At 39.0% G+C, this 72,089-nt stretch overlaps 1 non-coding gene across 1 annotated transcript; it reads left to right on the top strand.

The window, feature by feature from the left end:
• Positions 1-48,146: 48,146 nt before the first annotated feature.
• Positions 48,147-48,254, top strand: LOC130952460 (small nucleolar RNA R71). Its single transcript, XR_009074640.1, has one exon. It is a non-coding gene; the product is annotated as a small nucleolar RNA R71 (small nucleolar RNA).
• The last annotated feature ends 23,835 nt before the right edge of the window (positions 48,255-72,089 follow it).

Here is a 72,089-nt window from a genome sequence, read left to right as displayed (position 1 = left end):
GCTGGTGAGAAAAGACTGCTCCAGCTAAATGAGCTAGAGGAGTTCAGACTCAATGCCTTTGAAAATGCAAAAATTTATAAGGAAAAGGCAAAGAAGTGGCATGACAAGAGATTGTCAACCAGAGTCTTTGAGCCAGGACAAAAAGTTCTGCTCTTCAACTCCAGGCTCAAATTTTTTCCAGGAAAACTCAAATCCCGGTGGAGGGGTCCGTATGTGATTACAGGAGTCTCACCATATGGATATGTTGAGCTTCAGGATACTGATTCTGACAGAAAATTCATTGTAAATGGACAGAGAATCAAGCACTATCTTGAAGGAAATTTTGAGCAGGAATGCTCAAAACTGAGGCTTGAGTGATTCTCAGTAAAAGTCCAGCTAAAGACAGTAAAGAAGCGCTTGCTGGGAGGCAACCCAGTCATTAGAAAGTTGTATGAATTGTTCTTACAGAGGCAAGTATCAAAAATGAAGGAATTCACAGAGTTGCAGAAGGATTCAGCTTAAAAAAAAGAAGAAAATGAGCTTACTGGCGAAAAAACGCCAGTAAGGGGCATTTTGGGCGTTAAACGCCAGAATGGGCACCATTCTGGGCGTTTAACGCCAGTAATGGTACCCATTCTGGGCGTTTAACGCCAGTAATGGTACCATTTTGGGCGTTAAACGCCGTGGGGGGACCACATTTTTGTTTTCAACTCAAATTTTTTCAAACTTTCCTCTTTTTAACCATACTCTTCTACATAAATGCACTTCAACCTTTCATCATTCACTTTCAAATCTTCACAAATCAAAACCATTCTTCAAATCTATTTCAAATTAATCACAAATCTTCTTCAAAAACTCACCCTTTTCTCAATTTATTTTCATATCTTCTCAAATCTCCTTTCAAATTTTTATTTTTTCGAAATCTCTTCTCCCCTCCCTTATAAATTCACGTTTGGAACCCCCTTTACCCACACCATTCGAATTTCCTCTTTTTCTCTCTCTCTTCTTTCTTTTCTTTTGCTTGAGGACAAGCAAACCTCTAAGTTTGGTGTGCTTTTCCGTGATCACTAAGCCAAGATTCATCAATATCATGGTTCCTAAGGGAAAACAAACCAATTTAAGAGGCAAGAAAGAGAATAATCCAAAGAATCTTTGGAATCAAGAGAAGTTCTTAACCAAAGAACATGAAGACCATTATCACAAAATAATGGGTCTGAGGTCAGTGATCCCGGAAGTTAAATTTGATCTGAAAGAAGATGAATATCCAGGGATCCAAGAGCAAATTCGAAACAGAGGATGGGAAGTTCTAACCAATCCTGAGACAAAGGTTGGAAGGAACATGGTTCAGGAATTCTACTCAAATCTGTGGCTGACAGATAAGCAGAGAATGACTGGAACCGCTTACCATACCTACAGAACCATGGTCAGAGGGAAAGTTATGTACTTCCATCTGGACAAAATAAGAGAAATCTTCAAGTTGCCCCAACTACAAGATGATCCTGACTCCTTTAATAGGAGGATGGTGAGAGTAGATAAAGGGTTGGATCAAGTTCTAGAGGACATATGCCTCCCTGGAACTAAGTGGATAACCAATTCAAAGGGTGTCCCAAACCAACTCAAGAGGGGAGACCTCAAGCCAATTGCAAGAGGTTGGCTAGACTTCATTGGGCGCTCCATATTGCCCACTAGCAACCGTTCTGAGGTCACCATCAAGAGAGCAGTGATGATTCATTGCATTATGCTTGGAAAAGAGGTGGAGGTCCATCATGTGATTGCTTGTGAGATCTACACAATTGCAAATAAGAATTCCACTGAAGCCAAATTGGCTTATCCAAGCTTGATTTCCTTGCTCTGTAAGGAGGCTGGGGTGAAGATGGGAGTAGATGAGTTCATACCCATTGAACACCCAATCACCAAGAAGTCAATGGAAGGACAAGTGCAAGACAACTCCATCAAGAGGAGGGCGCAGGAATTCCTCCCTGAATTCCTAAGAATTGACTACTGGTCCAGCCTAGAAGCATCTATCACCAAGTTGCAAGAGACTATGGAGCAACTAAAGGAAGAACAGCAGAATCAGAACTGCATGCTCTGCAAATTACTGAAGGAACAAGAGAAGCAGGGGCGTGAACTCCAAGAGTTGAAACGCCAAAAGTTCTCCTCTCAAGCTGAGGGAGCATCCACTTCTCAAAATCAAGGTTGTTGAGTCCTAACTCTGTGAAAACCTCTATCATTAGGAGCCTATGTTTGCATTTTCTTTCTTCCTTTGTTTTATTTTCTATTTTTATTATCTTATATCTATATTTGAGTCTTGTTCTTAGTTCATAATTAATAAAATTTATGCCTTAAAGTTATGAATGTCCTATGAATCCATCACCCCTCTTAAAAGAAAAATGCTTTAATCACAAAAGAACAAGAAGTACAGGATTTCGAAATTCATCTCTGAAACTAGTTGAATTAGTTTGATGTGGTGATAATACTTTTTGCTTTCTGAATGAATGCTTGAACAGTGCATATGTCTTTTGAATTTGTTGCTTTGAGAATGTTAAAATTGTTGGCTCTTGAAAGAATGAGGAGAAAGAGAACTGTTATTGAGGATCTGAAAAATCATCAATTTGATTCTTGAAGCAAGAAAAAGCAGTGAAAAAAAAAATTTCGAAAAAAAAAGAGCAGAAAAAGAAAGAAATAAAGTTGTGAACCAAAGCAAAAAAAAGGAGTGTGCTTAAGAACCCTGGACACCTCTAATTGGGGACTTCAGCAAAGCTGAGTCACAATCTAAAAAGGTTCACCCAATTATGTGTCTGTGGCATGTATGTACCCGGTGGTAATACTGGAAGACAGAGTGCTTTGGGCCACAGCCAAGACTCATACACTGGCTATGTTCAAGAATCAATACACTTAACTAGGATAATCAATAACACTATCTGAGTTCTGAGTTCTCATAGATGCCAATCATTCTGAACTTCAAGGGATAGAGTGAGATGCCAAAACTGTTCGGAGGCAAAAAGCTACTAGTCCCGCTCATCTAATTGGAGCTATGTTTCTTTGATATTTTGGAATCTATAGTATATTCTCTTCTTTTTATTCTATTTTGATTTTCAGTTGCTTGGGGACAAGCAACAATTTAAGTTTGGTGTTGTGATGAGCGGATAATTTGTATGCTTTTTGGCATTGTTTTTAGTATGTTTTTAGTATCTTTTAGTTAGTTTCTAGTATATTTTTATTAGTTTTTAATTAAAATTCACTTTTCTGGACTTTACTATGAGTTTGTGTGTTTTTCTGTGATTTCAGGTATTTTCTGGCTGAAATTGAGGGTCCTGAGCAAAAATCTGATCCAGAGACTGAAAAGGACTGCAGATGCTGTTGGATTCTGACCTCCCTGTACTAGAAGTGGATTTTCTGGAGCTACAGAAGCCAAATTGGCGCGCTCTCAACGGCATTGGAAAGTAGACATCCTGGGCTTTCCAGCAATATATAATAGTCCATACTTTGCCCAAGATTTGATGGCCCAAACCGGCGCTCAAAGTCACCTACAGAAATTCCAGCGTTAAACGCCGGAACTGGCATAAAATTTGGAGTTAAACGCCCAAACTGGCATGAAAGCTGGCGTTTAACTCCAGAAAAGGTCTCTACACGAAATTCCTTCATTGCTCAGCCCAAGCACACACCAAGTGGGCCCGGAAGTGGATTTTTATGTCATTTACTCATTTCTGTAAACCTTAGGACACTAGTTTACTATTAATAGGATCTTTTGACATTGTATCCGCACCGGATGACCTCATAACATTTTTACACGTTTCTTTCCACAGCATGAGTCTCTAAACCCCATGGTTGGGGGTGAGGAGCTCTGCTGTATCTTGATGGATTAATGCAATTACTACTGTTTCTTATTCAATCATGCTTGCTTCCATTCTAAGATATCACTTGTTCTTAACCTGGATGAATGTGATGATTCGTGACACTCATCATCATTCTCAACTATGAACATGTGCCTGACAACCACCTCTGTTCTACCTTAGATTGAGTAGATATCTCTTGGGTTCCTTAACCAGAATCTTCGTGGTATAAGCTAGAACTGATGGCGGCATTCAAGAGAATCCGGAAGGTCTAAACCTTGTCTGTGGTATTCTGAGTAGGATTCAATGATTGAATGACTGTGACGTGCTTCAAACTCCTGAGGGCGGGGCGTTAGTGACAGACGCAAAAGAATCACTGGATTCTATTCCGGCCTGATTGAGAACCGACAGATGAATTCCGCTATGACTGTGACAGGGCATATGCAATCGCTTTCACTGAGAGGATGGGAGGTAGCCACTGACAACGGTGAAACCCTACATACAGCTTGCCATGGAAGGACTCTTGCGTGTTTGTTGAAGGATACAGTAGGAAAGCAGAGATTCAGAAGATGGAGCATCTCCAAAGCCTCAACCTATTTTCCATTACTGCAAAACAAGTAACTATTTCATGTTCTTTTGCTTTTCACAATCAATCCTGATAATTTCTGATATCCTGACTAAGATTTACAAGATAACCATAGCTTGCTTCAAGCCGACAATCTCCGTGGGATCGACCCTTGCTCACGCAAGATATTACTTGGACGACCCAGTGCACTTGCTGGTTAGTTGTGTGAGATTGCAAAAGTGTTATTACAATTTCGTGCACCAGTACGCGTCCTTGCTGAAGTTTCCAAAACTCAATTCTCATGCTCCCTTCCTTTGCACCCGCTCTCCTTTCTCTCTTCCGGTCCATCCTTGCCCTATATTCTGAAACCACTTAGCACACAGGTCACGGCATCAAATGGCACCTAGGAGGAGATTAGAAATGTATCTACTTTAGTGCAAAATAAGCATGTTTTCATCCATGAGGCCAAGATTAGGAAGGGAACACAAAGTCTTATATTTTCATATAAAAACTGTGTAGAATCATTGATAAAACCCCTAAAATTGATACAAGATAAACCCTCAAAATGGGGTTTATCAGTTAGCTGGAATAACATTCCCTCGGTTGCTGATTGCAAGCTAGTATAGTATGACCAGAGGACGGATTCGAGCTTGTCTGTCCAGTCACCCTTCTTTTGCTCAAGACTCTTCTTGATCCTCTTTAAAATAATTTTGTTAGCAGCCTCTACTTGTTCGTCTGCTTTGGGGTGTTCCACCAAAGAAAGCCGCAGAACTACTTTTCGGCAAACTATATGTTGTTGTCTGAGATGATGATCTCTGGTATCTCGAATCTGTTGATTACTTGCCTCCAAAAATACTTTTTTGCATTGTGTTATCGTGATGCTGGTTAAGGCCTCAGCTTTTATCCAGTTGGTGAAGCAATCGATTACTACTATCATGTACTTAAGTTATCCTGGGACTGTTGGAAAAAGGTTCCATGAGGTCAATTTTTCACATCGCAAAGGGTGGGAAAGTCGTGATGGGAGAAAGTTCTTTCGCTGGGGAGTTGTGGAAATTCCCGTTTTCCTGGCATTTAACACACGACTTAATGAGCTACATAGAGTCATGGATTATGGTTGGCTAGTAGTATCCGACCCTTATCATTTTTTGGGCTAATGCTTTCCCTCCCGTGTGGTGTCCATAGCATCCCTCATGTACTTTCCTCATCATATATTCTGCCTGGTCAGGGCAGATACATTTTAGGAGTGGCTTTGAGATACCTTTCTGGTATAATATTCCTTGGATTATTGTGTAATTAGCCACTTCCCATTTCAGCCTCTTTTGCTCTGCTAGATCACTCGGGAGTTTGCCTTTTTCGATAAACCTTTTGATCGGGGTTGTTTAGTTCGGTCTTTTAAACTAACTTAGGACTAAGGTGATAGAGGGTTATTTGATTACCTCATGGATGAGAGAGTGGTTCCCTACTGTAGACTTGGAGCTAGCCAACTTTAACAGTAGATATGCTCTTGTGTACCTCTTTTAGGATATGTGCTAGACCATTAAGTCATTGAAAATTGTGTACAACTCCTTAGCCTTCTTCAATTATTTCTGGAGAAGGGGGTCTCGAGCATGGTAAGTTCCGTTGATTTGGGATGTGAAGACTTGAGAATCACTACTTACTTTAGGCTTTTAACTTTGAATTCTTTTGCCAAGGAAAGTTCTTCTATGATGGCCTCATACTTGGCTTGGTTGTTTGAGACTGGAGAACTCGTATTTGATGAACTATTCATATAGAAGTTCATCCAAGTTTTCTAGGATCACCGCTTTGCTGCCTAAAACCTGGTTGGACACTCCCTTGACGTGGAATTTTCATCATTGGGTCGGGGGAGCAGGGTCTTTGATGGTTACCTCAGCCAGGAAATCGGCCATTTCTAGGGATTTGATAGCATTACTCGTCTGATATTCTATGTCGAACTGCAAGAGTTCTATAGACGATATCATCATTCTCCATGTTAGGTTGGGTTTTTGAAGTACTTGTCTGATTGCTTGATTTGTACAAAATATGATCTAGTGGTTTTGAAAGTATTGTTATAGTCACCTAGAGGATATAAGTAAGGCAAAAGCCAACTTCTTGAGCCTCAAGTATCATAATTCCACATTCTATAATACTTTGTTGATGAAGTAGATCGAGAGTTATTGTTTGTCCTCTTCTCGAATGAGTGCTACCCTCATGGCTTCATCGGTAATTGCTTGGTATAAGAACAAAGGTTCTCCTTCTACCAGCTTGCTAAGCACGGGAGGTTCCAATAAGAATTTTTTGAAGTGGAGGAATGCCTCCTCGTATTTCTCTATCCATTGAAGCATAATTCCCTTTTTTATCAAGTTAAAAAAGGGTAGCACTTTGTAGGCCGAGACTCCCAAGAATCGAGAGAGGGTGGTAGGTCATCCCATCAACCTCTGAAAGTCCTTTATGGATCCTGGGTGGGCATCTAGATAATCATTTTGTATTTATCCGTATTTGCTTTGACTCCCTGCTATGCTATCATAAATCCTAAGAACTTAACAGCTTCCATTGTGAAGGCGCATTTTATTGGGTTTAACCACATCCGGTGTTTGTAGAGCAAGGTTGCGAGAACCGAACCGGTCAATAAGCCGGTAAGGTTACTGATTTACTGGTTTGCTGGTTCGACCAGAGTTCAACCGGTTTAATTAAATATTAAATAAATTTATTAAAAATTTAATATATAATTTCTAACTTAATAAAATTCAAAGTATACATCTTCTGTGGTGGTTTGCATTACAATTGATGAAATTACAATGGCAGGGAAAGGCAGTTTATGCCGTCATAGCTATAGATTTGTAGCAGTTGCAAAGACTACAAAAACCACTATAGGCCTCAACTGCAAATATGTAGTACAATTTAAAACACTGAACTAAAAAAGTATTATCAATTGAATCTTTCATACACAAGAAGGTTTGCTGCCAAGCTTTGTTATACAATAAAAACTATATGCTTCTCATTGGCATTTATACTCATGGTTGATTTAAGAGAGTTAGTGCCTTGCTATGTTAGAGCATTTTCTCATCCTCCTACCTTTTATGCACTTTCACTCTTAAACCTTATCTCTAATTAAATAGCCTTTTCACCCATTAATTGATAGCAGCTCATTTTTACTAAATCATTTTAGTATGTCCTAGAACGACTATAAATCAGGTATTTGGAACTGATTTACTAGAATTTTTATTATCAGAAAAAGCAAACAATAACCATGATCACATTGCCATTACAAGCCTCAATCAGAACCATTCATATGAGGAAACTTTGCAACAATTTTATCCACAATTCCAGTACTAGCTAGAAACTTCCGAGATGATCAGAATATTGAACCAACAATATCTCATCTTCTCCCCCTCACCCCTCTTCACAACAACTAAGATAAACACCGCACATGATCAAATTCATAAGCATAAAAAGATTCAAAGTTTACAGCAATTCCAGCAACATTCAGAATTCAGAATCCAAAATTCTATTTAGCATTACAATTAACAAAATAAAAAACTGAAGAACTAAAGAACTCTGCGAAAATTCATATAATTAACAAATAAAAAATTAACTGAAAACAAAAACTGAAGAACTCACTACAGCTTCATATAGTTAACAAAATAAAAAAATTAATTGAAAAATTGAAGATCTCACTGAGAAAGAAGGTCCAGAGTCCACGGCTGATGCTTGGTAGGACAGAGGTGGCCGACGATAGAAGCTTCGAAGTTCGAACCAACCAGCCGACGACTACGATGATTGAAGCTTCGAACAGTGACGATGGCAACCGTTGGTGGTCATTGCCGGTGTCGATTGGGCTAGGGATGGTGGAGTTCCTTCTGGCTTCTGCAGTTCTGCTCGTTGAAGGAAAGGGAAGTTAGGGTTGAGACAGGGCTGGGTGGCGTGGTGACTTCAGTGGGTTAGGTAGGAGAATGACTCTCTCTTTTTTATCAGCGCCAGAAATGACACCGTTTTGGGGAATGTTAAGTAACCGGGGCTAAAAAAACTCGTCCAGTTCGTCCGGATTGCCGGTTAACTGCCGGTTTAGGCAGTTTTTTACCGATTTTTTTGTCAGTTTTGATGTTCAATCGGACCGGCTAGGTGATCTGTTTCCAGGTAACCCGGTTGAACTGACCGGTCCGGTTCAATTTTCAAAAAATTGTTGTAGAGGGCTTCGAATACTAGCCTCAAGTTTTCTATCATGGATTATGTGCTTGTGGTTTTGACCAACATGACATCGATATAAACTTCCACCAATTTCCCGAGTTGATCTCGAAAAATCTTTGTCATGAGCTGCTGATATGTGGCTCCAATGTTCTTCAAGCCGAAGGCCATGACTATTGATGAGCGGATAATTTATACGCTTTTTGGCATTGTTTTTAAGTAGTTTTTAGTAGGATCTAGCTACTTTTAGGGATATTTTCATTAGTTTTTATGATAAATTCACATTTCTGGACTTTACTATGAGTTTGTGTGTTTTTCTGTGATTTCAGGTAATTTCTGGCTGAAATTGAGGGACTTGAGCAAAACTCTGATAAAAGACTGATAAAGGACTGCTGATGCTGTTGGATTCTGACCTCCCTGCACTCGAAATAGATTTTCTGGAGCCATAGAAATTCAAATCGCGCGCTCTCAACGGCGTTGGAAAGTAGACATCCAGAGCTTTCCAGCAATATATAATAGTTCATACTTTATTCGAGATTAGACAACGCAAACTGGCGCTCAACGCCAGTTCCATGCTGCATTCTGGAGTCAAACGCCAGAAACACGTCACGAACCAGAGTTGAACGCCAAAAATACGTTATAACTTGCCGTTCAACTCCAAAAGAAGCCTCTGCATGTGTAAAGCTCAAGCTCAGCCCAAGCACACACTAAGTGGGCCCCAGAAGTGGATTTCTGCATCAATTACTTACTTCTGTAAACCCTAGTAGCTAGTCTAGTATAAATAGGACATTTTACTATTGTATTAGACATCTTTGGATTATTTTTGGATTACCTTATGATCCTTTGATCATGTTCATGGGGGCTGGCCATTCGGCCATGCCTGGACCACCATCACTTATGTATTTTCAACGGTGGAGTTTCTGCACACCATAGATTAAGGGTGTGGAGCTCTGCTGTACCTCGAGTTTTAATGCAATTACTACTATTTTCTATTCAATTCAGTTTATTCCTGTTCTAAGATATTTGTTGCACTTCACCATGATGAATGTGATGATCCGTGACACTCATCATCATTCTCACCTATGAATGTGTGACTGACTACCATTTCCGTTCTACCTTAGACCAAGCGCATATCTCTTAGATTCCTTAATCAGAATCTTCGTGGTATAAGCTAGAATTGATGGTGGCATTCATGAGAGTCCGGAAAGTCTAAACCTTGTCTGTGGTATTCTGAGTAGGATTTAGGGATTGAGTGACTGTGATGAGCTTCAAACCCGCGATTGTTGGGCGTGATGACAAACGCAAAAGAATTAATGGATTCTATTTCGGCATGATCGAGAACCGACAAATGATTAGCCATGCTGTGACAGAGCATTTGGACATTTTTCACTGAGAGGATGGGATGTAGCCATTGACAACAGTGATGCCTTACACACAGCTTGCCATGGAATGGAGTAGGAAGGATTGGATGAAGGCAGTAGGAAAGCAGAGATTCAAAAGGAGCACAGTATCTTCATACGCTTATCTGAAATTCTCACTAATGATTTACATAAGTATTTCTATGTTTATTTTCTGTTTATTTATTATTATTATTCGAAAACTCCATAACCATATATTATCTGCCTAACTGAGAATTTCAAGATGACCATAGCTTGCTTCATACCAACAATCTCCGTGGGATCGACCCTTACTCACGTAAGGTTTATTACTTGGACGACCCAGTGCACTTGCTGGTTAGTTGTGCGAGGTTGTGAAGAAAGTGCTGAGTTATAAACGCGCATACCAAGTTGAATGCCATTATTAGAGATCACAATTTCGTGCACCAACTATGTATCAGTATATCCCATATGGCATAATGAATGTCATTTTTGTTTCGTTAGGCTGGGAAATCGATATCTAGTTGTACTCGGAGTAGACATCCATGAGATTTAGGATCTTGAACCCTGATGTTGAGTCCACTAAATTGTCGATGCTTGGCAGTGAGAAAGATTATTTGGGATTTGCTTTGTTGAGGTCTAAATAGTCCACGCATATTTCCTATTTTCCATTAGACTTCTTGATCTCGGCTTCCCTGTTGGCATATATTTTTTGCCTTTTTTGTGCTACCGATTTAGCTTTCAGTTTTATTGAAAATATGTGAGTCATAAACGCAGGGTCTATTCCCAGCATGTCGGTTGGAGTCCATGCGAATATATCTCTATTTTCTTTTAGAGCAGCTATGAGGGCTCCCTTAACCTCGTAAGGTACCTTTCAGTTAAGTAAGGTGTACCTCTCCTCTACGTCCCCAATCTGTACTTTCTTGAGGTCCCCTTGAAATTTTGGATGGAGGAATTCTTCGAGCCTCGCATCTAGGTCGGCTACAAAAATTCCCACCACATTGTGAGATTTCTTCCGCAAGGACAAGTTGGTGTTATTCTCGTCATCATCCCGATTCGTCATCATCACGAACTTGGTAAAAACCTCCACATATAAGTTTTTTTATGATTTTTTGTCCCAAGATGACGTTGTATGTGGCAGAGTCCTTGAGGGGATGAAATCGGCCATAACCGATCTTTTTTTCCTAGCTTCGATACAAATCGGTAGCTTGATAGCCACGTTTGTTTTGATGAAAAAGTCTCCCAATCCCGTTGGTAAGTTTGGAGGTCTACGTCTTTTAATCCAAAGGCATCGAAGGAGTTCCAAAATAGTATGTTGGAGTTGGCGCTTGTGTCCACTAAAGTTCTTTTCATAAGACCCGTTCCGACCTTGGCCATGATGATCATCAGTGGGTCATCCGCTAAGTCACCGAACTTGCAGTCCTATGGGCCGAAGTTGATGCTAGAAGATGGGGTGGCTGCTGATGTTCCAAAATGATTGCCGCGTGGATCTTGAGCTCTTTCTTTTACAAGAATTTGGACTTCTTGCAGGATCTCCCGATTAAAACATTGACGACAATGGTGGGGTCGAGGTCATTCTCTTCCCTTGGCGCTTCTCTGACGATTTTAGGGTTTTGACCTTCTCCTAGTTTGAGTGATCAGTCACGGGTAGACCTCCTCAGTTCACTTATGATTTTTGTATACTCAGGGAGATTTCCATCTCGGATAACCTATTCGAGGGTGTCCTTGAGATCCATACAATCTTGAGTTTTGTCTCCATAGCATCAATGATAGTCACAATACAGGGACTTATTTCCACCAGTCCTTTCCTTTAGTTGTCGGGCCCTTGGTATCACGCTTTGGTCTGCTATTTGCTGATATCCCTCCGCTATCGAGGGTTGGGGGGCTTGCTTAATTACTTGGTCTTTGGTCCCTTCCCTTGCTGTTTGGGGAAGCCGCTTGGTCGTTAAGCCATGTTAAGTGCATTCCATTTATTGGCCGCTACCACTTGGCTTACTTTTTTGTTGTTAATTTACTTCCTAGCCATGTTTTGGATCTCATGCATGATCCAAATGGGCTTCGTGGTGAGGTGCTGATAAATCGCTATTTTACGATTTATTTTGTATTGATTTGAGTAGATTTTATCTATTATTCTCACACTTATGCATATAATTCGCATGTTTTACATTTTCCTTCCTAAGTTTGTGCTGTGATTGAAAACATGCTTCTTTGACCTTGAATTCGCTAATTTTAATCCTCTCTTATTACCATTTGATGCCGTGATATATGTGTTAAGTGATTTCAGGTTTTCCAGGGTAGGAATAGCTTAGAGGATGAAAAAGAAGCATGCAAAAGTGGAAGGAACACAAGAAAGTAGAGTTTTGAGAAGCTGACAGCGACGCGTACACTTGGGCGATGTGTATGCATGACCAGTGCAGCGGACAAGTGACGCGTACGCGTGACCAGGAATTTGCGTAGCAATGCGTACGCGTGGACGACGCATGATGAGCGGATATTTTATACAGTTTTTGGGGGTAATTTCATGTAGATTTTAGTATGTTTTAGTTAGTTTTTAGGCAAAATTCATATTTCTGGACTTTACTATGAGTTTGTGTGTTTTTCTGTGATTTCAGGTATTTTCTGGCTGAAATTGAGGGAGCTGAGCAAATGCCAGTGGGGGATCAGATACATACAAGTGCTGATAGCAACCCCTCTAAAAAGGCTTCTCAACCCATGTCTGTAGGCAATAAACCTGCAGCAAATAAGGTTGAGGAATAAAAAGCCAAAATGCCTTATCCTCAGAAACTCTGCCAAACGGAATAGGATAAGCAATTTGCCCGCTTTGCAGACTATCTCAGGAATCTTGAAATAAAGATTCCGTTTGCAGAAGCACTTGAGCAAATACCCTCTTATGCTAAGTTCATGAAAGAGATCTTAAGTCATAAGAAGGATTAGAGAGAAACTGAAAAAGTTTACCTCACTGAAGAATGCAGCGCAGTTATTCTGAAAAGCTTACCAGAAAAGCTTAAAGATCCCGGAAGCTTTATGATACCATGCACATTAGAGGGTACTTGTACCAAGCAAGCTCTATGTGATCTTGGGGCAAGTACTAACCTAATACCTGCATCTACTATCAGAAAGCTTGGTTTAACTGAAGAAGTCAAACCAACCCGGATATGCTCCAACTTGTTGATGGCTCCATTAAATACCCATTAGGCGTGATTGAAGACATGATTGTCAAGGTTGGGCCATTTGCCTTTCCCACTGACTTTGTGGTGCTGGAAATGGAGGAGCACAAGAGTGCAACTCTCATTCTAGCAAGACCTTTCCTAGCAATTGAACGAACCCTCATTGATGTCCAAAAAGGGTAATTAACCTTAAGAGTCAATGAGGACGAGTTTAAGTTGAATGTTGTCAAAGCTATGCAGCATCCAAACACCCCAAACGATTTCATGAGCATTGATATTATTGACTCTCTGGTGAAAGAGGTCAATATGATTGAGAGTCTCGAATCAGAGCTAGAGGATATCTTTAAAGATGCTCAACCTAATCTGGAGGAACTAGAGAGAATAATAGAACCTCTGAAAATCCCTTAGGAAGAGGAGAAACCTCCTAAACCTGAGCTCAAACCATTACCACCATCCCTGAAATATGCATTTCTGGGAGAAGGTGACACTTTTCCTATAATCATAAGCTCTACCTTAGAGCCACAGGAAGAGAAAGCACTAATTCAAGTGCTAAGGACACACAAGATAGCTCTTGGGTGGTCCATCAGTGATCTTAAGGGCATTAGCCCAGCCAGATGCATGCACAAGATCCTATTGGAGGATGACGCCAAGCCAGTGGTTCAACCACAGAGGCGGCTGAATCCAGCCATGAAGGAGGTGGTGCAGAAGAAGGTCACTAAATTACTAGATGCTGGGATTATTTATCCTATTTCTGATAGTCCCTAGGTAAGCCCTGTCCAAGTCGTCCCTAAGAAAAGTGTGATAAACCACTATTTTATGGTTTATATTGTGTTTTATTGAGTGGTTTTATCAAGCTTTTCACCCACTTATTCATATGATTTGCATGTATTTACAATTCCTTCCTAAAAATATCCTATGATTAATAACTTGCTTCCTAAGGACCTTTTTGTTGTATATTTTTATCTTCCTTCGTACCATTCGATGCCGTGATCTGTATGTTAAGTGTTTCAGGCTTCATAGGGCAGGAATGACGTAAGGAATAAAGAGGAAGCATGCAAAAATGGAAGGAACACAAGGAATTGAGGAGATGACCAGCGAGAAGTCACGCGGTCGCATAGCTCACACGACCGCGCGAAATAGAAGGAATTACCGTGACGCGCTCGCGTTCCTGACGCGACTGCGTGGATTGGAAGCTACACGAACGACGCGAAAGCGTGGATGACGCGCACGCATGGTACGAGAAAAGCTGAGTGACGCGAACGCGTGAATGACGCGGACGCGTGACGACCGCGATCTGCAGAATTACAGAAGTTACTGGCACAGATTCTGGGTCGCATTTCAACCCAGTTTTTGGCTCAGAAACACAGATTAAAGTCCGGGAACATGCAGAGACTCAGAGGATCAATTCATATCAGATCATAATTCAATTTTAGGTTTTAGATGTAGTTTTTAGAGAGAGAGGTTCTCTCCTCTCTCTTAGGATTTAGGATTAGGATTTCTATTAGGATTAGTATTGTTTCTTCATACCAGGTTCAATAATTTATGTTTCTCTTCTACTTTCATTTACTCTGATGCTTTCATTTGTATCTGATTTGTGTTACCTAATTGACTTATGAACTTTTCATGTTAGGATTGATATTTAATACACATTATTGAGATGTTTTCAGATATATGATTTTAATTTAGCTTTCTACATTCTTGGCTTTGGTTAACTAATTGGTAATTCTTGAGTTGTCAAACTCATTGTTGACTGAAAATTGGAATTCTTCAAGAATTAATTCGAGTTCCAATAACTCTAGCCTTTCCCAAGGAAAGACTAGGACCTGAGGAATCAAAATTAATTCATCACTTAACTTACCTTCATAGTTAGAGGTTAACAAAGTGGGAGAAAAATCCAATTCTCATCACAATTGATAAGGATAACTGGGATAGGACCTCCAATTTTCATACCTTGCCAAGAGTTTTATTAGTTATTAATTTATTAATTTCTTGCAATCTATTTCTCTCGCTTAAAACCTTTTTTCAAACCCAAACACTATTTTTTCACAACCAATAATAAATCATACTTCCCTGCAATTCCTTGAGAAGACGACCCGAGGTTTAAATACTCGGTTATCAATTTATTTAGGAGTTTGTTACTTGTGACAACCAAAATGTTTGTAAGAAAGGACTCTTGTTGGTTTAGAAGCTATACTTGCAACGGGAATTTATTCTAAATTCTAGACCTAGCAAAAATCTTCTCTTCAGGGTGGCATGATAGTGGTTTATAATGAAAAAAATGAACTGGTTCTACAAGAACAGTTATAGGGTGGCATACGTGTATTGACTACAAAAGGCTCAATACAGTTACCTGAAAGGATCATTCTCCTTTACCATTCACAGACCAGATGCTAGAAAGACTAGCAGGTCATGAATTCTACTGCTTCCTGGATGGATATTTAGGTTATAATCAAATTACAGTAGATCCCCAGGATCAAGAGAAAATAGCATTCACATGTCCATCCGGAGTATTTGCATACAGAAGGATGCCATTTGGTCTGTACAATGCACCTGCAACCTTTCAAAGGTGCATGCTCTCTATTTTCTCTCATATGGTGGAAAAATTTCTATAAGTCTTCATGGATGACTTTTCAGTATTTAGAGACTCATTCAGCTCCTGTCTTGACCATCTAGCACTTGTTCTAAAGAGATGCCAAGAGACTAACCCAGTTTTAAACTGGGAGAAATGTCACTTTATGGTGACTGAAGGAATTGTCCTTGGGCTCAAAATTTTGAACAAGGGAATAGAGGTGGATCAAGCTAAGGTAGAGCTAATTAAAAAATTACCACCACCTGCCAATATTAAGGCAATCATAAGCTTTCTGGGACATGCAGGATTCTATAGGAGGTTTATAAAAGATTTTTCAAAAATCGCCAAACCTCTGAGTAATCTGCTAGCTGCTGACACGCCATTTATCTTTGATAAGGAGTGTTTGCAGGCGTTTGAGACTCTGAAAGCTAAGCTGGTCACAGCACCAATCATCTCTGCACCAGACTGGACACTACCATTTGAACTAATGTATGATGCCAGTGACCATGCGATTGGTGCAGTGTTGGGACAAAGGCATGACAAGCTTCTACACGTCATTTATTATGCCAATCGTGTTTTAAATGATGCACAGAAGAACTACACAACCCAGAAAAAGAGTTACTTGCAGTGGTTTACGCCATTGACAAGTTCATATCTTATTTAGTAGGATCAAAAGTGATTGTGTACACTGACCATGCTGCTCTTAAATATCTACTCACAAAACAGGATTCAAAACCCAGACTCATAAGATGGGTGTTGCTTTTGCAAGAGTTTGATATAGAAATAAGAGACAAAAAAGGGGCAGAGAACTAAGTAGCAGATCACCTGTCCCGAATAGAACCAGTAGAAGGGGCGTCCCTCCCTCTTATTGAGATCTCTGAAAACTTTCCAGATGAGCAACTCTTTGCCATCCAGGAAGTACCATGGTTTGCAGACATTGCAAACTACAAGGCTCTGAAATTCATACCCAAAAATATAGTAGGCAGTAATCAAAGAAATTGATCACAGATGCAAAGTACTATCTTTGGGATGAACCATATCTCTTCAAGAGATGTGCAGACGGAGTAATCTGTAGATGTGTGCCTAAAGAAGAAGCACAGAAGATCCTCTGGCATTACCATAGATCACAATATGGAGGACATTTTGGAAGTGAGCGAACAGCCACAAGAGTCCTCCAATGTGGCTTCTATTGGCCTACTCTCCATAAAGACTCCCGAGAGTTTGTACTTAATTGTGACAGTTGCCAAAGATCTGGCAATCTGCCTCACAATTATTCCATGCCTCAACAAGGGATCTTGGAGATTGAATTGTTTGATGTATGGGGTATTGACTTCATGGGGCCTTTTCCACCATCATACTCAAACACTTATATTCTGGTGGCAGTGGATTATGTATCCAAATGGGTGGAAGCTATTGCAACACCCACTAATGATACTAAGACATTGCTGAAATTCCTCTAGAAATTTATCTTCAGCAGATTTGGTGTCCCTAGAGTACTAATCAGTGATGGGGGCGCACATTTCTGCAATAAACAACTTTATTCTGCTATGGTTTGATTTGGAGTCAGCCATAGGGTGGCAACTCCATATCATCCACAGACAAATGGGCAAGCTGAAGTCTCTAATAGAGAACTTAAAAGAATCTTGGAACGGACTGTGATTAACCATAGAAGGGATTGGGCAAGAAGCTTGGATGATGCTCTGTGGGCATACAGAACAGCATTCAAGACTCCTATAGGGACCTTTCCATACCAGCTTGTGTATGGAAAAGCCTGTCACTTGCCAGTGGAACTGGAACATAAGGCCTACTGGGCAACCAGAATCCTAAACCTTGATGCCAAATTAGCTGGAGAAAAACGATTGCTCCAGTTAAATGAGCTAGAGGAATCCAGACTCAATGCTTTCAAAAATGCAAAAATTTACAAAAAGAAAGTAAAAAAGATGGCATGATAAGAAGTTGTCATCCAGAGTCTTTGAGCCAGGACAGAAAGTTCTGCTGTTTAATTCTAGGCTCAGATTATTCCCTGAAAATTTGAAATCCCGATGGAGAGGACCATATGTGATTACAGGTGTGTCACCATATGGATACGTAGAGCTTCAGGATAATGATTCTAACAAAAAGTTCATTGTTAATGGACAGAGATTCAAACATTATCTTGAAAGCAATTTTGAGCAAGAATGCTCAAAACTGATACTTGATTAAAGCTTAGTAATAGTCCAGCTAAAGACAATAAAGAAGCGCTTGCTGGGAGGCAACCCAGCCATTAACAAAGCTTATTTGTTAATTAATTGAATTTTACAGGTTCATATTAATTATCTTCAAGGTAAAATGGCAATTGCATGAGTTCACAGAGTTACAGAAGGATTCAGAGGATAAAACAGCAAAAAGAAGCTCACTGATGCGAAAAAGCCAGTAAGAGCTGTTTTGGGCGTTAAACGCCCAAAAGAAGCATCTACTGGGAATTTAACGCCAGTAGAGATAGCTATCTGGGCGTTAAACGCCAGAAAGAAGCAACTTCTAGGCATTTAATGCCAGATTTACAACATCCTGGGTGTTCAGAAAAACGCCCGGTGATAAAGGAGTTTTTGGCATTTAACGCCAGCTAGAAGCAACAGTTGGGCGTTAAACGCCCAGACCAAGCACCAACTGGGCGTTAAACGCCCAAAACATGCAGCATTTGGGCGTTTAACGCCAGGATTGTAGGGAGGAGGTGAATTCGTTTTCACTTCAAATTTTTTCCATTTTTCATGATTCAATTCATGATTTCTTGCATAAACATGTTACAAACTCTCATCTTTCAACTTCAATTCCAAAAAATTTTAATCCTCAACATGTTTCTTAATTTTTCTTCAAAATCTTTTCAAACCTCTTTCAAAACTCAATTATCTTTTTGAATTCTTTCCAAATCTTTTTTAATTCTTCTCAAATCTTTTTAAACTCATCATATCTTCTTTTCAAAATTCAAAATTATCTTTTCCAAATATCTTTCATAACTTTTAAATTTTAAATTACATCTTTTTCCTATCATACTTATCTTTTACAAATCATATCTTCTATCTTATTGGTGCACGAAATTGTAATCACTTATCTCAAATTTCAATTCCGGTACAACAAACCAGCAAGTGCACTGGGTCGTCCAGGTAATACCTTACGTGAGTAAGGGTCTATCCCACGGAGATTGTTGGCTTGAAGCAATTGATGAGCGGATAATTTGTATACTTTTTGGCATTGTTTTTAGTATGTTTTTGATATCTTTTAGTTAGATTTTAGTATATTTTTATTAGTTTTTATTTAAATTCACTTTTCTGGACTTACTATGAGTTTGTGTGTTTTCTGATTTCAGTATTTTCTGGCTGAAATTGAGGGACTTGAGCAAAATCGATTCAGAGACCAAAAAGGACTGCAGATGCTGTTGGATTCTGACCTCCCTGCACTCGAAGTGGGATTTTGGAGCTACAGAAGCCCAATTGGCGCGCTCTCAACGGCGTTGGAAAGTAGACATCCAGGGCTTTCCAGCATATAATAGTCCATACTTTATCCAAGATTTGATGGCCCAAACCCGCGAAGCAATCCGGCCTCAAATTCCAGCGTTAAACGCCGGAAGATTAAAAGTTGTTAAACGCCCAAACTGGCATGGGAGCTGGCGTTTAACTCCAGAAAACGTCTCTACACGAATTTCCTTGATTGCTCAGCCCAAGCACACACCAAGTGGGCCGGAAGTGGATTTTATGTCATTTACTCATCTATGTAATTTTCTATAAGTAGGACCTTTTACTATTGTATGAGGGTCAGAGAGTCTGGAGAGACATCTGAGTAGCTATCTTTGTTTTATGCTTAGACCTTTGGGAGGCTGGCCATTCGGCCATGCCTAACCTTTGTTCTTATGTATTTCAACGGTGGAGTTTCTACACACCATAGATTAAGGGTGTGGAGCTCTGCTGTACCTCGAGTATTAATGCAATTACTATGTTCTTCCATTCAACTCCGCTTGGTTCTTTATCTAAGATATCACTTGTTCTTCAACCTATGAACAAGATGACTGACAACCATTCTTGTCTACAAGCATTCAAGGCTTTAGTGAAATCTCTTGGATTTCTGATTGCATGATGCATGGTTGATCGCCTGACAACCGAGTGCTCGTCTGACAAACGAGCCAGCCATTCCATGAGATCAGTCTTCGTGGTAAGGCAAGAACTGATGGCGGCATTCAAGAGAGTCCGGAAGGTCTAACCTTGTCTGTGGTGTTCTGAGTAGGATTCAATGACTGAATGACTGTGACGTGCTTCAAACCTGTAACCTACTGGGCGTTAGTGACAGACGCAAAAGAGTGATTCTATTCCGGTAGGGGAGGGAACCAAACCGGTGATTGGCGGCACTGTGACAGAGTGCTCTGCATTAGCTTTCACTGCGCGGATGGGAGGTAGCTGCTGACAACAGTGAGACCCTACACAAGTTTGCCATGGAAAGGAGTAAGAAGGATTGGATGAAGACTGTAGGAAAGCAGAGAGACGGAAGGGAAGGCATCTTCATGCACTTGTCTGAAGCTCTTACACCAATGATATACATAAGTATCTCTATCTTTATCTTTATGTTTTATGCGTTCATCACCATTATACATTTGAGTCTGCCTGACTGAGATTTACAAGATGACCATAGCTTGCTTCAATACTAACAATCTCCGTGGGATCGACCCTTACTCACGTAAGGTTTTATTACTTGGCATGGTATTAGGCGCACCAAGTTCTTGGAGCCATTACCGGGATTATTTGAGTTGTGAAAAAGTATTGTTCACAATTCGCGCACCAAGTTTTTGGCGCCGTTGCCGGGGAATTAAATGTCCTAACTACAGTTTCGCATTTGTTCCCTGCAATAACAGTGCCATATTTGATCCGGCAACAACACCAAGTTTTTGGCGCCGTTGCCGGGGATTGTTCATGTTTTGAGCAAGCTTGTGGTAACATCAGATGCCAAGATCCGGCAACAACATCAAGTTCTTGGTGTTATTGCCCGGGATTGTTTAGGCTGGACAACTGACGGGTCATCTTGTTGCTTAGATTAGGTATTTTTTTTTTTTCGAAATTCCTGAAGGTGAATTCTAGAGTTTCATGATGATTTGTTGAAATCTGGCTGGCTGAGAAGCCATGTCTAATCTGATTGGACCGAGGTTTCAACTTATCACCACAAGAGCTTGTTGATTTCGTATCAATCTTGCTCTGGAGCAGTGATTTGCTAAGATTTGGCTGACCTTTGGTCATGTCTAGTGTTTTGGACCGAAGCTTTCCTTGGAAGCTTGGCTGGCTGTGAAGCCATGTCTAATTCCTGGACCGGAGTCTTAGACTAGCATTGCACTGATTCCTGGAATTCATAAGAATTTTGATGCCTTTTTCCACTTAATTTTCGAAAAACACAAAAAAAAAAAATTTATAAAACCATAAAAAGACCAAAAATTTTGTTTCTTGTTTGAGTCTAGAGTCTCATCTTAAGTTTAGTGTCAAAGCAGTTTTGTTATAATTTTCGAATTCATGCATATTTCTTGTTTTGATCTTTGAATTCTATTGACTTGAAGTATTTTGTGTGTCTCATATGCATTCTCATATTGTTAGTGTCAGTAGTGCACAAACTGCTAAGTTTGTCTTGCATGCATTGTTATTTGATTCTGTGCATTTGATTAATAGAAAAATCCAAAAAATATTTTTAATTTGAGTCTTTTCAAGTCAATGATACAAGGAATTGAAGATTCAGAACCAACTGCAGAGGAATTATACAGAAAAAGCTGAGCATTCAAAATGCCCAGTGAAGAAGGCAGACTGGCGTTTAAACGCCAGCCAGGGCACTGGTTGGCGTTAACGCCCAAATTTTTAATTTGAGTCTTTTCAAGTCAATGATACAAGGAATTGAAGATTCAGAACCAACTGCAGAGGAATTATACAGAAAAAAGCTGAGCATTCAAAAATGCCCAGTGAAGAAGGCAGACTGGCGTTTAAACGCCAGCCAGGGCACCTGGTTGGGCGTTTAACGCCCAAAAGGGGTGCATTTGGGCGTTAAACGCCAGAATGTATACCATTCTGGGCGTTTAACGCCAGGATGGTGCCAGGGGGAAGATTTTGTTTTCAAAATCAATTTTTCTTAGTTTTTCAAATCAAATCTTTTTCAAATCAAATCTTTTCAATCAAATGTTTTCAAATTCAATTTCTTCCTTTTAAAAAGATACTTACCAACAATTAATGATTTGATTGAACATCACAAGATTGTTGCCTTTTCTGTTGAGAGAGGTTTAAATGTTTCAATGTCTTTTTTGTTAGGCAAGTCATCAATTTTCAAAATATCTTTTCAAATTGTTTTTCAAATCATATCTTTTAAAAATGTTTTCAAATCATATTCTCAATCACATCTTTTTAAACCCATAACTTTTCAATTAAATCTTTTTAACCACATCTTTTTCAAAATAGTTCTCAATCAAATCTTTTTAATTTCTAATTTCAAAATCTTTTTCAAAAATCACTTTATCTCTTTTCCACTTTGATTTTCGAAAATCAATTAACATTTTTCAAAATGTTTTCAAATTTTTTTAATTGAATTTTCGAAAATTCTCTTCCCTCCTTCCCACATCCTTCTATTTATGGAGTACTACTCCTTCTAAATGCACAATTCGAATTTTATCTATTAAAATTCGAATTCTCCTTCTCCTTCTTCTTACTATTCTCTTTTCCTCTGACATTTCAAGGAATCTCTATACTGTGACATAGAGGATTCCACATTCTCTTCTTCTTTTTCTATTTCTTATGAGCAGAAGCAGAGACAAAGGCATTCTTGTTGAAGCTGATCCTGAACCTGAAAGGACCTTGAAGAGAAAGCTAAGAAGCCAAAGCACAACTCTCTTTAGAGGGCTTGACCGAATTCTTCAAGGGAGAAGACATGGCAGCCGAAAACAACAACAATGCCAACAATGCAAGGAAGGTGCTTGGTGACTTTACTGCACCTACTCCTGATTTCTATGGGAGAAGCATCTCTATCCCTGCCATTGGAGCAAACACTTTGAGCTAAAGCCTCAATTAGTTTCTCTAATGCAAGAATTGCAAGTTCCATGGACTTCCAATGGAAGATCCTCATCAGTTTTTAGCTGAGTTCTTGCAAATCTGTGACACAGTCAAGACTAATGGGGTTAACCCTGAGGTCTATAGGCTGATGCTATTCCCTTTTGCTGTAAGAGACAGGGCTAGAATATGGTTGGATTCTCAACCTAAAGAAAGCCTGGACTCTTGGGAAAAGCTAGTCAATGCCTTCTTGGCAAAATTCTTTCCACCACAAAGATGGAGTAAGCTTAGAGTGGAAGTCCAAACCTTTAGACAAAAGGATGGAGAATCCCTCTATGAAGCTTGGGAAAGATAAACAATTAATCAGGAGATGTCCTTCAGACATGCTTTCTGAATGGAGCATCATAGGTATTTTCTATGATGGTCTCTCTGAACTATCCAAGATGTCTTTGGATAGCTCTGCAGGAGGATCTCTTCATTTGAAGAAGACGCCTGCAGAAGCTCAAGAACTGATTGAAATGGTGCAAATAACCAATTCATGTACACTTCTGAGAGGAATCCTGTGAACAATGGGACTGGTCAGAAGAAAGGAGTTCTTGAGATTGATGCTCTGAATGCCATATTGGCTCAGAACAAAATATTGACTCAACAAGTCAATTTGATTTCTCAAAGTCTGTCTGGAATGCAAATGCACCAAACAGTACTAAGGATGCTTCATCTGAGGAAGAAGCCTATGATCCTGAGAACCCTTCCATGGAAGAGGTGAATTACCTAGGAGAACCCTATGGTATACCTATAATTCTTCATGGAGAAATCACCCAAATCTCTCATGGAAGAATCAAGAGAGACCTCAACAAGGTTTCAATATAATGGTGGAAGAAACAGGCTTAGCAATAGCAAGCCTTTTCCATCATCTTCTCAGCAACAGACAGAGAGTTCTAAGCAGAATAATTCTGACTTAGCAACCATGGTCTCTGATCTAATAAAGACCACTCAAAGTTTCATGAATGAAACAAGATCCTCCATTAGAAACTTGGAAGGACAAGTGGGTCAGCTGAGCAAGAAAATTACTGAACTTCCTCCAAGCACTCTCCCAAGTAACACTGAAGAAAATCCAAAAGGAGAGTGCAAAGCCATCAATATGGCCGAATTCTGGGAGGAAGAAGAGGCAGTGAACGCCACTAAGGAAGACCTCAATGGGCGTGCACTGGCCTCCAGTGAGTTCCCCAATGAGGAACCTTGGGAATCTGAGGCTCAAACTGAGACCATAGAGATTCCCTTGGACTTACTACTGCCTTTCATGAGCTCTGATGAGTATTCTTCCTCTGAAGAGGATGAGTATGTCACTGAAGAGCAAGTTGCTAAATACTTGGAGCAATCATGGAGCTAAATGACAAGTTATTAGGAAATGAGACTTGGGAAGATGAACCTCCCTTGCTCACCAAAGAACTGGATAACTTATCTAGGCAGAAACTGCCTCAAAAGAGGCAGGATCCTGGGAAGTTTTCTATACCTTGTACCATAGGCACCATGACCTTCAAGAAGGCCTCTCATGCCCCTCTCTGTAATGGAGAAATTAGGGATCTTTGAGGTGCAAGCTGCAAAAATCTCACTAGAGATGGCAGACAACTCAAGAAAACAAGCCTATGGACTTGTAGAGGATGTTCTGGTTAAGGTTGAAGACCATTACATCCCTACTGATTTCATAATCCTAGAGACTGGGAAGTGCATGGATGAATCCATCATCCTTGGCAGACCATTCCTAGCCACAGCAAAGGCTGTGATTGATGTTGATGGAGGAGAGTTGATCATTCAAGTGAATGAAGAATCCATGGTGTTTAAGGCCCAAGGATATCCCTCTATCATCATGGAGAAGAAGCATGAAGCTTCTCTCAAAACAGAGCCAAACAGAGCCCCCACAGTCAAACTCTAAGTTTGGTGTTGGGAGGCCACAATCAAACTCTAAATTTGGTGTTGAAACCCCACATTCAAACTCTAAGTTTGGTGTTGGGAGGTGACAGAAAAAGCGCTTGTTGGGAGGCAACCCAATGATTTATAATTAATATTTTCTTTTGTTATTTTATCTTTTTTGTAGGTTGATGATCATAAGAAGTCATAAAAATAATGAAAAAGCAAAAACAGAATGAAAAACAGGAAGAAAAACAGCACACCCTGGAGGAAGAAGCTGCTGGCGTTCAAACGCCAGTCAGCCTAGCAGATGGGCGTTTAACGCCCAGTCTGGCCCTTTCTGGGCGTTAACGCCAGAAAGGGGCACCAAACTGGCGTTAAACGCCAGTAAAGGTATAAAACCTGGCGTTAAACGCCAGGAATGGGCACCAGCCCGGCGTTTAACGCCAGAATTGGCCCAAAACGTGGATTTTGGTGCCAATTGGTGCAGGTATGCCTTTTCCTTGACACTACAGGATCTGTGGACCCCACAGAACCCTACTACAGGATCTGTGGACCCCACAGGACCCTACCATCACTCTCTCTCTTCTTCCCCCATTCACCAATCACCTCAACACCTATCAAATCCCATCTTTCTCTTCACCACTCACATCCATCCTTCAAAAAACCCCACCAACCTCACACTTCAAATTCAAGCCACTTTCCCTCCCAAACCCACCCTCAAATGACCGAACTTTCATCCCCCTCTCTCCTATATAAACCCCTCTTTACACCCTTCATTTCCACACAACCTAAACACCACTTCTTCCCCCTTTGGCCGAATACACCTCCATCTCCCTCTTCCTCATTTCTTCTTCTTCTACTCCCTTCTTTCTTCTTTTGCTCGAGGACGAGCAAACATTTTAAGTTTGGTGTGGTAAAAGCGTTGCTTTTTCGTTTTTTCCATAACCATTATGGCATCCAAGGCCGGAGAAACCTCTAAAAAGAGGAAGGGAAGGCAAAGGCTTCCACCTCCGAGTCATGGGAGATGGATAGATTCCTCTCAAAGGTGCATCAAGACCACTTCTATGAAGTTGTGGCCTTGAAGAAGGTGATCCCCGAAGTCCCTTTTTCACTCAAAAAGGGTGAATATCCGAGATCCGCCATGAGATCCGAAGAAGAGGTTGGGAAGTACTTACCAACCCCATTCAACAAGTCGGAATCTTGATGGTTCAAGAGTTCTATGCCAATGCATGGATCACCAAGAACCATGACCAAAGTGTGAACCCGAATCCAAAGAATTATCTTACTATGGTTCGGGGGAAATACTTGGATTTCAGTCCGGAGAATGTGAGGATGGCGTTCAACTTGCCCATGATGCAAGGAGATGAGCATCCTTACACTAGAAGGGTCACTTTGATCAAAGGTTGGACCAAGTCCTCACAGTCATATGTGAAGAGGGCGCACAATGGAGGCAAGACTCAAGAGGAAAGGTTCAATTAAGAAGGCATGACCTCAAGCCCGTAGCTAGAGGATGGTTAGAGTTCATACAACGCTCAATCATTCCCACTAGCAACCGGTCCGAAGTGACCATAGACCGGGCCATCATGATCCATAGTATCATGATTGGAAGAAATAGAGGTTCATGAGGTTATAGCTCAAGAACTCTATAAAGTGGCGGACAAGACCTCCACTGTGGCAAGGTTAGCCTTTCCTCATCTCATTTGTCACCTCTGTTATTCAGTTGGAGTTGACATAGAGGGAGACCCCATTGATGAGGACAAGCCATCACTAAACAAAGGATGGAGTACACAAGGGAGCCCTCTCATCATGAGATCCCTGAGACACCTCAAGGGATGCACTTTCCTCCACACCACTATTGGGAGCAACTGAACACCTCCCTAGGAGAATTGAGTTCCAACATGGGACAACTAAGGGTGGAGCATCAAGAGCACTCCATTATCCTTCATGAGATTAGAGAAGATCAAAGAATCATGAGGGAGGAACAACAAAGACAAGGAAGAGACATTGAGGAGCTCAAGCACTCCATAGGACCTTCAAAAGCAAGGAAGAGCCGCCATCACTAAGGTGGACCCATTCCTTGATTTCCTTGTTCTTTATCTCTCTGTTTTTCGAATTCTATGCTTTATGCTATCCATGCTTGTGTCTTATGATCATTAGTGTCTTAGTGTCTATGCCTTAAGTTATGAATGTCCTATGAATCCATCACCTTTCTTGAATAAAAATGTGCTTAATGAAAAAGGAAGAATTGCATGAATTTTGAATTTTATAATAGTTTAATTATGATGATGTGGTGGCAATATTTTTTGTTCTTTGAATGTATGCTTAAACAGTGCATATGTATCTGAATTTGTGGTTCATGAATGTTGGCTCTTGAAAGAATGATGAAAAAGGAGACATGTTATTGAGGATCTGAAAAATCAATAAAATGATTCTTGAAGCAAGAAGAAGCTATTCAAAAAAAAAAAAAAAAAAAAAATCGAAAAAAAAAAAATTCGAAAAAAAATCGAAAAAAAAAAAAGAGAAAGAAAAAGAAAGAATAAGAGTTGTGATCCAAGGTAAATAAGAGTGTGCTTAAGAACCCTGGACACCTCTAATTGGGGACTTTAGCAAAGCTGAGTCACAATCTGAAAAGGTTCACCCAATTATGTGTGTGGCATGTATGTATCCGGTGGTAATACTGGAAGACAGAGTGCTTTGGGCCACAGCCAAGACTCAATAAATAGCTATGTTCAAGAATCATCATACTTCACTAGGGAATCATTAACACTATCTGGACTCTGAGTTCCTAAAGAAGCCAACCATCTGGATTTTAAAGGAGAGATTGAGATGCCAAAACTGTTCAGAAGCAAAAAGTTAAAAGCCCCGCTCATCTAATTAATACTGATCTTCACAGATGTTTTTGGAATTCATTGCATATTCTCTTTTTTATCTTATTTGATTTTCAGTTGCTTGAGGACAAGCAACAATTTAAGTTTGGTGTTGATGAGCGGATAATTTGTATACTTTTTGGCATTGTTTTTAGTATGTTTTTGATATCTTTTAGTTAGATTTTAGTATATTTTATTAGTTTTTATTTAAAATTCACTTTTCTGGACTTTACTATGAGTTTGTGTGTTTTCTGTAATTTCAGGTATTTTCTGGCTGAAATTGAGGGACTTGAGCAAAATCTGATTCAGAGACCAAAAGGACTGCAGATGCTGTTGGATTCTGACCTCCCTGCACTCGAAGTGGATTTTCTGGAGTTACAGAAGCCCAATTGGCGCGCTCTCAACGGCGTTGGAAAGTAGACATCCAGGGCTTTCCAGCAATATATAATAGTCCATACTTTATCCAAGATTTGATGGCCCAAACCCGCGAAGCAATCCGGCCTCAGAAATTCCAGCGTTAAACGCCGGAACAGGATTAAAAGTTGGAGTTAAACGCCCAAACTGGCATGGGAGCTGGCGTTTAACTCCAGAAAACGTCTCTACACGAATTTCCTTGATTGCTCAGCAAGCACACACCAAGTGGGCCGGAAGTGGATTTTTATGTCATTTACTCATCTATGTAATAGTTTTCTATAAGTAGGACCTTTTACTATAGAGTCAGAGAGTCTGGAGACGACATCTGAGTAGCTATCTTTGTTTTATGCTATCTTAGACCTTTGGGAGGCTGGCCATTCGGCCATGCCTAACCTTTGTTCTTATGTATTTCAACGGTGGAGTTTCTACACACCATAGATTAAGGGTGTGGAGCTCTGCTGTACCTCGAGTATTAATGCAATTACTATTGTTCTTCCATTCAACTCCGCTTGTTCTTTATCTAAGATATCACTTGTTCTTCAACCTATGAACAAGATGACTGACAACCATTCTTGTTCTACAAGCATTCAAGGCTTTAGTGAATATCTCTTGGATTTCTGATTGCATGATGCATGGTTGATCGCCTGACAACCGAGTGCTCGTCTGACAAACGAGCCAGCCATTCCATGAGATCAGAGTCTTCGTGGTATAGGCAAGAACTGATGGCGGCATTCAAGAGAATCCGGAAGGTCTAACCTTGTCTGTGGTGTTCTGAGTAGGATTCAATGACTGAATGACTGTGACGTGCTTCAAACCTGTAACCTACTGGGCGTTAGTGACAGACGCAAAAGAGTGATTCTATTCCGGTAGGGGAGGGAACCAAACCGGTGATTGGCGGCACTGTGACAGAGTGCTCTGCATTAGCTTTCACTGCGCGGATGGGAGGTAGCTGCTGACAACAGTGAGACCCTACACAAGTTTGCCATGGAAAGGAGTAAGAAGGATTGGATGAAGACTGTAGGAAAGCAGAGAGACGGAAGGGAAGGCATCTTCATACACTTGTCTGAAGCTCATACACCAATGATATACATAAGTATCTCTATCTTTACCTCTTCTGTTATTTTCGTTCATCATCATCATATACATTTGAGTCTGCCTGACTAAGATTTACAAGATGACCATAGCTTGCTTCAATACTAACAATCTCCGTGGGATCGACCCTTACTCACGTAAGGTTTTATTACTTGGACGACCCAGTACACTTGCTGGTTAGTTGTGCGAAGTTGTGTAATGCCATGGTATTAGGCGCACCAAGTTCTTGGAGCCATTACCGGGGATTATTTGAGTTGTGAAAAAGTATTGTTCACAATTTCGCGCACCAGTCTCTGAATCAGATTTTTGCTCAGAACCTTCAATTTCAGCCAGAAAATACCTGAAATCACAGAAAAACACACAAACTCATAGTAAAGTCCAGAAAAGTGAATTTTAATTAAAAACTAATAAAAATATAATAAAAACTAAACTAAAACTACTAAAAACATACTAAAAACAATGCCAAAAAGCGTATAAATTATCCGCTTATCATATACTACGGATACTAACAACATGAGAATGCACATGAGAAACAACAAAACACTCAAGTCAAGAGAATTCAAAGATCAGAGCAAGGAAGTCATCAAGAACAACTTGAAGATCAATGAGGACACATGCATAAATTCGAAAAATGCAAGAAGAACAGAAACATGCAATTGACACCAAACTTAAAATGAGACACTAGACTTAAACAAGAAATATTTTTGGTTTTTATGATTTTGTAAATTTTTTGGATTTTTCGAAAATTAAGTGGAAAAGAAAATAAAGGTATCAAAATTCTTAATGAGAATTCCAGGAATCATGCAATGTTAGTCTAAAGCTTTAGTCTAAAGAAATTAGACATGGCTAGCCAAGCTTCAGCAGGACATTGCATTCAAGAGCTAAATTGATGAGAATCAATCAGCTTTAGTGATGATAAGAACATCACCTTGAAACACTAGAATTCATTCTTAAGAACTCTGAAAAATACCTAATCTAAGCAACAAGATGAACCGTCAGTTGTCCATACACGAAACAATCCCCGGCAACGGCGCCAAAAACTTGGTGCACGAAATTGTGATCACTATAACTTCGCACAACTAACCAGCAAGTGCACTGGGTCGTCCAAGTAATAAACCTTACGCGAGTAAGGGTCGATCCCACGGAGATTGTTGGTATGAAGCAAGCTATGGTCACCTTGTAAATCTTAGTCAGACAGACTCAAATGGGTATAGATGATGAATGAAACATAAAGATAAAGATAGAGATACTTATGTATATCATTGGTGAGAGCTTCAGATAAGCGTATGAAGATGCTTTGTCCCTTCTGTCTCTCTGCTTTCCTACTGTCTTCATCCAATCCTTCTTACTCCTTTCCATGGCAAGCTTATGCAAGGGTTTCACCGTTGTCAGTGGCTACCTCCCATCCTCTCATTGGAAATGTTCAACGCACCCTGTCACGGCACGGCTATCCATCTGTCGGTTCTCAATCAGGCCGGAATAGAATCCAGTGATTCTTTTGCGTCTGTCACTAACGCCCCGCCCTCAGGAGTTTGAAGCACGTCACAGTCATTCAATCATTGAATCCTACTCAGAATACCACAGACAAGGTTAGACCTTCCGGATTCTCTTGAATGCTGCCATCAGTTCTTGCCTATACCACGAAGACTCTGATCTCACGGAATGGCTGGCTCGTTTGTCAGGCGAGCGCTCGGTTGTCAGGCGATCAACCATGCATCGTGTATCAGGAATCCAAGAGATATTCACCCAATCTAAGGTAGAACGGAGGTGGTTGTCAGTCACACGTTCATAGGTGAGAATGATGATGAGTGTCACGGATCATCACATTCATCAAGTTGAAGAACAAGTGATATCTTGGAACAAGAACAAGCGGAATTGAATAGAAGAACAATAGTAATTGCATTAATACTCGAGGTACAGCAGAGCTCCACACCTTAATCTATGGTGTGTAGAAACTCCACCGTTGAAAATACATAAGAACAAGGTCTAGGCATGGCCGTGAGGCCAGCCTCCCAAAGTGATCTAAGAACTAGATGTCCAAAGATGATCTAGAGATCTAAAGTGATCAAAAGATACACAATGATCAAAAGATGAAAATACAATAGTAAAAGGTCCTATATATAGAGAACTAGTAGCCTAGGGTGTACAGAGATGAGTAAATGACATAAAAATCTACTTCCGGGCCCACTTGGTGTGTGCTTGGGCTGAGCATTGAAGCATTTTCGTGTAGAGACTCTTCTTGGAGTTAAACGCCAGCTTTTATGCCAGTTTGGGCGTTTAACTCCCATTTTGGTGCCAGTTCCGGCGTTTAACGCTGGGAATTTTGAAGGTGACTTTGAACGCCGGTTTGGGCCATCAAATCTTGGGCAAAGTATGAACTATCATATATTGCTGGAAAGCCCAGGATGTCTACTTTCCAACGCCGTTGAGAGCGCTCCAATTGGGCTTCTGTAGCTCCAGAAAATCCACTTCGAGTGCAGGGAGGTCAGAATCCAACAGCATCTGCAGTCCTTTTCAGCCTCTGAATCAGATTTTTGCTCAGGTCCCTCAATTTCAGCCAGAAAATACCTGAAATCACAGAAAAACACACAAACTCATAGTAAAGTCCAGAAAAGTGAATTTTAACTAAAAACTAATAAAAATATACTAAAAACTCAACTAAATATACTAAAAACATACTAAAAATAATGCCAAAAGCGTACAAATTATCCGCTCATCAAGCCTTGAGGAGGAAATTGCATCCCTTGAGGTATCTCAGGGATCTCATGTTGAGGCAGTTGCACAGGCTCTTATGCATGCTCTCTATTTTGCTCCATCCTCTTCTTGGTGATGGACTTGTCCTCCTCAATGGAAATATCTCCCTCTATGATAATTTCAACTGAATTGCATAGGTGACAGATGACGTGAGAAAAATCTAGCCTTGCTTTGGTAGAAGGCTTCTCAGCTATCTTGTACAATTCTTGAGGAATCACCTCATGTACTTCCACCTCACTCCCAATCATGATGCAATGGATCATGATGGCTCTGTCAATGGTCACTTCTGACCGATTGCTAGTAGGAATGATGGAATGTTGGATGAACTCCAACCATCCTCTAGCCACGGGCTTGAGGTCAAGCCTTTTTACTTGAGTGGGCTTAGCTTGGGAATCCCTCTTCCACTGTGGTCCTTCCACACAGATGTCTAAGAGAACTTGATCCAATCTCTGATCAAAGTTGATTCTTCTAGTATAAGGATGTGGGTCTCTTTGCATCAAAGGCAAGTTGAATGCCAACCTCACACTTTTCGGGCTGAAATCTAAGATTCTCCCTCGGACCATGGTGCTCCAATTTTTAGGATTATGGTTCACACTAATGTCATAGTTTTTCGTGACCCATGCATTAGTATAGAACTCTTGCACCATTAAGATCCCAACCTCATGGATGGAATTGGTTAGGACTTCCCAACCTCTTCTCCAAATCTCCCTTCGGATTTTTGGGTACTCATTCTTCTTGAGCCTAAAAGGGATCTCAGGGATCACCTTCTTCTCTGCCACTACTTCATAGAAGTAGTATTGGTGGGCTTTGGTGATGAATCTCTCCATCTCCCAGGATTTGGAGGTGGCGGCTACTACCTTCACTTTCTTTTTTCTAGAGGATTTTCCAACTTTGGGTACCATAAGTGGTAATGGAAAGAAAAAAGCAACGGTTTTTCCACACCAAACTTAAAAGCTTTACTCGTCCTCGAGAAAAAATAAATAGAAAGGGAAAAATAGAGTAGAAAAAGAAGAAAAGAGAGGAAGATAGAGGAAGAAGGCAATTTGGCAAAGTAGGGGTTTTGAGTGTATGAAAGGTGTGTGTATGAAGGGCTAGGATGAGTGGTATTTATAGGAGTGAGGTAGGTTTAGGGTTCGGTCTTGGGTGGGTAATTGGGAGGAAATTTGATTTTGAAGTAGGTGGGGGTTGGTGGGGTTTATGATGGTTTTGAGAAAGTGATATGGATGTGATTGGGTTAGGGTTTATAGGGAAGAGTGTATGGGAAAGTGTGAAAGTAAGTGAGGTAAGTGAAGATGCTGTGGGACCCACTGGTCCTGAGAGGCTAGGGCAATCAGGTTCCCTGCTCTCTGCATGGGCATTGAACGCCTATTACTCTGCCTTGGCTGGCGTTCAACACTGGCTCTACTGCTAGTTGGGGCATTGAACACCCTGGCTCTACCCATAGCTAACGTTCAACGCCAGCAAGACTGCCAGTTTGGGCGTTGAACGCCCAGAGTCTGCCCCCACACTCCGTCCAGAGTGTTCTGTTTTCATTGTTGAACATTGCTGTCTCTCTTCTGACTACTTCACATAATCATGAACCTAAAGAAATAATTAATTGCAAAATGAGAGGCCTTCAGTTGGGACTTTGTTCTCCTTCCAGCCTTTAGGTACTTTCTTCTTAGTTCCTTTGTTCTCAGAGCTTGTTGATGGCTGTCCAACACTAAACTTAGAATTGATGTTTGGGGGCTTAGTAAAACTCTGCACTGAAAGAGATAGTTAGAACACTAAGTGTTGAACCACTGTCTCTTTTTTATCAGGGGGAGATTTGGGATTGGACATCTTGAATAAGATGTAGTCCTCTCCTAGTTGGAAAACTATTTCTCCCCTTGCCATATTAATCATAGCATTTGTTGTGGCCAGGGAAGGTCTTCCGAGGATGATAGATTCATCCTCATCCTCTCCTATATTTAAGACTATGAAGTTTGCAGGGATGTAGTGGTTTTCAATCTTCACCAATACATCCTCTACTAAGCCATATGGCTTCTTCATTGACTTGTCTGCCATCTCTAGTGAGATGTTTACAGCTTGTACCTTAAAGATTCCCAGCTTCTCCATTACAGAGAGTGGCATGAGGTTTATACTTGACCTTAGGTCACACAAAGCCTTCTCAAAGGTCATGGTGCCTATGGTGCAAAGAATCAGAAAACGTCCAGGATCTAGAAGCTTCTGAGGTAGCTTCAGCTGAGCCAAAGTACTGAGCTCTTTAGTAAGCACTGGAGGTTCTTCCTCCAGAGGATTTGTACCAAATATCTTGGTATTCAGCTTCATCAGTGCTCTTACGTACCGAGCAACTTGCTCTTCCCTAGTGTCCTCATCCTCTTCTGAGGATGAGTATTCATTAGAACTTAAGCACTGCAAGAGTGCATTCAAAGAAACCTCTATGGTCTCTATATAAGCCTTGCCTTCCTTAAGTTCTTGGATAGGGATTTCTTGAGTGGTTATTGAGCACTTAGAAGGTGTGCCATGGCTGGCATTCAGCGCCAGCTCTGGTGGCTGATGAGCGGATATTTTATACGCTTTTTGGCATCATTTTCATATAGTTTTTTCACATATTTTGTTTAGTTTTTATTAAGTTTTTATAGGTTTTAGAGTTAAATTCACATTTTTGGATTCAACTTTGAGTTTTTGTGTTTTTTTTACAATTTCAGGTATTTTCTGGCTGAAACTGAGGAGCTGGAGCAAAAGTCTAATTCAGAGACAGAGAAAGCACTGCAGATACTATCCGGATCTGGCCTCCTTGCATTTGGAAGGGATTTTATGGAGCTACAGAAGTTCAAATGGAGCATTCTCAACGGCTATGAAACGCTGACCTCCAGAGCTTTCTAGCAATGTATAATAGTTCATACTTTGTTTCAGATTAAAAGGCCCAAAACTGGCGTCCAACGCCAGCTTCCTGCCCCCTTTCAGGCGTCCAGCGCCCACAAGGAAGAGACCAGCATCCAAATGCCCAGAGAGGACCTCTTAGCCAGTGTTCAATGCCCTAGAAGCTTCTTAGCATGTGTATCTCATCAAAGCTCAGCCAAAACACTCACCAAGTGGGCCCCAAAAGTGGATTTCAGCACTAAAAAGACTGTTTTACCCTTACTAGTCATTAGTTTAGTATTTAAAGTAGAAGATCACTCTTTTGTTAAGGATCTTCACCCATCATTTACCATTATTTCGAGTTTTACATTGTATTTTCCTTTCAGTATGAGTTTCTAAACCTCTTAGGTTGAGGGGAGGAACCCTACTGAGTCCTATGAATTAACAAAAGTATTACTGTTTCTCTTCGATCCGTGTTTGATTTAATTCTAAGATGTATACTCATTCTTCAATAGGGTGAATAGGATGACCAGTGACAATCAGCTCTGTTCATCATACTAGGACCGCGTGCCTGACAACCACCCGTGTCTACTTGGGTTCGTGTGAATACGTGACTGGAAAGTGTGAACCGCCAGCTTAATTATACATCTCTCAGATGGCTAATGCACGACTTCGTTGGGGACTTCTCGAGACACTAGTTTCAGCCAATTTTCGGGGAGATTAGGATCTCTGTGGTAGAGGCTAGAATCCAAAGAAGTAGAATTCTCTGATCTGGAAGATTCGACCTTGTCTGTGGCGTTTTGAGAAGGATTGCCCAGAGAATGAACTGCTAGAGCTTCACCCTCGTTCAGATTGGATGACCACGGCTAATGGCGTTTGATTTGAAGAAAAGAGATTGATGACCACGGCCCATGGCGTTGATCACATACAGCCTGCCATAGAAGAAATCACTCACAAGCAAAGAAGACAATAATACCGGAGTTAATTCAGAAAGACAAAGCAACTCCAATCCTCAACCATATTTCTATTACTGATTCCATTTAATATAAAAGTAATTTATACAATATTCCTTTAATGAATTAAGCCTCTATCCAACAACTTCAGATTCGCCTGACTAAGACTTGCAAGATAACCATAGCTTTCTTCAAGCCACAACCCTCGTAGGATCGACCCTGACTCGCTCAGGTATTACTTGGACGACCCAGTGTACTTGCTGGTATAGCTGTATAGAGTGTGGGGATTTGTGCACCAGTGGCTCTTTGGGCGTTGAACGCTCATCATGTGTGCCCTTACTGGCGTTAAATGCTAATTTCTTTACCATCTTGGGCGTTGAACTCCCAGCAGGGGTATCCTTGCTGGCGTTCAATGCCAGCTTCCCGGTCTGTTTGGGTGTTGAATGCTCAGTGAGGTATTCCTAATTGGCGTTCAGCGCTAGCTCTAATGCCAGGATGGGCGTTGAACGCCCAGTGAGAGCTTCCTCACTGGCGTTCAGTGCCAGGCTTGGTGCCTGTTTGGGCGTTGAACGCCCGGTGATATCTTCCTCACTGGCATTCAATGCCTTCCCACTCTCTCCAGATTCGGCCTCAACCTCAGTGGTGATGGCCTTGCACTCTTCTCTTGGGTTCATTTCAGTGTTACTAGGAAGAGATTCAGAAGGAGTCTCAAGTATCCTCTTGCTCAATTGACCAACTTGTACCTCCAAATTTCTAATGGAGGACCTTGTTTCAGTTATAAAACTATGAATGGTCTTAGAGAGGTTGGAGACTATAGTGACTAAGTCAGAGAGGCTCTACTTAGGGGTATCCATATTCCCTTGAGAAGATGGGAATGGTGGTCTGTTATTGAACTTATTCTGGTTTCTTCCACCTTAGTTGTTGTTGAAACCTTGCTGAGGCTTTTGTTGATCCTTCCATCAAAGGTTAGGATGATTCCTCCATGGGAGATTTTAGGTGTTTCCATAGAATTCTCCCATGTAATTCACCTCTTTCATAGTGGGTTGATCAAGATCATAAGCTTCTTCTTCTGATAAAGCTTCTTGAGTGTTGCTAACTGCAACTGGTGATCCAGTCAAATGCTAATAGATCATTTTGACCTATTGCGTCAAGATCTTGTTCTGAGCCAATATGGCATTCAGAGTGTCAACTTCAAGAACTCCTTTCTTCTGAGGTGCCCCATTGTTTACAGGATTCCTTTCAGAAGTGTATATGAATTGGTTGTTAGCAACCGTCTCAATGAGTTCTCTAGCCTCTTCAGGCATTTTCTTCAGGTGGATTACTCCACCTGCAGAGCTATCCAACGATATTTTGGACATCTCAGATAGATCATCATATAAGATTCCTAGGATAGACCATTCTAAAAGCATGTTAGGAGGATACCTCCTGATCAGTTGCTTGTATCTTTCCCAAGCCTTATAGAGGGATTCACCTTCTTTTTGTCTAAAGGTTTGAACTTCCACTCTGATTTTGCTCATCTTCTGAGGAGGAAAGAATTTGACCAAAAAAGCATTGACCATCTTTTTCCAAGAGTCTAGACTCTCTTTAGGTTGGGAATCAAGCCATATCTTAGCTTTGTCTCTTACAGCAAAGGGAAAGAGCATAAGTCTGTAGACTTCAAGATCCACTCCATTGGTCTTAACAGTGGCACAGATATTAAAGAATTTCGACAGAAACTCATGTGGATATTCCAATGGAAGTCCATGGAATTTGCAATTTTGTTGCAAAAGAGAGATTAACTGAGGCTTAAACTCAAAATTGTTAGCTCCAATGGGAGGTATAAAGATACTTCTGCCATAAAAGTCAGAGGTAGGTATGGTGTAAGCACCAAGAACTTTTCTTGCCTCTCCTTCATGATTAGGTTCGGTGATATTTTTTGCTTCTTGTTCAAAATTTTCTAAGAGGTTTCTTCCAGAATGTTTTGCTTTAGTTTGTTGCAAATGTCTCCTTAGAATTTTCTCAGGTTCAGGATCAGGTTTAAAGAGAGATTCTTTACCTCTGTTCCTGGTCATAAACAAGAAAACACAGATACAACAAGAAAGTAAGCTTCTATGCCAGAGGATAGTGGACTTCTAGTGAGATATGAAAAAGAAAAGAAAAGAAGAATAGAAGAAGAGAAGAGAAGAAGAATTCAAAAATTAAGAGTAGAAAGAGAAACAAGAATTAAAATATTTTTGTTTTTATTTTATTTGTTAATTGAATTAAAAAGATTTGAAATTTAATTAATGAATTTTTGAAAATAGAAGGGAGAGAAATAGAAGAGAATTTTTGAAAGTAAGATAGAGAAGAATTAGTTAGGAAGTTTTGAAAAAGAAGAAAGAGAAAGCAAATAACTAATTAAGAAATATTTGAAAATAAGATAAGATAGAAGATTAGAAAAGATTTGATTTTGAAAAGATTTGAAAAAGTCAATAAGATAAGACAAGAATTGAAAATATTTGAAAAGATTTTAAATTTAAAATTTAGAAGAAGATAAGATAGAAAAAGATTTTAAATTAAAGATAAGTTAGGTAAGAAAGATAAGAAAGTTAAGAAATATTAGTTTTAAATTAAAAAAATTTTAAATCAAAATAAAAATGATAAGTTTTTTATTTTAAAAATAGTTGAAATTTAAATTTTAAAAGAAAGATAAGATGAGAAAGAATCAAACTTTAAAAGAAAAGATTTGAAGAGATTTTAAAAAAGATAAGATTTGAAATTTGATTTATGAAAAAGATTTGATTTTGAAAATTGAAATTTGAAAATTTAAATTTTAGATTTTGAAATTCAATTTTAAAATTTGAAATTGAAATAAGATAAGATTAGATTTTGAAAAAGATATGATTTTAAAATTTAAATTTTGACTTAACTAACAAGAAAATACCAAAATTAAAAATATTTTAATTTAAAAGGTAAGAAATTCGAAATTTAAGATTAAAGATAAGAAAAGATATTTTTTATTTTTTGAATTTAATGAAGATAGAGAAAAATACACAAAAGACACCAAACTTAAAAATTTTTAGATCTAAAGACTATAGTTTTCGAAAATTGCAAAGAAAAACACAAAGTGACCCAAACTTAAAACTTTTAAGATCAAAACAAAAAAACTTTGAAGATTAAGAAGAACACCAAGAACAAAACTCAAAGAATTTAAAGAAAATAAGAACATGCAAAAGACACTAAACTTCAAATTTTTCAAAACCAAAGACACTTTTTTTCGAAAAATTCAAAGACAAACACCAAAAGATACCAAACTTAAAGATTTACACAAGATTCAAACAAAAGAAACTATTTTGAAAATTTTTAGAAAGAAAGACTCAAGAATTCGAAAATTACCAAGAACAAGAACAAAAGACTCAAACTAAAAACAAAGATTAATAAAGAAAAGTAAAGATTTTAGAAAATTTTTTATTTTTTTGAAAAAGAGAAAAAAGACTCTAATAAAATTAAAGACAATACCTAATCTAAGCAACAAGATAATTCGTCAATTTTCCAAACTCGAACAATCCTCGGCAACGGCGCCAAAAACATAGTGCACGAATCCCCGCACTCCGTACAACTGCACCAGCAAGTGCACTGGTTCGTCCAAGTAATACCTGAGTGAGTCAAGGTCGATCCCACGAGGATTGTGGTTTGAAGCAAGCCATGGTTATCTTGTAGATCATAGTCGTGCGTATATAAAGATGGAATTACTATGTTTGATTATAACCAGTGATAAGAAGATGGTTAAGGCTTGGAGAGGCCTTGTTCTTCTGGATAACTCTGGTTTTACTGTCTTCTTCAACTGTGAATGATTTTTTATATGGCAGGTTGTATGTGATTGATGCTGGTTTGAGCAGCCGCCAATACTCCTCCAGATCTGAACCCCAGGGTTAGTGTGGATCCATTCTGCTTGAAGGTGAAGCTCCTGCAGTCTATTCTCCTTAGTGATCATACACAAAATGCCACAGACAAGGTTGAATCTTTTAGATCAGAGAAGGCTGCATTTTTGGTTCTAGCCTCTACCACAAAGACCCTAATCTCCCCATACCTCGGCTAAACTGGTGTCTCGAGAAGTCCCTAACGAAGTCGTGGATTAGCCGTCTAAGAGATGTATAATCAAGCTAGTGGTTCATTGTTGTTCGATGAAAGATGCACTCTGAACCCAAGAAGAACACGGGTGATTGCCAGGCACGTGGTCTTAGAATGAAGAACGAAGATATATCTTAGAATAGAGAATCGAACATGAATTGAAAGGAAATAATAATACTTTTATTGATCCATAAAACTTAGTAGAGCTCCTTCCCTCAACCTAGGATGTTTAGAAACTCATACTGATAAAGAATAGAATATGAAAAATGTGTAGAGTGTCTATGATCCTGAAAATAGTAAAAATTCTCAAATAAATACTAAGCTAATGACTAAGGATTACATAAGAAGGGTAAAACAGTCTTTTAGTATCAAAATCCACTTCTGGGGCCTATTTAGTTGGTGTTTGGGCTGAGCTTTGAGTGTCTCCACGTGCTTAGGCCTTCTCGGGCATTGAACGCCCTCTTTGGCACCTCTTTCAGCATTGGACGCCAGCTTAGGTTCCTTTTCTGGCGATGGACGCCAGGAATGGGTAGATGGCTGACGTTAAACGCCTGTTTTGGTCTTTATTCCTCGAGTAAAGTATGGACTATTATATATTGTTGGAAAGCTCTGAATGTTAGCTTTCCATAGGCATTAAGAACGTCCCATTTAGAATTCTACATCTCCAAAAAAGCTCTTTTGAATAGAAGAAGGTCAGATGTAGACATCATCTGCAACACTTTCTCTGTCTCTGAATCAGACTTTTGTTCCAGCTTCTCAATTTCAGCTAGAAAATACCTGAAATTGTATAAAAACACAAAAACTCAAAGTAGAATCTAAAAATGTGAATTTTGCACTAAAATCTAAGAAAATATAATAAAACTTAAACAAAACATGCTAAAAACAATATGAAAAGGATGCCAAAAAGTGTATAAAATATCCGCTCATCAGTTATCCTGCAGATATTAGTCAGGCGAGTAGAAAGTTGACTAGTTGTTGTTGAATGCGCATAAAATAAATAAGAAAGCAATAAAGAAATAGCGGATAAACAATAGTGAGAGATCAGTTAAGGCTTTGGAGATGCTCTATCTTTTCGGATAAACTTCTTTTGTTGTCTATTCCAACAATGGATGATTCATTCCATGGTAAGCTATAAGTGATTAATGCCATATCAATGGTCATTAATCTCCTCTGATCCACATTAAATGCCACGTCAATGGTCATTCGGTCTGAATAAAGGTGAAGCTCTAGCAATTTAATCTCTGATGATCCTACTCAAAATACCACAGACAAGGTCAAATCTTTCGGATCGGAGAAATAAGCTTTATGATTTTAGCTTATACCACAAAGGCCCTAATCGCCCCAGAACATAGCTGAACAGATGTTCCCATGTCACCAACGAGATTGTGGATTAGCCGTCTAAGAGATGTCACCTCAAGCTTGTAGTTCAATGCTATCCCTTTTGAGACTCGCAAGAACTCATGTAGAATAAGGGGTCATACTTCCGTTCCACCCTAGATTCATAAAGATGAAGAACAAGAATGCATCTTAGAATGGAATCAAACATATATTAAAATAGAAATAGTAATATTATTAATCCATGATAATCAGCAAAGAAAATAGAAGAAATGTCTGTGCTTCTCCCCTCCTAGGAGGCATGATCCTCAGAAAGAAGGAAGTCTCTTATTTATAGTAAATACTAGACTTAAAATATGTAAATTTCAATTCAAAAGATACAAAGATAAGATAAAATAAGCTAAGGGGTGGTAAAATCTACTTTGGGGCCCACTTGGTGAGTGTTTGGGCTGAGCTTGGCATCCAACATGGGTGAGTGGGCATTGAGCACCCTCTAGGGAGTGCCTTGGTACGTCCTTGCTCCCTCTTGGGCATTGAACGTAAGGTTTGGGCATTCAACGCTGGCCTTGCTCGTCTTGGGGCATTGAACGCTAGAAAAGGGGTGATTTGGGCGTTCAACGCCCGTTTTGGGCCTTCATTTTCGACGACTAGTATATACAGTTATATATTTCTGAAAAGCCCTGGAAGTTTTCTTTCCAACACCATTGAAAGCACGTCAATTGGACCTTTTTAGCTCTAGAAATTCTTGTTTGAATGCACGGAGGTCAGGAGTTGACAACATCTACAGTCCTTTCGTTGCCTCTGAATTAGACTTTTCCAAAACTTTTCAGTTTCACACAAAAATATCCAAAAATCATAGGAAAATAACAAAAACTCAAAGCAGTATCCAAAAAGTGATTTTTGCATTAAAACCTTCCAAAACATAATAAAACTTAACAAAACATACTAAAAACACTGAGAAAATAATGTCAAAAGGTGTATAAAGTATCCGCTCATCAGAACACCAAACTTAAACTGTCACTTTTTCTCAAGCAACTAAAAACAAAGTAGGACTAAAGAGAAGAGAAAAACACAATAAGTCTTAGAGTTGTCAATGAAGCTCAGTTCTAATTAGATAAGTGGGATTATTAGCTCTTTACTTCTCAACAGTTTTGGCATCTCACTTTTCTTTGAAACTTAGAAATATTGACATCCCTTAGAATTAGAATCCAGATGATATTATTGATTCCCTTCTTTTAGCTTTTCTTGATTCTTGAACACAGCTTCTTTTTTAGCCTAGCCGTGACTCTAAGCGTTTTGTTTTCTTGCTTTAAGAATCAATATTTTTTATTTTTCAGGGAGTCAATAATACTTCTCTAAATCCATTGTTCTTTGAAGAGTCAATATGCTTAGCTTCAATATCAAATATGCACAGTTAATTCATACATTCAAAAAATAAATGCCAAGGCTACCACATCAAAATAATTGAAATAGCTCATGATATACACGAAACTTATGTATCTCACTATTCCTTTTCAAATAAATTTTTTTAAGCATGGTGAGGGATACAATGGATATCTTATAACCAAAATAAAAAAAAATTCGAAAATTTTGAACTACTAGACTAAAAGGCAAAGGGAATCCTAGTATTGATCATGCAAAAGCTAGAATAGAAAATAGGAAATAAGATAAAATACTGAAAGACAGAAAGAAAGGGGGAATGAAACTCAACGACCTTAATGCTGATGGGTGCTTAGGCTGTGCTCTTCTATGAAGATGATTCACCTTCCTTTGGTACCATTAATGATGATGCACATCTAGAGCTCGCTCTGCAACACCAAACTTAAAAAGTTTGTTTGTCCCTGGTGCACGAAATTGTGATCACTACAACTTCGCACAACTAACCAGCAAGTGCACTGGGTCGTCCAAGTAATACCTTACGCGAGTAAGGGTCGATCCCACGGAGATTGTTGGTATGAAGCAAGCTATGGTCACCTTGTAAATCTCAGTCAGGCAGACTCAATGGGTATAGATGATGAACGAAATAAACATAAAGGTAAAGATAGAGATACTTATGTAATTCATTGGTAGGAACTTCAGATAAGCGTATGAAGATGCCTTCCCTTCCGTCTCTCTGCTTTCCTATTGCCTTCATCCAATCCTTCTTACTCCTTTCCATGGCAAGCTTGTGTAGGGTTTCACCATTGTCAGTGGCTACCTCCCATCCTCTCATTGAAAACGATTGCATATGCTCTGGTCATAGCATAGCGGAATTCATCTGTCGGTTCTCAATCAGGCCGGAATAGAATCCAGTGATTCTTTTGCGTCTGTCACTAACACCCCGCCCTCAGGAGTTTGAAGCACGTCACAGTCATTCAATCATTGAATCCTACTCAGAATACCACAGACAAGGTTAGACCTTCCGGATTCTCTTGAATGCTGCCATCAGTTCTCGCCTATACCACGAAGACTCTGATCTCACGGAATGGTTGGCTCGTTTGTCAGGCGAGCACTCGGTTGTCAGGCGATCAACCATGCATCGTGCAATCAGGAATCCAAGAGATATTCACTAAGCCTCAGATGCTTGTAGAACAAGAGTGGTTGTCAGTCACTTTGTTCATGAGTGAGAATGGTGATGGGCGTCAATCATCACCTTCATCATGTTGAAGAACAAGTGATATCTTGGACAAAGAACAAGCGGAATTGAATAGAAGAACAATAGTAATTGCATTAATACTCGAGGTACAGCAGAGCTCCACACCTTAATCTATGGTGTGTAGAAACTCCACCGTTGAAAATACATAAGCATAAGGTCTAGGCATGGCCGAATGGCCAGCCCCCAAATGATCTAAGAACTAGATGTCCGAAGATGAAAATACAATAGTAAAAGGTCCTATATATAGAGAACTAGTAGCCTAGGGTGTACAAAGATGAGTAAATGACATAAAAATCCACTTCCGGGCCCACTTGGTGTGTGCTTGGGCTGAGCAATGAAGAATTTTCGTGTAGAGACGTTTTCTGGAGTTAAACGCCAGCTTTCATGCCAGTTTGGGCGTTTAACTCCAAGTTTTATGCCAGTTCCGGCGTTTAACGCTGGAATTTCTTGAGGTGACTTTGAACGCCGGTTTGGGCCATCAAATCTTGGGCAAAGTATGGACTATCATATATTGCTGGAAAGCCCAGGATGTCTAATTTCCAACGCCGTTGAGAGCGCGCCAATTGGGCTTCTGTGGCTCCAGAAAATCTACTTCGAGTGCAGGGAGGTCAGAATCCAACAGCATCTGCAGTCCTTTTCAGTCTCTGAATCAGATTTTTGCTCAGATCCCTCAATTTCAGCCAGAAAATACCTGAAATCACAGAAAAACACACAAACTCATAGTAAAGTCCAGAAAAGTGAATTTTAATTAAAAACTAATAAAAATATACTAAGAACTCAACTAAAACTACCAAAAACTTACTAAAAACAATGCCAAAAAGCGTACAAATTATCCGCTCATCACAACACCAAACTTAAATTGTTGCTTGTCCCCAAGCAACTGAAAATCAAATAGGATAAAAAGAAGAGAATATACTATAGACTCCAAATTATCATTGAAACTTTGCTCCAAATTAGATGAGCGGGACTAGTAGCTTTTTGCCTCCAAACAGTTTTGGCATCTCACTTTATCCTTTGAAATTCAGAATGATTGGCTTCCTTAGGAACTCAGAATCCAGATAGTGTTATTGATTCTCTTAGTTAAGTATGATGATTCTTGAACACAGCTACTTATTGAGTCTTGGCTGTGGCCCAAAGCACTCTGTCTTCCAGTATTACCACCGGATACATACATGCCACAGACACATAATTGGGTGAACCTTTTCAGATTGTGACTCAGCTTTGCTAAAGTCCCCAATTAGAGGTGTCCAGGGTTCTTAAGCACACTCTTTTTTCCTTGGATCACAACTTTATTTCTTTCTTTTTTCTTTCTTTTTCTCTTTCTCCCTTCTTTTTTTTGTTTTCTCTTTTTTTTTTTGTATTCACTGCTTTTTCTTGCTTCAAGAATCATTTTTATGATTTTTCAGATCCTCAGTAACATGTCTCCTTTTTCATCATTCTTTCAAGAACCAACAATTTTAACATTCATGAACCACAAATTCAAAAGACATATGCACTGTTTAAGCATACATTCAGAAACAAAAGTATTGTCACCACATCAAACTAATTAAGCTAGTTTTAAAGATGAATTTGAAATCCTGTACTTCTTGTTCTTTTGTAATAAAAACAGTTTTCATTTAAGAAAGGTGATGGATTCATATGCATAGCTTTAAGGCATAGACACTAAGACACTAATGATCACAAGACACAAACATAAATAACATAAGCACAAAAATTCGAAAAACAGGAAAGTAAAGAACAAGGAGATTAAAGAACGGGTCCACCTTAGTGATGGCGGCTTGTTCTTCCTCTTGAAGATCTTATGGAGTGCTTGAGCTCCTCAATGTCTCTTCCTTGTCTTTGTTGCTCCTTTCTCATGATTATTTGATCTTCTCTAATTTCATGGAGGAGGATGGAATGTTCTTGGTGCTCCACCCTTAGTTGTCCCATGTTGGAACTCAATTCTCCTTGGGAGGTGTTTAGTTGCTCCCAATAGTCTTGTGGAGGAAAGTGCATCCCTTGAGGTATCTCAGGGATCTCTTGATGAGAGGGGTCTCTTGTTTGCTCCATCCTTCTCTTGGTGATGGGCTTGAGGTCATGCCTTCTCAGTTGAACCGGCTTTGGTTGCCATAAATGGTTATGGAAAAACAAAAAGCAATGCTTTTACCACACCAAACTTAAAAGGTTTGCTCGTCCCCGAGCAAAAGAAGAAAGAAGAGAGTCGAAGAAGAAGAAATGAGGAAGAAGGGAATGGCTTTGTGTTCGGCCATGTATGGGTGGGTTTGGGAGGGAAAGTGGTTTGAATTTGAAGGGTGAGGTAGGTGGGGTTTTATGAAGGATGAATGTGAGTGGTGAAGAGGTATTGAGGTGATTGGTGAATGGGTGAAGAAGAATAGAGAGTGGTGGGGTTGGTGGGGATCCTGTGGGGTCCACAGATCCTGTGGTGTCAAGGAAAAGTCATCCCTGCACCAAATGGCATTCAAAATCACGTTTTGAGCCATTTCTGGTGTTAAACGCCGGGCTGGTGCCCATTCCTGGCGTTTAACGCCAGGTTCTTGCCCTTTTCTGGCGTTTAACGCCAGTCTGGTGCCCCTTTCTGGCGTTAAACGCCCAGAATGGTGCCAGACTGGGCGTTAAACGCCCAACTGCTAGGTTTACTGGCGTTTGAACGCCAGCAACATCTTCCTCCAGGGTGTGCTGTTTTTCTTCCTGTTTTTCATTTTGTTTTTGCTTTTTCAATGGATTTTGTGACTTCTTATGATCATCAACCTACAAAAAAAACATAAAATAACAAAAGAAAATAGTCAAAATATAACATTGGGTTGCCTCCCAACAAGCGCTTCTTTAATGTCAGTAGCTTGACAGAGGGCTCTCATGGAGCCTCACAGATACTCAGAGCAATGTTGGAACCTCCCAACACCAAACTTAGAGTTTGAATGTGGGGGTTCAACACCAAACTTAGAGTTTGGTTGTGTCCTCCCAACACCAAACTTAGAGTTTGACTGTGGGGGCTCTGTTTGTCTCTGATTTGGGAGAAGCTCTTCATGCTTCCTCTCCATGATGATAGAGGAATATCCTTGAGCTTTAGACACAAAGGATTCTCCATTCACTTGAATGATCAGTTCACCTCTATCAACATCAATCACAGCCTTTGCTGTGGCTAGGAAGGGTCTGCCAAGGATGATGGTTTCATCCATGCATTTCCCAGTCTCTAGGACTATGAAATCAGTAGGGATGTAATGGTCTTCAATCTTAACCAAAACATTCTCAACAAGTCCACAAGCTTGTTTTCTTGAGTTGTCTGCCATCTCTAGTGAGATTTTTGCAGCTTGTACCTCAAAGATCTTTAGCTTCTCCATTACTGAGAGAGGCATGAGGTTTACACTTGACCCTAAGTCACACAGAGCCTTCTTGAAGGTCATGGTGCCTATGGTACAAGGTATGGAAAACTTCCCAGGATCTTGTTTCTTTTGAGGTAATTTCTGCCTAAACAAGTCATCCAGTTCTTTGATGAGCAAAGGAGGTTCATCCTCCCAAGTCTCATTTCCAAATAACTTGTCATTTAACTTCATGATTGCTCCAAGGTATTTAGCAACTTGCTCTTCAGTGACATACTCATCCTCTTCAGAGGAAGAATACTCATCAGAGCTCATGAAAGACAGAAGTAAGTCCAATGGAATCTCTATGGTCTCATTTTGAGCCTCAAATTCCCATGGTTCCTCATTGGGGAACTCATTGGAGGTTGGTGCACGCCCATTGAGGTCTTCCTCAGTGGCGTCCACTTCATCTCCTTCCTCTCCAAATTCGGCCATGGTTATGGCTTTGCACTCTCCTTTTGGATTTTCTTCTGTGTTGCTTGGAAGAGTACTTGGAGGGAGTTCAGTAATTTTCTTGCTCAGCTGTCCCACTTGTGCCTCCAAATTCCTAATGGAGGATCTTGTTTCAGTCATGAAACTTTGAGTGGTTTTGATTAGATCAGAGGCCATGGTTGCTAAGTCAGGGGGGTTCTGCTTAGAATTCTCTGTCTGTTGCTGAGAAGATGATGGAAAAGGTTTGCCATTGCTAAACCTGTTTCTTTCACCATTATTGTTGAAACCTTTTTGAGGTCTCTCTTGATTCTTCCATGAGAAATTTGGGTGATTTCTCCATGAAGAATTATAGGTGTTTCCATAGGGTTCTCCTAGGTAATTCACCTCTTCCATTGAAGGGTTCTCAGGATCATAGGCCTCTTCCTTAGATGAAGCATCCTTAGTACTGCTTGGTGCATTTTGCATTCCAGACAGACTTTGAGAAATCAAATTGACTTGTTGAGTCAATATTTTATTCTGAGCCAATATGGCATTCAGAGTATCAATCTCAAGAACTCCTTTCTTCTGACTAGTCCCATTGTTCACAGGATTTCTTTCAGAAGTATACATGAATTGGTTATTTGCAACCATTTCAATGAGCTATTGAGCTTCTGTAGGCGTCTTTTTCAGATGAAGAGATCCTCCAGCAGAGCTATCCAAGGACATCCTAGATAGTTCAGAGAGACCATCATAGAAAATACCTATGATGCTCCATTCAGAAAGCATGTCTGAGGGACATTTTCTGATTAATTGTTTGTATCTTTCCCAAGCTTCATAGAGGGATTCTCCATCCTTCTGTCTGAAGGTTTGGACTTCCACTCTAAGCTTACTCAATTTTTGAGGTGGAAAGAACTTTGCCAAGAAGGCATTGACTAGCTTTTCCCATGAGTCCAGGCTTTCTTTAGGTTGAGATTCCAACCATGTCCTAGCTCTGTCTCTTACAACAAAAGGGAATAGCATAAGTCTATAGACTTCAGGGTCTACCCCATTAGTCTTGACTGTGTCACAGATTTGCAAGAATTCAGCTAAGAACTGATGAGGATCTTCCAATGGAAGTCCATGGAACTTGCAAGTCTGTTGCATTAGAGAAACTAATTGAGGCTTAAGCTCAAAGTTGTTTGCTCCAATGGCAGGGATAGAGATGCTTCTTCCATAAAAATCGGGAGTAGGTGCAATAAAGTCACCCAGCACCTTCCTTGCATTGTTGGCATTGTTGTTGTTTTCGGCTGCCATGTCTTCTTCTTTGAAGAATTCGGTCAGGTCCTCAACAGAGAGTTGTGCCTTAGCTTCTCTTAGCTTCTGCTTCAAGGTCCTTTCAGGTTCAGGGTCAGCTTCAACAAGAATGCCTTTGTCTTTGTTCCTGCTCATATGAAAGAGAAGAGAACAAGAAAATATGGAATCCTCTATGTCACAGTATAGAGATTCCTTGAGGTGTCAGAGGAAGAAAAATGGAAGACAGAGGTAGAAAATTCGAACTTATCAAAGAAGATGGAGTTCGAATTTTGCATTAAGGAATAGTGTTAGTCCAAAAATAGAAGGATGTGAGAAGAAGAGAAGTAATTTTCGAAAATTAAGTAAAAAATTTTGAAAACATTTTGAAAAACACTAATTGATTCTCAAAAACTAAGAATAGAAAAAGAATCAAGTGATTTTTGAAAAAGATTTGAAATTAGAAATCAAAAAGATATGATTGAAAACTTATTTTGAAAAAGATGTGATTGAAAAATTATGGTTTTAAAAAGATATGATTGAAAAGATATGATTTGAAAACAATTTTAAAAGATATGATTTGAAAACAATTTTTTAAAAAGATTTGATTTGAAAACAATTTTAAAAAGATTTGATTTTAAAAATTAATGACTTGCCTAACAAGAAAAGATATGATTTGAAACATTTAAACCTTTCTCAACAAAAAACGTAACAATCTTGTGATGTTTCAATCAAATCATTAATTGTTAGTAAGTATCTTTGAAAAAGGAAAGAAATTAATTTTGAAAACATTTGATTGAAAAGATATGATTTGAAAAAGATTTGATTTTGAAAAACTTTGAAAACTTGAAAAAAAATTGATTTTGAAAACAAAATCTTCCCCCTAGCACCATCCTGGCGTTAAACGCCCATAATGGTGCACATTCTGGCGTTTAACGCCCAAAACTATACCCTTTTGGGTGTTAAACGCCCAGCCAGGCACCCTGGCTGGCGTTTAAACGCCAGTCTGTCTTCTTCACTGGGCATTTTTGAATGCCCAGCTTTTTCTGTGTGATTCCTCTGCAGTATGTTCTGAATCTTCAATTCTCTGTATTATTGACTTGAAAAGACACAAATTAAAAATATTTTTGGATTTTTAGTAATGAGGAATAATCAAAATGCAACTAAAATCAAATAACAATACATGCAAGACACCAAACTTAGCAGTTTGTATACTACTGACACTAACAAAATGAGAATGCACATGAGAAACAACAAAACACTCAAGTCAATAGAATTCAAAGATCAAAACAAGGAAATCATCAAGAACAACTTGAAGATTAATGAAGACACATGCATAAATTCGAAAAATGCAAGAAGAACAGAAACATGCAATTGACACCAAACTTAAAATGAGACACTAGACTTAAACAAGAAATATATTTTTTTTTATGATTTTGTAATTTTTTTGGATTTTTCGAAAATTAAGTGGAAGAAGAAAATAAAGGTATCAAAATTCTTAATGAGAATTCCAGGAATCATGCAATGTTAGTCTAAAGCTTTAGTCTAAAGGAATTAGACATAGCTAGCTAAGCTTCAGCAGGACATTGCATTCAAGAGCTAAATTGATGATGATCAATCAGCTTTGGTGATGATAAGAACATCACCTTGAAACACTAGAATTCATTCTTAAGAACTCTGAAGAAAAATAATACCTAATCTAAGCAACAAGATGAACCGTCAGTTGTCCATACACAAGAACAATCCCCGGCAACGGCGCCAAAAACTTGGTGCACGAAATTGTGATCACTACAACTTCGCACAACTAACCAGCAAGTGCACTGGGTCGTCCAAGTAATACCTTACGCGAGTAAGGGTCGATCCCACGGAGATTGTTGGTATGAAGCAAGCTATGGTCACCTTGTAAATCTCAGTCAGGCAGACTCAATGGGTATAGATGATGAATGAAATAAACATAAAGGTAAAGATAGAGATACTTATGTAATTCATTGGTAGGAACTTCAGATAAGCGTATGAAGATGCCTTCCCTTCCGTCTCTCTGCTTTCCTATTGCCTTCATCCAATCCTTCTTACTCCTTTCCATGGCAAGCTTGTGTAGGGTTTCACCATTGTCAGTGGCTACCTTCCATCCTCTCATTGAAAACGATTGCATATGCTCTGGTCACAGCATAGCGGAATTCATCTGTCGGTTCTCAATCAGGCCGGAATAGAATCCAGTGATTCTTTTGCGTCTGTCACTAACGCCCCGCCCTCAGGAGTTTGAAGCACGTCACAGTCATTCAATCATTGAATCCTACTCAGAATACCACAGACAAGGTTAGACCTTCCGGATTCTCTTGAATGCTGCCATCAGTTCTCGCCTATACCACGAAGACTCTGATCTCACGGAATGGTTGGCTCGTTTGTCAGGCGAGCACTCGGTTGTCAGGCGATCAACCATGCATCGTGCAATCAGGAATCCAAGAGATATTCACTAAGCCTCAGATGCTTGTAGAACAAGAGTGGTTGTCAGTCACTTTGTTCATGAGTGAGAATGGTGATGGGCGTCAATCATCACCTTCATCATGTTGAAGAACAAGTGATATCTTGGACAAAGAACAAGCGGAATTGAATAGAAGAACAATAGTAATTGCATTAATACTCGAGGTACAACAGAGCTCCACACCTTAATCTATGGTGTGTAGAAACTCCACCGTTGAAAATACATAAGCATAAGGTCTAGGCATGGCCGAATGGCCAGCCCCCAAATGATCTAAGAACTAGATGTCCGAAGATGAAAATACAATAGTAAAAGGTCCTATATATAGAGAACTAGTAGCCTAGGGTGTACAAAGATGAGTAAATGACATAAAAATTCACTTCCGGGCCCACTTGGTGTGTGCTTGGGCTGAGCAATGAAGCATTTTCGTGTAGAGACATTTTCTGGAGTTAAACGCCAGCTTTCATGCCAGTTTGGGCGTTTAACTCCAAGTTTTATGCCAGTTCCGGCGTTTAACGCTGGAATTTCTTGAGGTGACTTTGAACGCCGGTTTGGGCCATCAAATCTTGGGCAAAGTATGGACTATCATATATTGCTGGAAAGCCCAGGATGTCTACTTTCCAACGCCGTTGAGAGCGCGCCAATTGGGCTTCTGTGGCTCCAGAAAATCCACTTCGAGTGCAGGGAGGTCAGAATCCAACAGCATCTGCAGTCCTTTTCAGTCTCTGAATCAGATTTTTGCTCAGATCCCTCAATTTCAGCCAGAAAATACCTGAAATCACAGAAAAACACACAAACTCATAGTAAAGTCCAGAAAAGTGAATTTTAATTAAAAACTAATAAAAATATACTAAGAACTCAACTAAAACTACCAAAAACTTACTAAAAACAATGCCAAAAAGCGTACAAATTATCCGCTCATCAGTCCCCATGCAAAGAAAACTTGGTCCTTGCTGTTCCCTTACGGGCGTTGAACACCCAGCTTCTTCTCCTATTCTGGCATTCAACGCCAGTGATGTCTCCCTTGGGGGCGTTGAATTCCCAGACTGCTCACTGTCTGGCGTTCAATGCCAGCAATACTCTCCTCAAGGGGCGTTGGACGCCCATTTTTCTCCTTGTCAGGCGTTCAACACCAGCAAGGGGCTCTCTCCAAGGTGTTCTGTTTTCAGCTCTAAATGTCTTTATGTCTATTCTAAGCACTAGACATGATCAAAAATGTTACAAATCAAGGGAAACTATAGAAAATAAACTAAAAAAAAGATTAACATCAAATTAAAAGAAAGAAAACAATAGTACTCCACTTATGGTTAGGCTGCCTCCTAATAAGTGCTTCTTTAATGTCCTTAACTTGACACTTGATCCTTGAATTTCTTCCTCTTCTTCCAATTGGTTAAAAGAAATGACATCAAGGAAAAAGAGGAGGAGATTAGTGCCCTTGGATCTGAATTTTTTCTAACAAGCTTTTTTGTAACACCCTACCATACAGAGTCTTATGCTTAAGTCATAATTCAGAGATGGCAAGGTATTACGACCTCTAAAATAAAAATTTAGTACGTATGGTAGTATGAATGATTGATTATAACTAGGAGCCTTTGTAGAAAAAGGGGTAAACAAAAACCGCAACTCAAAAGCGCAACACTCCGATCGTTAACGTAACGAACAGGGATAACCCAACGCGAGATTATATATATACAAAGGAGTGTCAAAAACAGGAATATCAAGACTCAAGATCCGGCTGCGAAGATAACCGGTCCAAGCATAGCAATATATACATATGATAAAATAATGAAAACCCCAAAGGAAACCCAAAGGGACACAAATACATAAAACCTATTCTCCAAAATCTCCCATAAGAGGAGTCATCACAGTTTGTATTATTTAATGGAGATAAAAGTATCTAAGCAAAACATATAAACCGAAACATAGTCCCGAGAACAAAGGATCTTCGCAAATCTAGAAGTCTCCAGCATGCCTCAGCGGGAAACCTCACATCCTGCATCTGAAAACCACAAAATCCGCATGGGTGAGAACCAGAGGTCCCCAGCATGGTAACAGCTTCCACATATATAATACATAATAATAGAGGAAAGCCGAAGGCAATCCTAGAACTTCCTCCAGATAATATCAAAGCTTATAAACAAGCTAAACCATATAAGGGCATCTGACTAAAGATTCTTCAGTCTAACTAATACTTCCCTTTCCAATTCCTTCAAACCTCCCAACCACCAGTAGGAGTATATTATAGCAAACACGGTTATATCAGACAAAAAAATATACAAATAGGAGCAGTTAAGACATTTAGACAATTAGCAAGTAATATGCAGTCAAATAAGCAATCTCAAACAATTCACATAGTATGCATATGATGAATGCCTGTCCCTAGTGGCCGATGATATCATCTTGTCGGTTATAGAGCCAACCCGACAAGTCCTGGTCGCTAACCATTGGACTGTCCCTCTGTCGCGCATCCCCAACTCGAGTTATACTCGTTATAAACTTGATCATAAACATGATCCATATCCATCACCCTCACTGGTGAATATTTCGGGGGCGAGCTCATCCGGGCCTTTCACAGTGCCCGGCCACACTTACGACATAGGGTTAACAGAGCTTCGAGTCTCAACCTGGAGCACGTGGTGGCTAGCCACTGCTACTACCCAGGGAAACCCTCATCTCCGATGGTGGAAGTGCAAACATTCACAATTCATTCAACAGCATATATGCATTTATACTTAGCCATAAACATGGCTCCGCCGTCACACGGCAATAATCTAGCCATCCGGCTCACGGTTAAATCCATAACCAGCCAATTCATTAACATTTACGGCCCTTCGGCTCATGGCATAACAAGCACCTCCACCGCCATTCTCCGCATCTCACATAATCATCTTTGATCCTCAATGATCATACATATTTCCCCTTGCTTCACTCGCAAGTTACCACATTCACTAGCCCTTTTTCTCATGCTAGGTATATCATAATGATTTAAGACATAAATGGTGAGATCGGAGGCTTAGAAGTATGAGATTTGGCTTTTAAAACTCAAAAATCAACTTTGGGATGCAAACAGGGCCACGCGTATGCGCACTCCACGCGCACGCATGGATGGCCTCAAAAACTCATCGACGCGCAAGCGTCATGCACGCTAACGCGTGGATTAAAAATTTGCCAATCGACGCGCACGCGTCAACCACGCATATGCGTGGGTGCTCTCGTGCCCCAGGCACAAAGCTGGCACGGTTCTGGCACAACTCTCTGGAAAATGGCTGGGCATTGGGTGCAGCACCATCGGCGCGCCCGCGCACACCACGCGCACGCGTGGATGGCATTTTCTGGAAGATCGGCGCGTACGCGCCAAGTGCGCCCACGCGCAAGTGGTTATTCTGCTAAAAATTTTCTAAGTTAAAAGGCTGCAGAATTCACCAATTTAAACCCCAATCTTTCAACGGACATAACTTCCTCATTTTAAATCGTTTTTCACCTGTTCTTCGAACGGCACGGACATCCCGGATCCAATTTCATTTCTAAAAAGATTTGGTACAAAACAGAGATCCATAGTCCAAGTTATGTCCCGCCAAAGTGTGCCCAAAAACCATATTTTCATACAAAACCACAAAGTGCCATTTTCAAAACAAGCCATTTCCAACTCTTTTCAAAACCAATCGAAACATGCCAATTTCATCCCTTTTCTTTGAAATCAATCAAAATGTATCAGATTCAACATCAAGCCTCCTCAACTCACACATTGACATATTACCACAATTTACCAAAATCACTATCTCATCATTTTACCCCACTTCACCCAAGTGGCTCAAACTCAAACACATTGACATATCATATACTATTCTCCATGCCAATTCTCAACAACACCAATTCCAATAAATCATTATTGTACACAATCAACATCATACTCACCATCAACATGGTTCAACCCACAATTCAACCATAACCAATCATCAAGCAAATATCACAACATGCATATTTCTCATACATCATACCACCAAGGCATCAATAATCATCATCACATATATGACCACATCATATATCTCAATTATTCAATAACATCAACAATTCAATGCCTATCTTAGGGCCTCTAGCCTAAGTATTTCCTACCACATTACATATTAGATACGGGAAACCGAAACCATACCTTAGCCGATTTTCCCAAGCTCCCCCGGAGCACTTCCAAACCACTTATCCACAAGCTCTCAAGGCCTCAACACCTCCAAGAACAGATTTTTCACCACCAAACCCTTTCCAAGCTTTTCAAAGTCACCAATCAAGCTCCAATATCCACACATACACAACCTAAGCCACAACCATCATACCCATACACAACATCTCAAAACCCAAACATCATAGAACAACAAAATTACACTAAGGTTGAGAATCTTACCATACCCAAGGTCCAAGGAGACAAGATTAACCTTCTCCTTCAAGAGAGTTGGGTCCTATAACATCAAAGAACCCAAAATCTCAACATTTTACCCATGAAACTCGAAAATAAGGGCTGGAATTTCGAACAGAAACACGTGGCTTACCCCAAGATTAATTGTAGGGGTTTTGTAGAGCTCTCCGCGGTGAACGCGTGACCGCAAACGGAGCGGCAATCGGAGCTCTAGATCAAAAGTTATGGTGGTTTGAAGATCAACCAAGGGAGAGAACTTAAGAGAGTGTTCTTCCTCCCTTTCTCTCTAATTTCAGCATGTTTGAGTGTGTTGTGAGGAGAGAGAGTGCTGAAAACTAGGGTTTTGGTTTAGTTGTGTTGGGCCAAGGGCCCACTTTGGGTCCGTTTGGCCCGGTTTGGCCCGTTCGGTCCAATCTTGGTCCGAATTCTATAAAATTGGTACCAAAATTCTCGTCTCAGTCTCCTCTATCACATTTAGCCATAAAAATCACATTTTAGGCTTTCTAGAATAAATTCTCATTTATGGGTTAATTAGCCGTTAATTAACCGGGTTTTACATTTTTTTTATTGCTTTCAGCTTAATTCTCCTTGCTTATTAGGGTAGGGGTTGGATTCCTTCTTACTGACCCTTTCCTTTTCATGGATGTCCTCTTTTGCTCCTTGGTCACAATTTCCTTTTTAGTGCATTCCTTAATTACCTCTACCAATCTGGATTCAAGAGTTGGGTGTTGTGTGATGGGTGGAGTGTACTTTGTATCAAGAACCTCTAGAATTGGTGGTTCAATGAACTCACCCTCTATGTAGCTCTCTGCTTCATTGGAGTGTACATTTCCATAATTATTTTCCTCCTTTACAACCTCCTTTGTTTGTGCATCTTCTGCTTCTTCCATATGTAAATGTGGGAAGTTCTCTACTTCACAGAGGTATGGACTCCTTTGAATGATTCTCTCACATTCTTTTGTATGAATTTGCATTGCTTCCCTTGTGAGGGGACGTGCTTGTTCTTCTGCTAAACACTTGGCAATCACCTCCACATGCTCCTCTACATTTTTGACACTCATTATCGTATCTTGTATGCAATCTTGAGCGACATCCCTTAATTCTTCCATGGTAAGCTTTAAAGCTGATAGTTCAGAATAAGGAGATGATGATTCTTGATATGAATAATGAGATGGTGACTCTTGATATGAGTAAAAGGAGCATGGTTCTTGGTATGAATAAGTAGGGGATGAGGATGAAAATTTTTGCAAAATTTCCTTTGTTCTTTGCTCTAGTTCTTGGCAGGCAAGATCAAAAGATGATGGTTCTTGATATGAGCAATATGTAGCACTGAAGTTTCCTTGGTCTTGGTTTTCCCAACCAAAGTCTGGATAATTCCTCCATCTATAATAATTTAAATCACTCCTTGGGTGTGAGTAGTAATCCATGTGATCCTTCTCCATGATTGTTCCTCAACACAAACACCAAACAAAATTAAACACACCAGGTGGTAAACAGAAAAGCAGGAAAAAAAATTTTTTGAAAATAAAAAAAAGAGTAGAATACTAATTTGATATAAGAAAAATATCTCAAATATTCAAAAAATAAAAAAAATTAGAAAGAAAGGGGTTTAGAATTTTTTGAAATTGAAAAAGAAAGAGAAAACACTAAAGAAACACCAAGCTTTAAAATTTAAATTTAAAATTTGAATGTAAATGAAAAATCAAATAACTAAAATAAAGGAAAAGATAAATAAGATATGATTTGAAAATTTAAACATTAATTAAAAAAAAAAGAAAAGATTTGAAAATTTTAAAGATTTGACTTTCAAATTTGAAAAGAACAACTAACAAACCACTCAACTTTTAAAATTAAAATTTTTTTTAAATTAGGATAAGATAACAAGAATTGAAAATCAAGAAAAAAGATAAGATTTTGAAAATTAAAAATAGAAAGTCAATTAGAAATTTTGAAATTCAAATTTTAAAAGAAAGAAAAACTAAGAAAACACCAAACTTAAAATTAAAACAAGATAAAACAAACAAGTAACTAACTAGATTTGAAACTAAAGATAAAAGATTTGATTTTGAAAATTTTTGAAATTTAAAAAGAGAAAATCAAAGAGAGATCTTAAAATTCAAATTTTGAAAGAAAGAGTCAAACAAGATAAGATAAGATTTGAAAATTTAAATATTTATTTTTTAAATTCAAACTTTTGAAAAAAAAACTAACACAACACTAAATTTTAAAATTTGAATTCAAAATAAAGATAAGATAACAAAATCTTGAAACTTTAGGGAAAAGATATGATAAAGCTTAAAGATCAAGAAAGATAAGCAAGAATTGATTTGAAAGTTTGAAATTTCCCAACAAGGAACACCAAAATTAAAATTTGAAATTAAATAAAGATAAGATAAAGATTTAAAAATTTTAATTTTTAAATTTCGAAAATTAAAAGAAAAAATTTAAAAAAATTTTGAAATTCAAAGAGAGAAAGAAAACAATAAAGAAACACCAAATTTTTAAAAATTAAAATAAGATAAAATAAGTAACTAACTAACTAACAAGAATTGAAGAGAAGAATAAAAGATTTAATTTAAAAGTTTTTGAAAACTTAAAAAGAAAGAGTCAATAAAATATTTTGAAATTTAATTGAAAGAATAAGTCAAACAAGATAAAACAAGATTTGAAAGGTTTTTTAAAGATTTGAAATTTAAATTTGAAATTTTTGAATTTTGACTTTTGAATTTTAAATTTTTAAATTTTAAATTTTGAATTTGAATTAAGATAAAATAGAATTTTGAAAATTGAATTTTTGAAAGTTGAATTTAAAACAAGATAAGATAAATTTTGAAATTCAAATAAAAATAAAATAATAAGATAAAGACTTGAAAAGATAACAAGATAAACGAAAAGATAACTAACGAGACACCAAACTTAAAATTTGAAATTAAATTAAAATAAGGTAACAAAACAATTTGAATTTTGAATTTTGAATTTTGAAAAATTTAAAAGTACAAACACAAAAAGACGCCAAACTAAAAAAATTTTTAAATCAAAGGACACAATTTTCGAAAATTTGGAAGGAAAAACATAAGACACCAAACTTAAAAATTTTGAAATCAAACAAAGAAAAATACCAAGAAAATTTTGAAAGCAAAGGAAGAACAATCAAGAACAATTTTCAAAAACTCAAGAAAAGAAAAACTAAAAAGACACCAAACTTAAAGATTGAGACAAGACTCAAACAAAATAGAAAGTTTTTGAAAATTTTTTTTTGAAAAAGAAACAAGAAAGTTCAAAAATTTTAACAAGAAACCAAAATACAAGAAACACAAACAAAAAGAAAAACAGTAAAGAGTACCTGATCTTAGGAACAAGAGAACCGTTAGTTTGTCAATCTCAAACAATCCCTGACAACAGCGCCAAAAATTTGGTGCGCGATATTTAGAACTCCACACAACTTGACCGACAAGTGCACCAGGTCATCCAAGTAATACCTCTGGTGAGTGAGGGTCAATCCCACGAAGATTGTTGGACTAAGCAAGCATTGGTTATCCTGCAGATCTTAGTCAGGCGAATAGAAAGTTGATTGGTTGTTGTTGAATGCGCATAAATTAAATAAGAAAGCAATAAAGAAATAGCGGATAAACAATAGTGAGAGATCAGTTAAGGCTTTGGAGATGCTTTATCTTTCTGGATCAACTTTTCTTGCTGTCTATTCCAACAATAGATGATTCATTCCATGGCAAGCTGTAAGTGATTAACGCTATGTCAATGGTCATTAATCTCCTCTGATCCACATCAAATGCTACGTTAATGGTCATTCAATCTGAACGAGGGTGAAGCTCTAGCAATTCAATCTCTGGTGATCCTACTCAAAATGCCACAGACAAAGTCAGATCTTCCAGATCGGAGAATGAAGCTTTATGATTCTAGCTTATACCACAAAGGCCCTAATCGTCCCAGAACTCGGCTGAACAGATGTTTCCATGTTCCCAACAAGATTGTGGAGGATATCACCTCAAACTTGTAGTTCAATGCTATCCCTTCTGAGACTCACAAGAACTCATGTAGAATAAGGGGTCACACTTCCATTCTACCCCAGATTCATAAAGATGAAGAACAAGAATGCATCTTAGAATGGAATCAATCATATATTGAATAGAAACAGTAATATTATTAATCCATGAGAATCAGCAGAGCTCCTAACCTTAACCTAGGAGGTTTAGTTGCTCATACTGTACAAAGAAAACAGAAGTAATGTATGTGCTTCTTCCCTCCTAGGAGGCATGATCCTCAGGAAGAGGGAAGTCTCTTATTTATAGTAAATACTAGACCTAAAAGATGTAAATTTCAATTTAAAAGATACAAAGATAAGATAAAATAAGCTAAGGGGTGCTAAAATCCACTTTGGGGCCCACTTGGTGAGTGTTTGGGCTGAGCTTGGCTTCCAACATGGGTGAGTGGGCATTGAGTGCCCTCTAGGAGGTGCCTTGGTGTGTCCTTGCTCCCTCTTGGGTGTTGAACGCTAGGTTTGGGCATTCAAGGCTGGCTTTGCTTCTCTTGGGGCGTTGAACGCCAGAAAGGGATGATTTGGGCGTTCAACACCCATTTTGAGCCTTCATTTCCAAAAATAAGTATATACAATTAAATATTTATGAAAAGCTCTAGAAGTTAGCTTTTCAACGCCATTGAAAGCACCTCAACTGGACTTTTGTAGCTCCAGAAATTCTTGTTTGGATGCATGGAGGTCACGAGTTGACAACATCTACAGTCCTTTCTTTGCCTCTGAATCAGACTTTTCCAAAACTTTCCAGTTTCACCCAAAAATCTTCTAAAAATCATAGGAAAACGACAAAAACTCAAAGTAGCATCTAAAAAGTGATTTTTGCATTAAAATCTACTAAAACATAATAAAACTTCACAAAATATACTAAAATTACTGTGAAAATGATGCTAAAAAGTGTATAAAATATCTGCTCATTAGCTTTTAGTTTGATCATGAGGTGCTAAAAATCAGGGTGTTTCATCTGTAGCTCAAGTTATTTTTGTTGGAGTATGAAGAGGTCAGGGTGGCACGTCAATTGTGCACAAAAATTACCCCTAGACTTTTGGCCCAGCGTGCCATGCCCATATACTGGCGTGTGGTACACCAAGGCTCTGCTTTAGCTCCTTGGGACGTGTGGCATGCCTCCCTTTTGGCGTGTTGCATGCCTCTCCTCTGCTTCCTTGGGAGTGCTTTCCTAGTTGTGTTCCTTTGCTTATGCTTTGCTATTCTTTTTCTATCATTTACCTACAATTAACAAGATATTCCAAGCACTCAAAGTACTAATAGAATATCATATAAAAGCACACAGTTATCAAGTAAAAAGTCATCAATTTCACCTAAGAAACACCCAAGAAAAGTACATAAGATGCTCATGAATCTCAACATCAAACTTAAGCTCTTACTTGTCCTCAAGCAAGCAAAGAATCATGCTTTAATCATCAAAATCTTAAAGCTTAAAAAGCAAGGGTGAATGGTAAAAATTCATGTGGTCTTGGTTAGCCGTTTTACTTATGCACAATTCAACACAAATGGTTATAATCTTTCAAAGCCTCTATCTGGATTAGATTATGAAACCCTTCCTTAATTCATCACCTTGAAGCAAGCTTATTTACTTTCTTTTCAAATTTTATTTTTGTTGAGTGCTTTGCACCTTGAGCCTAACCGTGACTCTAAATGTATTGTCTCAAACTTTTTTCGACACCAAAACACCACAAGCACTTGATTGGGGAGTTCTTTGAGCTTACAATGTTCCTTTGACATCACCCATCATTGGTGGTCAGAACCTTTGGCTTCTCTTTCTTTAGGGGGGTGCTTTGCACCTTTGAGCTTAGCTGTGACTCTAAATGCTTTGTTTTCAAACTTTTGCTTGATACATAAGTACCACAAACACTTGACTTAGGAGGGCTCTTTGAGCTTACTTTTTTTTCAATTTTCTTAGTCAGAGGTACTCAGAGCCTTTGGCTTCTCTTTCAACCCCCTTTTTGTTAATTATTATTGATTATATTTTGCTTCTCCAAGGCTTTCTCAATGATAAGGATCCCATAATAGTCCCCTAGATTAAGGCCTCAAGCAATTTGGCCTAGTAAGTGTTGAACATTCTTAGTTAATTTGGCCTTCTAAACTCACGATGTCATGCTCTCTATATTCAACACCTTGTTTCTTTTTGTTTCTTCCTTAGCACATGATCTTGCTTACTTTATGAAGCAAGCACAATTATAATTGTGAATTGTGATGAACAAGTCAAGATAGGTACTTTCAAGGAATCACAAATGCATTATATAAGATAGAACAAGGTAACATACATGCACATAATTAAAAAGAAAGGAGGTGTTCTGTGGGTTACTTGAAACTAGAGGTCGATCTCGGACGAGATCTTCTACGCTGGTCAGAGCTGCGGAGTCCGATCTAATGATGGTGGTCAGAGTCGCTGTGTCCGACTCGTTGGACTTGGTGATGGTGCTGATCCTTCGTCCTCGGAGGGTGGGGGTACCTGCAAGGGACTCCGATGCTTAAGTTAGCAAGGGTATTAAGCAGGTATTGAGTAGAATCAGAGTATGAGTTATACCTGGGTGCTCCAGTGTATTTATAATGGCATAGAGTGACCTTCTTAGATAAGATAAGTTAGTTATCTTATCTTATCTTATCTTTTGGGTGAGGTCAGCTTATCTTCAAGGGAACCGCCTCATCTTTCTGGGCTTTGACCGCCTTTAGATTTGGGTCGTGTTCCTCTTCTTGGGCCCTTTTATTGGCCTTTCCTATGACTTGGCCGAGCTCTTTGAGAAGAGGTCGGATTGTCCTGACCTGAAGAGGCCGGTTGCTTTGTCTGAAGAACATCTCGGGTCAGACAGCTCGACCCAGGGTATGAACATGAGGCAAATAGAATTCAATGACCTTAATTATCATTGCCATCCTCTTCCTTATCTTCCTCATTGTTCTCTTCATCACCTTTTAGGCTATATAGAGCATAGCCTCCAACACCAAACTTAGAATGGTCACTTGTCCTCAAGCAACAAAGAAAAATAGTGGTGATGGACTAAGGAATAATCATGATTATCTAGTAAAAGCAATTAAGTAATGCAAAAGCTTATCCAAGTAAAACAAACAAAATTAAGAAATAAACGAAAATAAAGCAAAAATAATGTAACATAAATGAGTTTCTAATGTGTTTGCATAGGGGTTGGATCTTGCATGGGTGAGGTGTGGCAACCCCAAACTTAGTGTGACACAATCAATGTGAAATGGGCTAAATACGTAGTGAAATACAAGTATCCTATTGGTGTAGAAATACCAAACTTAATCCATAAAACACATACACAACTTTATATAAAGCAAAAACAAGAATGAAAAGATAATACCGAACGTTGGATTGCTTCCCAACAAGAACTTCTTTAACATCATTAGCTTAACGGTTGTTTCTTGCTAAGGTGGTGGTTGATCATAATGCTTCAACTCCTCCCCTCTCACTGTGACTCTCCTCCCTATGTTTCCATGTATTAGCTTAATATGCTCAAGAGAGAGAATTTTGTTTATTATATATGGCAACAATAGAGGTGAGATAACACCACTTTCTTCGCTGATGAGAAGTCTTCAATAAGGATTTTCTTGTTTCTCCACCCTCTAGGCACTTTCTTCTTGGAAGCTTCCTTCTTATTTGATGATGTACACCCAACACCAAACTTAGGTTTGATATTAGGAGGTTCTTTGTTGATCACAAAGGGGGACTTTGGTTGCAAACTCTTGTATGCCTCATTTGTGTTTTCAACATGCTGCATCTTCTCTTTCTCTTATTTTCTTTCCAAGCATGAAGGTGGAATTTTTGGAGGTACTTTATTTGGTGCTTCCTTCAAGCTTGGATCCCTGGCTTAAACCTTCTTACAATCCTCTTGATCACTTAAATGATGCATGGTCTTCAAAACCTAGAAAACCAAGTGCTCATCATGCACTCTCAATATTAATTCACTCTTTTCAACATCAATAAGGACTCTCCTAGTGGCTAGGAAAGGTCTTTCAAAACTGATGGAGGCATTCTCATCTTTCTCCATGTCAAGAATAACAAAATCCACTGAGACAAAAAAGTTTTCCACTTTGATCAAGACATTTTTAACCATTTGATATGCATGCTTGATTAATTTGTCTGCTATTTGTAGAGCTATTTGTGTGGGCTTCATCTCTTAAATTTGAAGCTTTCTCATCACAGAGAAAGACATCAAATTAATACTTGCCCCCAAATCACATATGTAGCATGTAAAATGCCACTGAAATGCACTAAAATGAAGTCTCAAAGGCGTGTAAACTTTATACACCCATAATCTTTGGCATGTAAAATGCAAACTATTCTTGGGGGAGGGGGGGTCATGCATATGTATGATGTGAAAAAATCTCCATTTGTGTGTACGCTTAAGGAATGCGTATACATGATTCCTCAATTTTACAGGTTTTGTGCATACGCATAGGGATGCGTACACAGGATTCAACAATTCTTCAAGTGTTGTGCGTACGCATGGGTGATGCGTATGCATGATAGCCCTTTCGATGGCGTGCCATCTTCACACGCCCATTCACCTTGGTGTGTAAACTGCAACATTTGTTGGCCACTTGCACACTTTTTTGGCGCCTGACACGCCCTGTCTTTGGCGTGTTGCACGCCCATTGTTTTGGACAAACACGATGAACTATTATATATCATTGGAAAGCTCTGAATGTTAGCTTTTCAACGCTGCCAGAAGCATTTCATTTGCCTCTGTAGCTCAAGTAATCCTTATTGGAGTATGAAGAGGTCAAGGTTGTACTTCAATTGTGCACAAAAATCACCCATGGACTTTTAACCCAATGTGCCATGCCCACATATTGGTGTGTGGCATGCCAAGGCTTTGCTTTGGCTCCTTGGGGGGTGTGGCATGCCTCCCTTTTGGCGTGTTGCACACCCTCTCCTTTGATTTCTTGGGAGTACTTTGCTAGTTGTGTTCTTTTGCTTATGCATTTCTCTCCTTTTGCTATTATTTACCTACAATTAATAAGAAATTCAAACACTCAAAGTACTAATAGAATATCATATAAAAGCACATAGTTATTAAGCAAAAAGTAATCAATTTCACCTAAGAAAAACCAAAAAAAATACATAAGATGGTCATACATCAGAGCTGATAATTATATGATGGATGCCTTGACTTTTTATAGAGCAGAAGAATGACTTAGCAGAGAACCCATAGAATGATTCCCCCTTTAAGGATAAGAAAGAGTTAAAACATACCCCACAATAACAAAATTGGGAAACATGAACTATACCTATTTTTTTAATATGTAAGCTCATTATTTTCAGCTGCAGTGTGCTTTAGAACATGCTTAATTGGATCAAAATCCTGCATAGAAGTTTATAAAAAATATTTTAGTGACATTTGCACAAAACCCACTCATCTTGAAATGATGATATACAACTACAAGTAAATTTTGAATAATCCATCTCAATCATATAATTCTATTTGTTAAAGTAATTATTGGTAACAAGATAGCTATGCTCCTCACAGTTGACTTAATCCTGCATTTTTGGAGTAACTTGCAAATATAAGCATCAATGCCAACTAACAAATCACAAACAAAATATAAGATATAAAAGATTATGAAGAGACATATAAAAATAATGTCTAGCTTGGCACTGAAGATAGAAGCACAAAGACACTTAACAGTAAACTTCCATATTTGGAAGAAGCCCTGTGTAGCAGGCGTCCTTAGTACGCACACAAACAATGATAGAATCTGAAACTTATTCAGAAACAAAACATATAATTTTTTTCAAAATGATATCAAAGTCTAATACTTAAATACTTAAACCAAAAATATTAAATTCAAGCAAGCTCATATAAAAATTAAAACTGAAATAAGTGCAGATAATATTATCTCTCTGCCACTCTCACATAGTTTCAATAATAACTTATAGTCAAGAATTAAGAAGCTTTGCAACATTTGCTAATGGTGTAGTAGGTCATTTAAACAAGTTCGAGATCAAATTTATTCATCTAACCAATTTTAAGGACCAAAATGAGCATCACCTCAAATCAGAACACCAAGAAGTGGGGCTAGCAGAGGGGATAAAGAAAATATAATGAATATTGTCCCAATAACCTACAAGAACAGAGAAAATAAAAGATATAATGGCAAATGTAAGCTACAAAATGCAAACTAAAATAAGCATGAGTGTGACATAAATAAGCAAGTAACAAAAAATATACAGTAATGTAACATAGTTATATACACATAAAAGGAAATGATGAGTTTGGAAAACTCAAAACTATTATGATGATGAACAAACATTATTGGAATAATTAAATTACAAAATTATTGGTTTAATTTTTAACACATATTAATTAATAATTTTGTGATACAGGTTTTTTTACTGGGCTGAACAGAAAAGCAAAATTATTGCAAACCCAATATGCTTAAAACCAATCAGCCTTGATCAATATTTCCTATATTATATGGCTGAAGTAATTTGTGATTATTTGGGCCAAAATAAAAAAGAGAGATCCCAAGCCCAATAAAATCAATATTCAGCCTTATGAAATTCTTGTTATGTGATTGTTGGCTGAAAGGTTTTATCAGTTGGGCAAGTTTTACTTTTTATTACAAAGCCCAAATTGTTCCTCATGCATGATCCGAATCCACAAAGTAAAGAAAGCAAAGTTCCATTACTTCCAACTGATCTCTTCTTTATTCATGTGATGGAACTCAAAATTTTATTGAGAAGAGTTAATACATGCATGGGAACTATGAGAGAGAAAGTGTCATTGATTTAATTGATGGCATAATGAGACACGCTAATCTACAAGGGAAGTAAAAGCAATCCCATTTCAATTAATTTGATTCATTTAATTTCTTTTACTTCTAGCTCTTTCTTCTCTCTCATCTCTTTCTTCTCTTCGGTCACTTCAACAGAAATTATGGAAGCCATGGAAGCTACATTGAGCTACCGAAAAGAAGGAAAGGCACGCATCAAGACCATCATGATGATGGCAAGAAAACATAAAAAATATAGTGGCTGAGATTCTTATCACTTATGGTAAGATATGGTGATGAGATCTTAGCTTCTCCATACCAAAAATAGTTGAAGAAGATTTCGGCCAGCAAGGAGAAGATTCTTGGAGGGATGGATTGTTTCTAATTCTGCTCAACCACCACAGGAAGTAGCTAGGGTGGCTACGTGATGGAAGAGGTAGAGATCAGAACAGATAAAGCTATCATCATTATGAAGCATCAAGGGCCAGAAATTCATCTTGGACAGCAAGCCAAGGATAGAGTGCTCGGATTGATGAAGATTGATGACCAAGAAAGGACTAGAGGTAATTGCATGTTGGGTTTTGCATGAGTTATCTCTTCTCTTTCTCTGGCCGAACCAGTTTTATTTTTTGAAGAAGAAGAAGTTTAGCTTGGTTTGTTAGGTTTCAACCGTGAATGCTTCTCTCTATAAGAAAGAGTGAACAGTCAAGGTTTGAAACAAGGAGAAAGTGTGAGAGTGCAAGGCACAGAGTCCTCAGAGCTACCTGAGCTAACAGGTTTCTCTTCTCCTTCAATGTATTCTGTTTTGTATTTTTCTGTTTAATTTTGTCATGTCTTGAGTCTCATGGAAAAAGGCACACTGTGAGGTTTGTATGAAAAAGCCATAGAGCGAAAAAAGGTAGAGAGTGCAAAATTAAAAGAAAAAGCCATAGATGTCATTAGAGTTCCTTTGTTCATCTATGTTGTGTTTCATGATTCTGTGGAAATCCCCTTGTAAGTTGGGTTAGTACTTTACAGTCTATAATAAAGAAGATTATAGTGAAATTCCATCATTGTTGTGATGGAGACTGGATGTAAGCTGCACTGCACTTAACAGCTGAACCAAGATATATCTGGGTGTAATTTTCTCTCTCTTCTACTCCATTTCTGTTTCTACTGCACAGGAGCTAAAACTGAAAATATCTTGTGCCAAGTGACGAGACAAAAATAAAAGTCTCGTGGCTAGAGATGAGACAAAATTAAAAAGTCTCCTCAAAGACTAGCAAGTGTAAGCAAGCAAAAAGGGGGCTAAAATTCAACCCCCCTTCTCTTAGCCACTGAAAACCATCAATTGGTATCAAAGCTTGGTCTCAAAGAGATCAAGCTTTGTAGCTTGGAGAAAAGATCCAGATGGCAAAAAGCAGTGGCTCAAGTCTGGTGTCCTACAACCTTACAGAAGGGCAGTCAAGCAACAAACCGCCTCTTTTCAATGGGAAAAACTACACCTATTGGAAGGAGAGGATGAAGATCTTTGTGCAAGCAGTAGACTACCGACTCTAGAAGATTATTTTGGAGGGTCCTCAATTTCCAACTAACACAAGTGCTGAAGGAGTAGTCACTTTTAAACCAGAAGCAAGCTGGACCAAAGAAGATATAAAGAAGGTGGAGCTAAATGCCAAGGCTGTAAATTTGCTCAATTGTTCTATCATCTTTGAGGAATACCGACGGGTATCACGATGTACAATGGAAAAGGAAATCTGGGACAAATTGCAAATCACTCATGAAGAAACCACCATTGTGAAGAAGACTCGGATAGACTTGTTAAACAGAGAGTATGAAATGTTTGCAATGAAGGAAGGAAAATCTATTGATGAACTGTTCGAACGGTTCAACACCATCATCGTTGGCTTGGATGCTATGGGAATAACACATTCTGATTCTGTGCTTGTGAGAAGAGTGTTAAGATGTCTCACTAAAGAGTGGAAAACAAAAGCTCTAATTATTTCTGAGAGCAGTAGCCTTGATTCCATGATATGTGATGATTTGAGAGGAAACCTCTTGCTTTTAAAAATACATATTTGAAAAAAGAGTCAAAAAAGAAAGGGATTACTTTTTCTTTTGTAACTAACCACCTGGAGGATAAATCCAGTGATAACTCCTCTGAAAATGAATTTGTGTTGTTTGCCAAAAAATTCAGGAAAATGGTGAAATTCAAAGGCAAAGGCAGCTGCTCAAGGAAAATGAAGAAAGACCTTAGCAAAGTAACTTGTTACAACTGCAAAGAAATGGGACACTTCAAATCTGATTGTCCCAAGTTAAAGAAGGAGGAGAAGCCAAAAAGAGAAAAGAAGAAGGGTCTGATGGCATCATGGGAAGACTTGGAAAATGACTTAGACAGTGATGAAGAATCCGAGACCAAGTCACAGCCTTGTCTCATGGCAGATCATATAGATCAGGTAGTCTTTCATAACCCTGACACTGAAGACCTTCATCTTATGATAGATCACTTTTCTGAAAAAATAAGATGTTTTCTGCTTGATAATCAAGATCTTGAACAACAAATTATCATTCTTAAAGCTGAAAATAATTTTCTCAAAGAAAAACTAAGGGAGGCCGAAACTGCTTGTGATCTTGTGGAAGAAAATAAGCAGTTGAAAGCTCAACTTAGAAGTTGTGAAAGTGATCATTCGGTAGTTGCATATGTAAACTGTTTTAAGGAAAATGAAGAGTTGCTGAAAAAGGTTAGAAGCCTTGAAAATGACTTAGCCAAGTTCACTCAAAGTTTTGAAAATTTAAATCAAATATTGGCTATTCAAAAACCACTCTTTGATAAAGTTGGTTTGTGGTTTTATAAATCTGATGAGAAACCTTCTTTTGAAAATAGAGCATCGTCTTCTAATGACACAAGGTTTCAAGATCCCACCTACTTTAATAAAACAGTAACTCTAAGGTTTTGTAGGCTATGCAACCGAAATGGTCATTTTCCCATTCAATATTTTTTTGGTGAAAGAATGATTGGTGATAAAGTTTACAAAGTTGTTTTTGATTACAATAGTTTGGGACTGATGAGCGGATAATTTGTATACTTTTTGGCATTGTTTTTAGTATGTTTTTGATATCTTTTAGTTAGATTTTAGTATATTTTTATTAGTTTTTATTTAAAATTCACTTTTCTGGACTTTACTATGAGTTTGTGTGTTTTTCTGTAATTTCAGGTATTTTCTGGCTGAAATTGAGGGACTTGAGCAAAAATCTGATTCAGAGACCAAAAAGGACTGCAGATGCTGTTGGATTCTGACCTCCCTGCACTCGAAGTGGATTTTCTGGAGCTACAGAAGCCCAATTGGCGCGCTCTCAACGGCGTTGGAAAGTAGACATCCAGGGCTTTCCAGCAATATATAATAGTCCATACTTTATCCAAGATTTGATGGCCCAAACCCGCGAAGCAATCCGGCCTCAGAAATTCCAGCGTTAAACGCCGGAACAGGATTAAAAGTTGGAGTTAAACGCCCAAACTGGCATGGGAGCTGGCGTTTAACTCCAGAAAACGTCTCTACACGAATTTCCTTGATTGCTCAGCCCAAGCACACACCAAGTGGGCCCGGAAGTGGATTTTTATGTCATTTACTCATCTATGTAATAGTTTTCTATAAGTAGGACCTTTTACTATTGTATGAGAGAGTCAGAGAGTCTGGAGACGACATCTGAGTAGCTATCTTTGTTTTATGCTATCTTAGACCTTTGGGAGGCTGGCCATTCGGCCATGCCTAACCTTTGTTCTTATGTATTTTCAACGGTGGAGTTTCTACACACCATAGATTAAGGGTGTGGAGCTCTGCTGTACCTCGAGTATTAATGCAATTACTATTGTTCTTCCATTCAACTCCGCTTGTTCTTTATCTAAGATATCACTTGTTCTTCAACCTATGAACAAGATGACTGACAACCATTCTTGTTCTACAAGCATTCAAGGCTTTAGTGAATATCTCTTGGATTTCTGATTGCATGATGCATGGTTGATCGCCTGACAACCGAGTGCTCGTCTGACAAACGAGCCAGCCATTCCATGAGATCAGAGTCTTCGTGGTATAGGCAAGAACTGATGGCGGCATTCAAGAGAATCCGGAAGGTCTAACCTTGTCTGTGGTGTTCTGAGTAGGATTCAATGACTGAATGACTGTGACGTGCTTCAAACCTGTAACCTACTGGGCGTTAGTGACAGACGCAAAAGAGTGATTCTATTCCGGTAGGGGAGGGAACCAAACCGGTGATTGGCGGCACTGTGACAGAGTGCTCTGCATTAGCTTTCACTGCGCGGATGGGAGGTAGCTGCTGACAACAGTGAGACCCTACACAAGTTTGCCATGGAAAGGAGTAAGAAGGATTGGATGAAGACTGTAGGAAAGCAGAGAGACGGAAGGGAAGGCATCTTCATACACTTGTCTGAAGCTCATACACCAATGATATACATAAGTATCTCTATCTTTACCTTTTCTGTTATTTTCGTTCATCATCATCATATACATTTGAGTCTGCCTGACTAAGATTTACAAGATGACCATAGCTTGCTTCAATACTAACAATCTCCGTGGGATCGACCCTTACTCACGTAAGGTTTTATTACTTGGACGACCCAGTACACTTGCTGGTTAGTTGTGCGAAGTTGTGTAATGCCATGGTATTAGGCGCACCAAGTTCTTGGAGCCATTACCGGGGATTATTTGAGTTGTGAAAAAGTATTGTTCACAATTTCGCGCACCAAGTTTTTGGCGCCGTTGCCGGGGATTGTTCATGTTTTGAGCAAGCTTGTGGTAACATCAGATGCCAAGATCCGGCAACAACATCAAGTTCTTGGTGTTATTGCCCGGGATTGTTTAGGCTGGACAACTGACGGTTCATCTTGTTACTTAGATTAGGTATTTTTTTCGAAATTCTTGAAGGTGAATTCTAGAGTTTCATGATGATTTGTTGAAATCTGGCTGGCTGAGAAGCCATGTCTAATCTGATTGGACCGAGGTTTCAATTTATCACCACAAGAGCTTGTTGATTTCGTATCAATCTTGCTCTTGGAGCAGTGATTTGCTAAGATTTGGCTGACCTTTGGTCATGTCTAGTGTTTTGGACCGAAGCTTTCCTTGGAAGCTTGGCTGGCTGTGAAGCCATGTCTAATTCCTGGACCGGAGTCTTAGACTAGCATTGCACTGATTCCTGGAATTCTCATTAAGAATTTTGATGCCTTTTTCCACTTAATTTTCGAAAAACACAAAAAAAAATTTTATAAAACCATAAAAAGACCAAAAGATTTTATGTTTCTTGTTTGAGTCTAGAGTCTCATCTTAAGTTTAGTGTCAAATGCATGTTTTTGTTATAATTTTCGAATTCATGCATATATTTCTTGTTTTGATCTTTGAATTCTATTGACTTGAAGTATTTTGTGTGTCTCATATGCATTCTCATATTGTTAGTGTCAGTAGTGCACAAACTGCTAAGTTTGGTGTCTTGCATGCATTGTTATTTGATTCTTGTTGCATTTTGATTAATAGAAAAATCCAAAAAATATTTTTAATTTGAGTCTTTTCAAGTCAATGATACAAGGAATTGAAGATTCAGAACCAACTGCAGAGGAATTATACAGAAAAAGCTGAGCATTCAAAAATGCCCAGTGAAGAAGGCAGACTGGCGTTTAAACGCCAGCCAGGGCACCTGGTTGGGCGTTTAACGCCCAAAAGGGGTGCATTTTGGGCGTTAAACGCCAGAATGTATACCATTCTGGGCGTTTAACGCCAG

The sequence above is a fragment of the Arachis stenosperma genome, chromosome 9 (genome assembly GCF_014773155.1).
Source record: "Arachis stenosperma cultivar V10309 chromosome 9, arast.V10309.gnm1.PFL2, whole genome shotgun sequence".
NCBI classification, from domain to species: domain Eukaryota; kingdom Viridiplantae; phylum Streptophyta; class Magnoliopsida; order Fabales; family Fabaceae; genus Arachis; species Arachis stenosperma.
This window is presented reverse-complemented; position numbering and strand designations above follow the sequence as displayed.